General features: G+C 35.5%; 7 protein-coding genes and 1 non-coding gene across 8 annotated transcripts in view; 3 read left to right on the top strand and 5 right to left on the bottom strand.

The window, feature by feature from the left end:
- Positions 1-596: 596 nt before the first annotated feature.
- Positions 597-1,417, top strand: LOC144566443 (uncharacterized). The gene is made up of 2 exons (XM_078316462.1): positions 597-950; positions 1,038-1,417. Exons 1-2 carry the CDS (start codon positions 843-845, stop codon positions 1,347-1,349), a joined length of 420 nt encoding a protein of 139 aa, XP_078172588.1. The 5' UTR covers positions 597-842; the 3' UTR covers positions 1,350-1,417.
- A 3,462-nt stretch (positions 1,418-4,879) lies between these two features.
- Positions 4,880-6,842, bottom strand: LOC144564560 (uncharacterized). Its single transcript, XM_078314163.1, has 5 exons — positions 6,648-6,842; positions 6,297-6,523; positions 5,639-6,185; positions 5,346-5,566; positions 4,880-5,255 (listed from the first exon to the last, which is right to left on the bottom strand). The coding sequence occupies exons 1-5, from the start codon at positions 6,840-6,842 to the stop codon at positions 4,880-4,882; spliced, it is 1,566 nt and encodes a 521-aa protein (XP_078170289.1).
- A 12,882-nt stretch (positions 6,843-19,724) lies between these two features.
- LOC144553088 (phenylalanine--tRNA ligase alpha subunit, cytoplasmic-like) lies at positions 19,725-24,555 on the top strand. Its single transcript, XM_078301169.1, has 18 exons — positions 19,725-19,964; positions 20,448-20,570; positions 20,652-20,744; positions 20,845-20,901; positions 20,988-21,043; positions 21,147-21,239; positions 21,469-21,559; positions 21,926-21,963; positions 22,049-22,087; positions 22,436-22,512; positions 22,586-22,670; positions 22,757-22,856; positions 22,943-23,039; positions 23,143-23,214; positions 23,591-23,657; positions 23,745-23,870; positions 24,131-24,185; positions 24,301-24,555. The coding sequence occupies exons 1-18, from the start codon at positions 19,818-19,820 to the stop codon at positions 24,349-24,351; spliced, it is 1,467 nt and encodes a 488-aa protein (XP_078157295.1). The 5' UTR covers positions 19,725-19,817; the 3' UTR covers positions 24,352-24,555.
- A 778-nt stretch (positions 24,556-25,333) lies between these two features.
- TRNAR-UCU (transfer RNA arginine (anticodon UCU)) lies at positions 25,334-25,406 on the bottom strand. Its single transcript has one exon. It is a non-coding gene; the product is annotated as a tRNA-Arg (tRNA).
- Positions 25,407-26,559: 1,153 nt separating this feature from the next.
- On the bottom strand, positions 26,560-28,754 carry NFU2 (NIFU-like protein 2). The gene is made up of 4 exons (XM_078301179.1): positions 28,505-28,754; positions 28,299-28,413; positions 27,674-27,984; positions 26,560-27,121 (listed from the first exon to the last, which is right to left on the bottom strand). Exons 1-4 carry the CDS (start codon positions 28,592-28,594, stop codon positions 26,930-26,932), a joined length of 708 nt encoding a protein of 235 aa, XP_078157305.1. The 5' UTR covers positions 28,595-28,754; the 3' UTR covers positions 26,560-26,929.
- A 21,529-nt stretch (positions 28,755-50,283) lies between these two features.
- Positions 50,284-50,972, top strand: LOC144564570 (auxin-responsive protein IAA10-like). The gene is made up of 2 exons (XM_078314173.1): positions 50,284-50,324; positions 50,663-50,972. Exons 1-2 carry the CDS (start codon positions 50,284-50,286, stop codon positions 50,970-50,972), a joined length of 351 nt encoding a protein of 116 aa, XP_078170299.1.
- A 12,472-nt stretch (positions 50,973-63,444) lies between these two features.
- On the bottom strand, positions 63,445-67,285 carry MLO4 (Seven transmembrane MLO family protein). Its single transcript, XM_078314828.1, has 15 exons — positions 67,013-67,285; positions 66,867-66,924; positions 66,288-66,496; positions 66,066-66,182; positions 65,920-65,971; positions 65,739-65,830; positions 65,580-65,654; positions 65,394-65,479; positions 65,241-65,290; positions 65,112-65,152; positions 64,845-65,012; positions 64,689-64,724; positions 64,309-64,376; positions 64,127-64,187; positions 63,445-63,887 (listed from the first exon to the last, which is right to left on the bottom strand). The coding sequence occupies exons 1-15, from the start codon at positions 67,130-67,132 to the stop codon at positions 63,621-63,623; spliced, it is 1,500 nt and encodes a 499-aa protein (XP_078170954.1). The 5' UTR covers positions 67,133-67,285; the 3' UTR covers positions 63,445-63,620.
- A 2,820-nt stretch (positions 67,286-70,105) lies between these two features.
- LOC144553110 (transmembrane 9 superfamily member 1-like) overlaps positions 70,106-71,424 on the bottom strand; it is a 5,889-nt gene continuing 4,570 nt past the window's right edge. Inside the window, exons 11-12 of the mRNA XM_078301205.1 lie at positions 70,812-71,085; positions 70,106-70,585 (exon numbers count right to left, since the gene is read on the bottom strand). Coding sequence (XP_078157331.1) covers positions 70,518-70,585; positions 70,812-71,085 — 342 coding nt within the window. The 3' untranslated portion in view covers positions 70,106-70,517. The remainder of the gene's footprint in view (positions 70,586-70,811; positions 71,086-71,424) is intronic.

A 71,424-nucleotide genomic window follows, 5' to 3' on the forward strand; every position in this document is an offset into this window, starting at 1 on the left:
ACCAAGTCTGGTAAGGGCCGTACCAAGCCTGGTAAGGGCCGTACCAAGCCTGGTAAGGGTAGGCCATACCAAGTCTGGTAAGGGCCGTACCAAGCCTGGTAAGGGTCGTACCAGGGAGTCCAAAAACGCCGTTTCTTCGTGTATTTTGCTCCAATCCTGCAGAAAACAAACAAACTCTCAGCAGTACCAAATTCTAAGGATATATCAATGAAATGCACATGATTTTGACAATTTAGAACGTGAATTTGGTACGAAATCAAGTCAAATATAGGCTAAATATGCGAGGTATCAAAACTCAATTCGAGCAGATGACTCCAGATCTACATGTCGAGTGACGACCGTATGATTTTCGCGTCACAGTGTATGAAGAAGATGAAGAACCTTACTCTTTCCTCACAAAACTTCCTTCGATCTGCAGTCGCGAGCGAGAATACTGGTTTGCTCAGGTGCGACTAGTTTTTTTTTATTTTCTAGTTTACATTTCATAAACATATTGTAGTTTAAAATTGAAACTTAGACACATAAAATATTTGCAGGTGCCGCTTATCTACTACCAGGTTGTTGAGCATTATTACCCTGGACGGATAATGAGACAGTTTGGTATGGCCCAGTATTTTCCAGTCCCGGATCCTATCACAAAGGACGACTGGTATGATCTTCACCAACCGTTATGCACTACGGTCATGAAGGATTGGCGGACGGAGCACGCCTTGCATGTACAGCGACTGGAGGCTATGAGTCCGGATGACATGGTTCCTGATATGTACCAGATTTATGCTTTCGAGGAGTGGGACCAGCAGTATCGACAGTGGTACCAGGAAAATTGTGCATTCACAGTGTAGATGTTCGGTCTCATGTCAGAGATCAATAGGAAGCCGCTTCATGTACCACGCGACACGACTACCCCCCAGTACGGTTTCATCCCTAGCAGTGGTCCGGCTGCACAGATTGTAAGTTTTTTATATTTTCTACTATATTATTTCAATACAGGTATGGTAATCATCTTTTGAAATATTGATGAAATGGTTTATTCACAGGTACTCATGAACATCAAGGCAGTTCTGAAAGCTGCAAGATATGGGATCACAAGAGGCTGGAAGAAGGTGGGGAAGATGATGTTGTGCATATCTGCACCTCCGGTGGTCGTCGCGGGGTACAAGGACCAGCTAGACAAGATCCTGCGGCTAGCAGATCTTCCAAGATACGAGGATTTGGCAAATATGAATGATGAAGATTCTGCAGAGCAGATGAGCACACCAGAGCCGGATCTTTCAGAGATCTTGTCTGCACCGACGCCTGAGGCAGCATTTCAGAGTTTTGGAGATCGAGTGGTACGTGCATTTTTCTAATAACCTACTTATTGAGAAACCAAATTATTCATTTATTAACCATCTATTTTCAGGGAGATGAGCCCCGGTTCGAGCCATCACAGGATTTTGAGCCGACTCAGCCATCGCAGGATTTTGAGTTTGACGTGGGTTCGACATATGATACCATATACACTCAGGGTTACTCTTATCCTCAGTTTCACACACAGGATGATCCACCACCAGAGGACAGTGCAGTAGTGTACCAGACGGAGACAGCTTCATCCTTAGCAGAGACTGTTGTAGCTTCTATTTTCGGTCCTCCGTTAGTTCCTAGCTCACCTGAGGAGGTTTTGTTTGGACATATACCGGAGGAGACCCCAGCACAGCCATCGCGGCAGTATACGCCTGCTTTCAATTTCTTAGGTTCGGAGATTGAGGAGGTACCGGAGGAGTTGGGGCGCGGTAAGAGACATAAGATCAGGAAAGACCCGTACACACCATCGACCAAGTAGTTATTCGGACTGTTATGGCTGTTTGGACTTTTTGTGCTATTCGTACTGTTTGGACTGTTATTTAGTTATTATCTAGTTATCATGTTATGCTGACTGCTGTTTGGTTTATGCTTGCTACTATATTATCTAGTTATCATGTTATTCTGACTGTTATTTGGTTTATGCTTGCTACTATATTTCTTAGAATTCGAATAAAGAAAAAAACACAACTTCTACTACAATAAAAAAAACGGCATAGGTTCTACTACAATAAAAAAAACACACAAGTCTACAATAAAAATAACATATAAATTCCTGGCTAAAATCACCACCCCTATTGCGTATTTCCTCTCGCATCCCTTCTTCTTCTCGCATTCCTCTCGAGAGTTTCTGTACTGGTTCGGTGACCCTTTCGTCGTCCTTCCAATACATTCATCCACATTTGGATCCGGTTGTGTCGTCTCCTGTTAGTTTGTAATAATCTAGAAGTCAATAATACGATAATTTATCATAAAGCTTTGTTCATGAATTGGATGATTAATATCATTTTGTTGCCTTGAGTATTATTGAATTTATGGATCATTTCGAGTTCATGACTGAAATTGTGAAACTCCATAATATAGATGATATATACTCTTAATCTTAAAAGGTCACTAACCAAGGTAATTAGCAGGAACACTAATTACCGCTATAAGGTTAGTATGTGGATTAAAAGATGGTTAAGTTTTACAAACCATTTGACACGAGATGTCATTTTAATCACATAGATACATGTTCTAGGAACATGGTATTTGACAGACCCCGAATGAGACATTAAATAGAATTGTGTTCGTGTCATTAATGTTTCTCATTCAGTGTCACGTTCTAAAGTATGAGGTATTTATCGTTCCCACTAAGAAATATATATGTGTGAGTGTTATCTAACACTGTCCGTAAAAAGCAGTCATAACGGTAGCATTTCGATATATATAGCTTAGCTGAGGAAGTGATAGTCTGCCAAGAATACTACTTGTCCCTCGTATCTCTATACGAGTTATAGCATCACTGGGCCCATTGATAGAGTAAGATTATCAGCGCGCGGTATGATTACAAGAGTAATCATATTTGATAATATGCTCAAGATCAAGAAAAGATTCAGTTAGCAAGGATGACACACATCTACCTTGAAACTGATCTGATAGCTATGAGACAGAGGAACAGACACAAGTAAATTGTTTACTGGATCGTGATATTATACAGTACAGCATCATCTGTGTAATTGGATGGTCATGATGTGTTGCCAGACGCCACCCATGATTATAGAAGTTAAAACGGTTTTAACTCTATTTACCAACATAACACAGATCCTATTGGGTCACACCATATAGGAGTTAATCGGAGAATCTTATTTTGATTGATTATAAATTGGTTATGATCAATGATAAGATGGTTATAATTAATTATACGTGTTATAATTAAATTATAAATGTTATGTAAAAATAACAAGCAAAAACATTGGTTAATTTATAAACGTGTGTGACACGTTATATAAAAGTTGACCGGTTAATTTATAAATGTGCAGGACACATTGTATAAATTATCGAAACAACAACCGCAAGAAAAATATATATAATTATTCAGAATAATTATACGAATATTATTTGTGTTCGGGCCGAGGGCATTCGAGTCTTTTCAGATTCGACCTTATCCGCATGACACGTCATCGATCCCATCCAGATGACATGTCATCGATACCGAAACAAATAACCGAAAGAAAAATATATATATAATTGTTTAGAATAATTATACGAATATTATTTGTGTTCGGGCCGAGGGCATTCGGGTCTTTTCAGATTCGAGCTTATCCGCATGACACGTCATTGATCCTATCCAGATGACATGTCATCAATCCTATCCACAAGGGCAAAATGGTCATTTCACACCTATGCCACCTTGCATGTGTAGAAGCATGGAGAAGGATGTGGAAGGGTGTGGAAGGGGTATTTTGGTCATTTCACATATAAAAAGGATGAGGTGTCAATAGCATGTCTTGTAAATAGGCCGAACTTGGAGGGCATTTTGGTGTTTTGCAACCAACTCTAAACACTATAAATAGGGGTGGAGGGGTAGAGAGAGAAAGATATATTCACATATATACATATGCACATTCACATGTATCTTTTCGTGCAGAAACGAATCGGTATTTTCTCTCTTTCTCGGTTTCTCTCCCAAATAGTGTTTCGGTTGAGAAAAGAAAGTTATACGTAGTTGACGTATAATCTTGCGGGTTGTTGTGGAGAATATTTACGGGTTGATGAATAGTGTTTTACCGAATTTCGCGGTATGTCAGTTTTGCATATTGATGAAACTGAGCAACCGAAAATTCGTGTTTACGGGTTTTCGTCTTATTCCTGTGAATAGTGTTTTTGCATAATTCCGCGGTTTACGGTATTTCTGGCAGAAGAAATAAACCGCTCTCCGGTTAGTCCTGGTGGATAACCGATAGAGGTATCACACGTGTGATACTCCGAGTCGACTCCTTCCCTGGTGAGGCTCTACTCGCTCGGTCTGCATTCCAACTGTGATTTGGAAACAAGGTATAAATATGTTATATTAATCTATTTAATTTGTAAGTAGATTAAAGTTTTAGAAATCAATCATGGAGTAGATCTGTAAAAAGGATTAAAAGGGTCCTTGCAATGAAAGACTTCAGAAGGAACTCTGCTTTGGTCTTTCCGGCATATCCCTTTTAATTCACGGCTTGAGTTAGAAGTAAAAATTTTTGTTTTACGTTCTTTCCGCAGCTTAAGCCTAAAAGGGTTTTGGTTACCGCGAAACCCCAAAAGTGGTATCCGAAAACCCTACATCTCCTACCCAACTTTACCAACCGATGCTCTGGAACTAAGAGATCTCCTTCGTGCACCGGCCAATCACATTGATTGTCATACACATGGAATTCACCACTCCATGTGTCTATGAGTGTTTGAATATTGTAATAATAATTGACGAAGTCATTTGGATTCAAGTTCCTATAATGTTAACACATTAGTAAGTAGTACCGTCCCTAATATGAAGTTTCAAATTAAATAAAACATAATTTTACCTTAAACGACACACCGCCATCACATGAACACATGGTATTCCGCCCATCTGAGGCTTCTGGCACTGACATTCCACCTCATGATCGTTCTTCATAATTACCTTGTACCTGCAGTCGCTAGACGTGTGTACCCATCTGCCATTCTCCATGTCAAAATTAATCTTTTCGCCATGTGAGGTCACCATAAATTCATTATGGCCGAATGCAAGCGTTGACATTTTTTTAGTCTTCTCAATGTGCTTATCCAGCTTCTTATGCACGCGAGTGGAAAAAAGCTGACCCGCTGCTTGCAATTGCACAGCCGTCTCACTTCTTTGCTCAAACCAGCTGACACACTTGTAGAATGTCTCCTCAATGATTGCGGCAACTGGTAATCTATGAGAAAACAATAATAAAACAATAATTAAAATTACAACTAAGTGAAGAAAACAATAATAAAAAATAAGTGAATTACAAAATACAAACCCACGAGAAGTTTTGAAGACATGGTTGAGCGATTCGGAACCGTTGCTAGTCATTATTTCCCAACGAGATCCATCATCCATAGCTTGATACACCTTCCATGGCTTAGGCAGTTCTTCCTCGTCATTTTCATTATATTTGCCACATGTATCCAAATAAGCCAACCAAGCAGGATTTCGCCTCCCGATTGTATCAAGTCCTTCTTGCAATCTTCTTCTCTTCTTCTTTTTAACCATAACCTTGAAAAAAGTGGAAGCTACCTTATCCTTAGTGTGCTTTCCAAAATTCTCAAACACATGTTGAGAGCAGTAGCGGTGAGCACACTCTCCTTTCTCCTCACACCAACCCAAATCATCTTGAATAAACACTTTGTTTATGCCCTTGTGTCGGTCAGATACCACACACATGTATCTATTTCGCCCAATTACAAACTCCCGCACCCATTTCATGAACCATCCCCAATTCTCAAAATCCTCGTTCTCTACCAGTCCAAATGCTAACGGGATTAACTGATTCTCTGCATCATATCCGGTTACAATTAACAGCTTACCCTTGTATCTGCCAGACAAGAAACAAGCATCGATACTGATGACGGGTCTGAGGTGACCGACTGCGGCAATACATGGTCCCCATGCCCATGCTGCTCTCATGAAAAAACGATACCCTGGCTTAGTGGTTGGCTTTGAAACAATTTTATATTGGGTTCCCGGATTTGACCTTTTTATTGCCTCCAACAAAGGGACAATCAGCCCGTAAGACCCCTCCCAACTATCAAAGGCCCGAGCAATTGCTAACTCTCTACCACGCCATAATTTGTTATACTTTGGAACGATGCCCTCGTACCTTTCAACGCATAAGTCAGCGACTGCCCGGATAGAAATATCAGCATTTTTTTCCAATGACAATTTTATACAGTTGGCGACCATAGCGGACGTCAACTGTGCATGATCTAACCTGGATGCCGATGCGTGACATGTGTGCTTAGCCACATTCTTCGTGATGGCCCAAGTATTACCAAAGCCTGTAGCCCTCGCAACCAACGCCCACCTGCACCGGGCGCTAACACACTTGTACCTCAACCTGGTGGTATCGCTGTGTGTATTTTTAATCTCCCTATTTTGTTTGATGTGCCAGTGGTTAATTGTATCTTTCATCTTATCCTTGTTGTCATATGTCATCCCCTCAGACAATTCATGTCTTTCTCACTTTTATTGTACAAAAGAAACAACAAAAATTAAACAACATCAATTTAATAACAACATTTTAATAATTAAATTAAAATTAAATATAAATTAACAAACATACCTCACAAGTCGCAAAAAAAGAGCTATCGGCCTCTCCAAACCCTGATGTGTCATGAAATTGCTCAAACGGATGTCTTTCCCCACGATCCACTATAGGCCACTTCCGTCTACCAAGCACAGGAATACCAGTATCCTCAACACTGTGATCTGATACCCCACTGTCTCCATTATCATCCCAATTAGCCTCTGCCTCCATTTCTTCAGGATCATCGTCCGTATTGTCAGCATAATAAAGCCGTTCAGGGGGTTTCAGATCGCTCCCTCTCAGATTGGACTCGGCTAGAGGACGAGGATGGAATATGAGATCGATCCCTGTCAGATTGGACCCTACTAGGGCCCGCTACACATGGGGCCCGACTAGGACCTGCTACAGATGGGGGCCGGCTAGGACCCGTTACAGATTGCTCGAGCCCCAAACCCTGAGTCAACTGCAACAATTGCCTAGTATTCTGTCTGGAGTTATGTCTAGAGTTTTGTCTGGGGTTGGCTACAACATATAACTCCAGGAACTTGAAAGTCATATTCATTGTCATTTGGACATATAACTCTCAACTGCTATCGTCTTGTACCGGTAGCTGTTGGAACCAGGTTTGATTGCCTTGGCCAATATTGATTCTTGCGGTAATTATCAGTTCATAATTACGGTGGTCAATACCGAGTTGTTGGTACACTTCCCTATTTAAACCTCTAAAATCCAAACCAAACCGGATATTGAACATTTTCGGCACTTGGTGGCTATAATAAGCGCCATTTGGTCCTTGTAACACTTCACCATCAAAATAACAAGCAATTCCAATCATAATTGGTTGAAACCTAATAATAAAAAATAACTAAATTAAAAAAAACTACCAAAAATAAATTTTAAAAAAAAAGGGATGAAAAAGAAAAAAAACGTACCTATGCAGCACCTTCGGTGAAAATGAGGGTGTAGAATGCTCTGCGATCTATATCTATATAGGGAGAACGTGCCACGTGCGTAGATCAACAATGCGAACGGGTCTGTCCGCAGATCTGTTACGCGCACGGGTCATCCGTCCGCAGATCTGTTATGCGCACGGGTCGTCGGGAACGGGTCGTCAGGAACGGGTCATCGGGAACGGGTAAGTCCGCATATCCATTGCGCGAACGGGTAGCGACCCGTTCGCAGATCCAGTGTGCGAACGTGGCGGAATCTGAATTCGGAATTAACGGGTGGTATTGATTTAATTCTTATTTATTAGGGTGGTACATAAAAAAAAAACGGCCAGACTTGACAGCCAAGAAATTAAGAAATTGCATATTTGATTTATGAGTTCATCTCTATCTCTATTCTTATATTATGCACGTAGTTGTCCTGATCCGCCAACGATTGAGATTAAAAGATGAATTTTCGAATTAAATACCAACCATTCAATCACATAATCTGTCTTTTTTGATTAAATACATCTATTTTATATGTAGAAGTCTAAATTTAGTTAAAAATATACTCGCCACACAGACTGCTACATGTTTGTCACAATAAAATTGAATAAATCCCTAATGATATGTTTATTTATTTCTCTTTACAGCTCTCTATAATTCCTGCAATTAAATTATTTCCTTATTTCTCTCTTTCCTCCATTTCATTTCTCATCTTCCTCTATATTTTTTACAATGAAAATAGAAACAATCATATATTTTCATATTTTGTTTATGGCTGTTGTGTCTTTGTAAATAGATGAATAACATATTTTGTGCTGATGGAAACAATAATATATTTCCGATCTAGAGAGAAAATGAAGAATATCTAGATCTTTCGCGTAGAGAAATTTTCATTGTTAAAATAATTTCCATCAAGAATATATATGTAGAGAAAATCCTTAATTATTTGAATCATTTAATTATATCTTTTCCAATTTTATTTCTTTACACATCATTTCTCCTCTAAATCATTGAATATATATTTTATGTATCACACAATTAAACGTTTATTGACCTGTTTTTCAATTTTACATATTTCACCTCACTGTTTCATGCTATCTTGTAAAAGTACCTAATATTACTAAATTGCCCATGTGACCCCTTCGCTGTTTGCGTGTAGAGTCATATTTATTTTTCTTTATTGTAAATAAAAGCACACATCTCTTTAATGAATATTTTTATATAGTTTAATTCTTTTAATTGACATTTTCTTGTTAACGGAACTATATCAAAATTTTAACAATAATTATCACAATAATTATCACATATGCAGCTCAGAACCAAGGAAAATCATGACGCAATCTCCTTGTGTTTCTTCAAAAGTACGCAATCTAATCCTTCTATTTTTTGCTATTAGAAAATCTGAGAATAAAGAGGAAAACTCTGGTTGTCTTTGAGTGACTAATTATGAATAGTATAAATGTTACTTGCATGAATTTTTCATTGCATTTATTATGTTTTGTTTTCATGGGATTTATTTTTAAATCAAGAATTTGTTTCATGTTACATTTGATTTTTTTTAATGGTTAATCTGAAAAAACTTTCAAAAAATGTAAAATTTGGTCTCCAATTATATTCTAATATGGAGAACATGTTGAGTGTTTTAAATCGACTATTTGGACATTAAAAATTCAAAAATGACTTATAAGCATACGCACTCATATACTTATGTAAGTAGAGTAGCCAACTAATTAGTTTTCTAATTTTCAAAGTCCAAACGGTCGATCCAAACCGTTAGATGTGATATATATATTAAAATGTGTTTGGCAACAAAATTTTATATTTTTTATAATTTTTTACTATTTATTAAGTCAGTGTGAGGCTTGCTCCAAGATCGAATCTCTTCTTGCTAGGTGGTTGGATCTAAGCTTTAAACTTCACATCCATCTATCTAAGAGATGTGTTAGTTCGTTGTTTAGGTTCAAGGTGAATCAAGAGGTGCTTCCAAAAGAACGGCGGTTCCAAAAGATCTAAAAGGGAAATCGACTTCCCTCTAACAAGAGATTTGACAATCTCTTTAGGTATAAATTCTTATCTCCTCTTGTGTGAGAAATGAATTAATTTATTTGTTTTTATTTAGTGCACAATAGGTGCTTGATGAAACTATTAAGAAATAATCTTGTTTGCTATTGTCATATAAATAACGTTCTTTGTATATTGAGCCAAGTGGTGATAGGAAAAATTTTAAATTTTCACCACATAGGCATACACATGAAATCCCTTCAGAACCTTAATTGCAGCAATTCCTGCGTTTAACATAAAAAAAAAATTACAACAAGTCTTTTTTGGGTAAAAAAATATATATTAACTGAACCTGTGATGATATATTTGACATGATGTTGATATTTGCGAATTAATTGGAATCGGGGAAAGTCACCTGAAGTTTACCCCATCGCAAAATTAGTTTTTGAATTCTTATATGTATTGGAGTTATTGAATTTTGAATTTATTCCAATAAGAATAATACAAATTAATTGAGTATCAATACCATGTTCAAATTAGCAAAATAATAAAATAAAAAATAGGTTACATTTATATATAAAAAAAAATGTATGTCTTAGTTAAACAAGTTAATATCCACAAAAAAGTCTTCTTATATTTTATTTAATCTTATAATATGTCCCCGTTGCAACGCACGGGCACGATACTAGTATATAGATATACTTGATCTGCAAGTATTTTGTGAAACACAAGTTTGGGTCCTTCGAATGCCTTTCAGATGAATTGCATCGCTGGAATGCCTGGAAGCCGAGTACGTATCGTCTGAAGTAACTCGAACTCGAATTCTAAGTTGAGATTCAGATCAATTAGAAAGTAGAATGCACGAAGTTTCTTTAATATGCGTGCTAAAGCAGATCGGACGGTCCGGATCTAAACTCAAAATTTAAGTTATGTGACATGGATTTTGGGTAGCTCCCAACAAGTTTGACCTAGCGTTAAAATTTTCATTTTTGGTTGAATGTAGAACTTATAAAAAATATTATATTATCATTTCTGAATTCTAGCAAATATTCTTCGGAATTCAGACAAAACTGTAAATGAACATTCACCCCTAAACTTGTAGATAGAGAAAGGTTAAGTCCGTTTATTCACAAATGTAATTTCGGTATTAAAAAAAAACAGAGAGAGAGAGGAGATCCACTTACAATATTTTATAATAATTTATTTATACAATTTTTAAAGTCTAAAGTATTGATTCAAACTGTTCAATATGATATTTATATTTAAATGTATTTAGAGATCAAATTTTACATTATTATTATTTATGTTTTACAAAACTGTTGTTTTTCAATGATCCAAAATTATCTAAAAACAAAATCAAAAATACGTAAAATTTGACCTTCAAACATATATCAATATAATATTATATTGAACAATTTAAATTTTAAAAATCACAAAATTAAATTATTATAAGTTATAAATGTTATAAGTAATAGTTAAATTTGCATCACCCTCTTTTGGTGTTATAAATCAGGTCATGCCAAACACTGGTCTGCACCGCTGCAGTGAAGAATTTTTTTAAGGTTGTAAAAATATTTTTTTAAATTAGTTATTGTCGTCTAGCGTCAATTTATATTTGATCAAAGACTACATTATTACATGAATCTTGACAACTTTTGTGTCGAACTTGCATGAACTTTTGTGTCGAACTTGACAACTTTTCACCACGTACTTAAAAATGCAAATCAAAATTTTATTGTAGGATTCCAACTTACCGTAAAGGATCTCATTATCACTTCAAACTACATCAACGAATATCCATCCATTAAAATTTTGAAAATAATTATTAGATACCTTAATTTAGTTCAAATAGCTTTGAAGTTAGTATCATAGATCAATATACAAAATATCAGTGCATAAAATAATTACTCGATCTACCTCGTGTTTGGTTGAGGTTTTAATCATGAAAGAAGGGGTTTAAACTTCGGTTAGTTCGTCAAATGTAACTTAATTAGGCTGACTTAATCAGATGAAAGTTTTAAATTAGGCCTTCAAAAGATAACCTCTCAATACGGCTTAAAGTTTATTTCTCTATATACCGCGTTGTGTTTTTTTCTTAAATAATAGTTAAATAATAGTTATAGGTTAAGTCACTTAACTATTTAATACGTTATTTTAATTAACAAAAGATTTTCTTCATCCGTATTTCGAATCCATAACCTCTCACATAGAGACCGTGTGTCTTAGCCACTAGATCAAAAGCTAGTTTTCTATACTGCATTGTGTTATCAGTAAAAGAAAGTAATTTTTATTTTCTCTCTTCTTTGTGTTCTTTCTCATTTTTTCCTCAACGCGTGCGATCTATTGTCCATCTATTTGCACTCTCTCAAGTCGCCTCTATGTGATCTATTGTCCATCTATTTGCACTCTCTCAAGTCGCCTCTGCCTTTTACAGCGAAAAAGAGAAGAAAAAAGTATGACATCGCTCTTCTCCACTTCTCTTCCCCTCAAATTTAATATTGTGGAGCAGATAGAAAAATATCAGTCAAGTTTGGTCCCCCATCTCTACGGCGGACCCATATCGGTCCAGGATAGAACAACTGCCTGACCCTGAGTTTTGAAAATAAATTTTGATCCATGCCAAAAAGCATTTGCCTACCCATAGAAATTATATTGTCCATCCCTGTCTAGCCCAACTGAATTTTTCGCAACCCGCTCTGTTAAAGTTTTCACGGCCATTTTTATTAATATCCTTAAAAAAAACTTAATTTTAAAAATAACCCTACATTTATTTTTTTATTAAAAATGACCCAACCGCCAGGCTAGGGTATTAATGGTCGGGCGGGTACGGGTACCCCGGGTATACCCGGGACGGGTACGGGTACGGGTACGTCTCGGGTACGGGTAGGACGGGTACAAGGGTATTCGGGTAAGGGTATGGTCGGATATATTTTTGAAAAACCATACCCTACCCGTCCTATACCCGTACCCGTGTATCCTTGACGGGTAGGGCGGGTACGGGTACGGGTAGGCGGGTACGGGTATTTTTTTTTATTTTTGCTGTTTTTTTCTGGTTTTTTTGTTTTTTTTTTTGTTGGTTTTTTGTTGGTTTTTTTCTAGTTTTTTTCTGATTTTTTGGGGGGAAAAAATACAAATTTTGAATTTTGAAATGGCATGAACAGTGGTCGGGTATACGGGTACGGGTACTCGAGTAGTCGGGTACGGGTTTAGTCGGGTACGGGTATAGTCGGGTAGGGTATGGTCGGGTATTGATCAAAAAAACCGGGTCCGGTCCGGTTTTTGCCCTTACCCGCGTACCCGAGTACCCGACCCATACCCGGGCTCGGGCACGGGTACCCCGGGCGGCGGGCACGGGCGGGTAGGGTAGGGTATACCCGTTAAGGGTATTGTTAATACTCTACACCAGGCCCACGGGCGGCCCAAAACACAAGCGGACCGCACGTGGCTGGGGCGCCCCATGGTCTTTTTTTTTTTTAGAGATCTTAGTATTTTGATTTGAATAATTTTGTGAAAAAAAAAAGTTTTCTAATTTAGAGTGTATGTCAAAAAATAAAATATTTGATATATTTACGAAGTGATGTCGTAAATTTTTATAACTTTGATTTTTTTATTTTTATGTTTTTGGTGAACTTTGATTTTTTTTGTCAGTTGGATATCACAAGTCTAAATATAACACTAATAAGGACTTGTGCAAAAAATAGTGGTTGTACAGCCTTTTATGTGACCGAACCACTAAAATTAACGATAGTGCTTAAAATACTATCTAGTAATTGCAGAGATAATTAGAAAAATATTGGACAAATACATCATTTTTTAGGCAAATAAAACTAGAATAGTGAATTCAAAGTGAGTTGCATGCATATTAGATGAAATATGATATATGAAGCGATTACACTTCAAATATGAAATATGATATCACGGATCGTAAAATATTTTAAATAATAGTAATTGTTTTTGAATTATTTGAATCGTTTTATCTTTATAATACGCTAATTTTATATGTAGGATCAAGTTAGTGTTATAAGAGGATTATAGTTATATTTTTCGATCTTACATCATTGTAATAGATTTTGTAATTGCCGCACTTACGGAAATATTTTCATTGAAACTACTGAGAAACAAACTTATTAAGCTGAAATTCGTATTTCCTGCAGCATGTAGAGTAGCCATTACGGCGTTACGTAATTGAATAATTTAAAGACAGATTCTTGAGGCCTAACCCAATAGGCCAATAAAATAAAGAGGAGGGTTCAAATGCCTCCATTTTTTGTGCCTCTATTTTTTAAAACTTTAATAACTAAAAATTTAAAACTTAAAAGTCAAAATAAAACCGTTAAATGTGATCTATGTTATTTTCTCTATGTGCTCATAAAAAATTATCACATTTCAATTTTGTTTTAATGTGAATCAATAAGTTCAAAAATCAACGTCTAGAAATCATCCACATTAATGCATTTTTTACAAGCTCTTGATGACAATCAAAATAAAATTGAAATGTCATAATTTTTTACACGTGCATAAATAAAATGACGTAGATCATATCCAACGGTTTTATTTTGACTTTTAAGTTTTAAATTTTGAGTTATTAAAGTTTTTAAAAATAGAGGCATGGTGGAGGCACAAAAAATGGAGGCATTTGAACCCTCTCTAAAATAAAATTAAGGGGTCTAACTCTAATGGCAACATCCAGAGCACATTTAGATTCCTTGAATCAAATCTAAATATGCTCTTGTGCCGACCACGGCTGTGGTCTGATAATGTCAAAATTTTTATTTATATCATATTTTTTTTTAAAAGTACGTTTTCTGGAGAATTTCAAAAATATCTGGATTGCTAATTCAATTTGTGATTTTTTTTTTTGGGTCGCAGATTGAATTTGAGGTCTTCTAAAAACTCAAAAATGCATTGTAATATATTTGGGCAGGACCGCCAATTCAATCTGTGGCGGCCTTAGTAACTTTGGAATTCTCTAATTTCATAGGTGTTTTGGTTTTTTTTTGAAATAGTATTAATAAAAAATTTGGCTGATAATGCTCTTAAATCCAAATATGCTTTGGTCGTCTGATAATGTGCGGATCGCATATGCGTATACCTTGTTTGAAAATGTGCGGATGTAGATCTGGTATCGAATTTTACATTTTTTAGATTTCTTTTGCTATATTTTTAGTTTGAACGATTCGAAAACAGTGATTTTTTATTTATCTAAAAAAATAGTTAAACAATTGTAAAAAGACATAAAATTTAGTCTGCAACTCTTCAAGTATATTTTCAAATGAAGATCATGTTTAACGGTTCAAATTGACTCTTTATAACTTTGAAAATAGAGAAATAAATTCATAGTGCGAATCAATTCGTAATGTATATATTAGCATGAAAGCGTATCCTTTGAAGTACGGAATCACTCTGTGCAGTCCTAGCTGACTATCTGCGCGATATTTTTTATGGACGAGCGGTAGATGTAGAGGAGCACTTCAGCTTGGGTCCGATGGCCATTGGACCCAAAGTGGTTCCAATGGGTTCGCTCACCATCGGATATGTTTTAGGATTCGTGTGCACGAATTTTAAAGCATACGCAAAAGTGCGGGCGTGAATCCTAAAGCAGATCCGATGGTAAGCGAACCCATTGGAACCACTTTGGGTCCAATGACCATCGGACCCAAGCTGTTGTCATAGAGGAGGAGGTCTTTGAAATTCATATCAGAATAAATCGGACAGTTGGAATTCCTCATTTTACGCAGTAATATTCTTACTGAATCCGCGCTTTATTAGGTTTGAAATTACGTCTCTTAATTACACTATAATCCCGATCCTAACAGCTTGACAACTTGTAACAGTGTGTGTTGTCGACAGCAATAATAGTATCATAAAAGTATATATTCTCCATTGTTTTATTCTTACCCGGTATCATCAAATAGACACGGTATCCTTGTAATTCAATTTTTTTTTAAAATTAGCAACAACTACCTATTTCCTTGAAGAAACAAACACACAAAAATTACAATATTCTCAAGTTACATGTTCAGTTTACTCTTTTGAATATGAATTGAACAAGTGATATCGAATAGTGGTACCCTTTCACGTCAGTACCGAACAGTGGTACCAGTACCTAACATGCTAACAGAAGATAAGTAGTAAATTTATGGGAATCAAGGAAAATGAGTCTTGAGAATCAAATTAAAATCCCACAAATTAAAAACTAGGTAATATATTTATTTTGCTATAAAATCAGCAAACCCTAAATCTAAAAGGGAAGAAAAACAACAAAACTTACACGCAGGAAAAGATTTGTTGGATTATCTAGATTTTCTTCATGGCTTTGAATATCTTCCCTTGAGAATCAAGAGGAGAAAACTTGAACTAGGCACCTTCTTCACATCTTAACAAAATCAGCAAAATGAGCAAAATGGATCTCTATCTACTCCTTGTTACACCGAGAAGACAGTATTGCAATTGATTCCGACAATTTCTACTCACAAACGCGGAGATCTGGAAAGAGGGTGGCGAGATTCTTCTTGCTCTTCGTTGCTCTTGCGTTTGGGAGAAAGAAATAAATGAGGTTGGGAGAAAGAGACAGACGGTTGGGAGATATTTAATTGATATCGCTAACTCAGAAGGTTGAATTTCCGCTAACCCATTGTTTTTACGGAATAGCATAATAGAGTTGTTCTTGAGCTATTCTTATTTCCTATCTGTCATTTGGATGGCAGTGTTATGAGAATAGCTCCGCTATTATGAGAATAACTCTATTCTTAGAGCAACCAAACGCACCCATACGATAGCCTCACTCCACCGAACTTTTTTATTTTTCTGTTGAATTTTGCGGAAACTGAGTAAATGATGAATTGTAAAATATTATTACAAATCTGATTATTGATAAATACAGTAAAGGCTTTTATAGCCAACTATCCAAAGGTTCCCTATTCTAAGTCTAACGGTAGCCTGTACATTTCTAAAAAATGAAAAGAAAGAAAGAAATTGAGTTAATTTTTTTTCTAAAACAGTTGCTCTTTTTTTTTCTTTTCTAAAATTGCCTACGATGAGAAACCCCTTAACAGGTCTGTGGCGTATAATCCGATAATAATTATAATCTTCAACATTTTCTCAGCATTGCTTCCGATTAAGTTAATTTGAAATCAACTCCATTCTATTCTATTTTACCAAAATCAATTCAATTCCAACAGGTTTTGGCTGTGTTGTGTGTTCGGAACATATCCCTTATTAGAGACTTAAGAGTTCAATTAAATTTCAATTCAATAGAATTCAAAAGAAATGAATTATGATTGAACCTTGTTAATTGAAATCAAGATGGAGGAGAATTCATTTCTTTTTCAGTTATTAATTGAAAAATATATAACTATATATAATACAAGATAATTGATTTCATTTGAATAAAATAACGCCTGTGCACTTAAGTATACACTTGTATCCATTGCCATTCCAACGTCAAGTAATAGTTTAAATACGAGTTGGAGGCACTAAGTGTAAATGAAAGTCAATTGACTCTCATTTATTTTCAGAAATTTTGTATTTATTAATAAATTTTTATATAATTTAGTAGAAAATATTATGGAACTGTCAGATTGATCCCCATTCATAGTATAAAATTTTTATATGCTTGATCCTCATAGTTTGAAAGTCTAACTTCGCCTCTGTGCTTATCTGTTAAGAGTACTCAACTCCACATCTCAGAATATTATAAGAAACAATTATCCGCAAGTTTGCAATTATAAATACGTGTTTTATTCCAAACTTTAAACTTGCGTCTCAGAAAATATTCAAAGAACAACCTTCTTGCAATGTCTTTCCTTTGTAATAGTTCAACTATTGAAGAATACCTATTCTCTACCAGTTATTTTATTTGATGAGACACATAAATATCTTTATTCAGTCTTGTTACCGAATAATAAATGTAAATGCTCTAAAAAAAATTCAGAAAATACCATATTCTAATATATTACAGAAAATTAGGATAAGAAGAAGAGAAATGAGATTAATGTACTTTGTCTTCTTAATTAGAGAAAATCTCCAAATTTATTTATATGGCTAGAAACCATGTTAATTACAAACTCATTAACCTTATTAGGCAAAAATAAATATTTTTATCGAAGTGGGAGTAAAAGCCCACCGAGACACCGATATTATAGATACTATAGGGTCATCTTAAAAAAACATTAAATATAAATATCAGACATTTGGTATTTACTTTTATATTGATACAAACAACATTGACAATTTGACATGCGGGACACTTTTTTTTCCTTTTCCTTTTAAATAAATTATCAGATCTCAAGATGAAAGCTAATGATAAAACAAATGTAATATATTTGTATTCCCTGGATTAATTTTATGAGACCGCTTTTTATATTTGAGTAGTAGAGAGTAGAGATGATAGAGAGGCGAAAACTTTTCATACCAAGTTACCAACTGTAAAGCGAGAACGCACTGCCGCTAGCTAAAAAAAATGAATTGAATTGAAAAATAAAAAACAAGGACAAAAACTGATTTAAACCAAGTAGTAGTTTCATATCACTTTCTCATCTAAAAACTCTTACATAGTCACAAATGCTTTCGATTGTCTGTTATGTAAATATCACAACTCAAAATATATATCACCGAAATCAACTCACAATAGAGCTTCCAGTGAGCTTTTCAAAGAAGACGACTCAAGTAGTGATGAAACTCATGAATTGGAGACGGAGGAATGGAGGGAGTTAGCGGCAACGAAGAGGCCATCACGCGTGATGTTGACGAAGTATAAAAAACGCTTTAACAAGTCGAATCTTATTCGAAAGTAGAAATTTGCATTCATCTCACGGTAGTTTAGTTTCGCAAATCACATGACAGATTGTTAGATATATTGGATCGAAGTAGATGGAGAAATAAGTTTTTCTCCTCTGTAAATGTGCAGGTAGGAGAAATAAAGAAGAGTATTAAAATGGAGGGAGAAGAAAGAAAATGAGTATTAAATGCCACATCAAGCCAAATAAAGAGTAAAATGAGTCTTTTTTTTGTTCTTTTTTCAGTCTCATTCTATATTCCAGCTTTTCATTGGAATTGAGAAAAGAGAAAAAATGTTTCTATTCCGCTCCTTTATTCCAACTCACATTTTTTATATTTAGCAAGAACAGATCTTCAATTCCATTCGATTTCTTTATTCCAACACTGCCAAATAGACTTTAAGGCTTTGTTCGGCAGTAATCCCGAAAGTTATTGTTCACACGGGAAAAAAAAAAATTCACTCAGACTGAATTTTTTTTCCCACGTAAATAGTAAAATCCAATTCAAAATTTTTGATTCCTATATCCATTTCTATTCCCTACTGGATTGCCGAACAGATTCTAAAAGTATCAGTGAACAGTAAAAATCATTCAAAAATTTTGCAACCCATTCCTATTCCGCCGAAACAGAAAAAGTGTCGGTATCGGTGGAAATCAACGTTGACCTTTCCAAATCAACTCTCATCAAATCCGACCAGTTTTGACGGGAAATAAAGAGTGAGTCTATGGTACTATGCATATTACGATTTGGCACCGTGCTACAGCTCTATATTCAAGTTTTTAAATCCTAACAGTCGATCCGAACCGTTCATCTTGTTCTCCATATTAATATGTGTTTGGAGACCAAATTTTACATTTTTTGAAATTTTTTTACTATTTTTTTAAATTTATTGAAAATCACTGTTTTTGGATGGTCCAGAATTTTCAGATCAAGTGATTTTCTAAATATCTAAAAAAATAGTAAATTTAAAAAAAAAAATAGTAAATTTTTAAAAAAAAATGTAAAATTTGGTCTCTAAACACATATTAATATGGAGAACAAGATGAACGGTTCGGATCAACCGTTAGGATTTGAAAACTCGAATATAGAGCCGTAGCACGGTGCCAAATCGTAATATGCATAGTACCATAGACTCACTCGGAAATAAATATGCTGTGATTCTACAGGGATCGCAGGACCCTGTTATTTCATATCCATTCATTTATATGTTTAGAGATTCGTGCAGAAAAAATAAGTATTCTTGTGATTTGTGCAAAGGTTAGATTTGGAATGTCCTGCGATCTCTGCGATATCTTTAGAATCACAGCAGATTTATTTCCGTTTTGACGAGAATTCGTTGCGGGGGAATCTCTTCTGGAGGGGAAAGATTGATTCCGATCAGACCCTTCTTTCTGATCAGGGCTAATTATCCGCAAAGCCCTAGCCGACTCTCTTATCCCCTCAAATCCGCCGCGCGCTCTCCGACTTCCCTTTGGACCCGACCCGTTCCACCATGGCCGAAGAAGCCGTTCTAGGATTTCTACAAACTAAGGAGCAAATCTCGGACTCGCACGAGTTCGCCACCTCCATTGGCGTCGGTCACACCGAGCTCGAGAACGTCATCAAGAGCCTCAAGGGATTCGAAATTGTTGATGCACAGGTAAATTCAATTTAACTTTACTCAATTGAAACTCCGATTGTTGATTCCTTTTGACTTAATCATCATTGACTCTGTAGAACTTGGATCTAACTGTATCATTTCTTACCTGACCTGCATTGACAGGGCCGCAGGGGCCATAACTGTACCTGCCTGAACCTGGAATTGGTTACTGGAAATGTTTATATGTGTAATAATGCTCAAACTTTTGTATTATTTTATATTTTTAAAATATACATGTTTTTCTAACTTCTATAGAGTTTCATATCTGACCGTCTACCAACTCAATAGAGAATTAAGGTTATTCGTAAGTTACGGTGGACTTTAAAAGGAATGCAGGTATCCTTTCCACTTGACCGCATAACCTGATTCATAATTTTTTGACATTGACATCTCTAGTTTTTAGTGAGGGAAGGGTTTTTGAGTTGTCGAGAAACATAACTATAAGCTGCATTCTCATTTTTGGTGCTATATAATTGAGCCTAGGAAATTACACGTGAAAGCTGGGTACTTACTGAAGAAGGCAAAACTTACATGAAAAATGGATCTCCAGAGGCGCTATTCTTCGGAGCCATACCACCTGAGGGCATCTCCAGGAATAATCTAAAGGTGGTAATCGCTTGTTATTATTTCATAAAATTTTGTGAAAGCACAAAATTGCTGGCTGATTTCTTCTCTTTTTTAGTTTAGGAGAAATTGGGTTCTGAAGTTTTTGACATTGGGAGCAAGGCGGCTGCCAAAAATAAGTGGATTGCTTTTGAGAAGGATCTTGTCAAGAGAAAGGTAGAATCTTCTCCTCTCCCTCATAAAAATCAATTGGTCTTCCTTCGGCGTTCTACCCATCACGTATTCATCTATATATTTTATTTTTTTATTTGTTCAGGTTGAGAGTGTACAAGATGAGGTACAGAACCTGCTTGGGCGAATTAACACTGGAGAGGTACTTGCTGACTTGAGACATAATCTAATATTCTGTCATTGTTTGATAATGTAAGAGCTGTATGACAATTTTCACCATTATTATAGGTACCTGGGGATCAAGCTATTAATGATCTCAAGAGAAGAAAGCTCATTGTTAAACAGTAAGTTTATACCTGACCAAATTTGACATATTATTTTTGTTTTTTAAACAGAAGTAATATATCATTTTGTAATTTACATTTGTATTTTTTTTTTCTAACACAGAACTTGGAAAGGCTATTCACTAAAGAAAGGTCCTAAATACGTATCAAAGAGGAAAAAGGCTGCAACTGATTTGACGAGAGAACATATCGTGAGGTATTTTTGCAAGTTGGCATTATAAATTTGAAAAACTGTTGAAGGTGTACTTCTTTGCTTCATCGATGCACTAGATCTCAAGCTTTATCTTACAATGTTGTGTTACTGATAGTATGCTTTGCTACAAACTTATGGCTGTGTCATTCAAAAACATTTTGTATTATTTAATGAAAAAGTGTGCCCCTTGGTTTTTTAATGATTTCTTTAATAAATTTTATTCTCTTTGCAGTGGTGACTGGAAGAATCTAGAGTTCAAAGAGTATAACCTCAATGCTGAGGCACCACCAATTCAAGCCGGTTATATGCATTCTTTACTGGAGGTAGGGTTGGTCTCATCTCATCCATCTCTTGTTTTTGTTGCTTGGATCTTATTTCTGTCTTGCTGAGTACAAAGTTAACTTGAAAAAGAAAAGAGGAAGCCCTATAACAAGTTCCTCTAATTAAATGGAAATCATCTGTCCTACCAATCTCTCCTGTTTACTAATATTGGATGGCAAAAAGGTTACGCGTTCATTAATTGTTGATGGAATATAACAAGTTCTAGGATTTTTTTACTATGAACTTCTAAACAGCCCTTTCTTTTTCTGTTTTAGCCCATCAACTGTTCTGTGTGAATATACTCCATCTGTCATACAGAACCCTCGCTTAAATTCTTTTGACTGCTTCTACCTCTGAACTCATTTCAGGTCCGCGAGGAAATTCAGAATATCTTCTTGCAAATGGGGTAAGAAATGACCACTTCAATTATGGATTTTTATATGCTAAACTGGATTTTGTCTCAGAACTCTTCATCTATTTGAATGGTGCAGATTTGAGGAAATGCCGACAAATAACTTTGTTGAAAGCAGGTACTTAATTTATATAGATAGATGTTTTCTAGCTCTTCCTTAGCATGTGGTACTTTTGAATGATCTTCCTGATTTTACTGCTTTAAAGCTAATATTTAAATAACAGGAATGGATCAAGTATGACGCTCTAATAATGTTAATCAAATATGTTACCTTGTTGTTCATCAAATTTCATGTTTAATATTAAGGCTAAATTATTGAAGAATGTATTAACCAAATTCTTGAAGAGCTATTTGTTAATACATCAAATTTCATGTCAATATTTAGTTAATACATTGTTGAAGAGGTTTTGTATATCTAATCAAATAATGCTTATTTCTCATGACTGGTTATATCTGTTATTTGTAGCTTCTGGAATTTTGATGCGTTATTCCAACCGCAACAACACCCTGCCCGTGACTCGCATGACACCTTCTTCTTGGAGAGTATGAACTTTCATAAATATTTCAGCTTTGTGTATTATTCATACAAAACCTATAAAAAATGTTCTCGTGGCAGCTCCTGGAAGCACTAAAGATTTGCCTGAAGATTATCTCGCGAGAGTGAAGTTGGTGCATGAATCCGGCGGCTATGGATCCAAAGGGTTGAATGGTTTTCCCCCTTTTTGTTTTGTTTCTAACAGTGACATTTCTTTAAATATTTATCTCTGACTTGAACTTGGTTATTTAGGTATGGCTATGATTGGAAAAGAGAAGAAGCAGAGAAAAACCTCCTACGTACTCACACTACAGCTGTTTCTACAAGAATGCTGCACGCACTCGCTCAACAGGTATAGCACACTAACTTATAAATTATCTTGGGTTATTAGTCTTTTCAGTTTTTATTGTGATTCCTAACCAGATAGTATTTTGGCAGGATACCTTCACTCCCAAGAGGTACTATTCCATTGACCGTGTTTTCAGAAACGAGGCAGTGGATAGGACGCATCTTGCAGAGTTCCACCAAATAGAGGGTATTTCTTCGTACTATCTTGTTATTTGGTTATACAGCATTGTATGACAAAAAGCTAGACCGGAATATCTCCTGTAGTTGACTTGCTTAGTTTCCAATTTCAGGTCTAATTTGTGACCGTGGGTTGACTCTTGGTGATTTGATTGGGGTGTTGGAAGACTTCTTCTCAAGGCTTGGTATACCATATTTCTTATCTTATTATTTCCAACCTATATTTCTTATTCATGTGTGTCCATTGACTGTAACCTGCCTGATTTTACTGGTAAATATTGTAATACATCAGATGGTATATCAGCTCCGGTTGGGTTTCATTTCTAGCCTACCCCAACTTGTTTGGGACTAAAGGCTTGGTTGTTGTTGTATGAGATGCTTATCGTGCATATCTGATGCATATCCGAGTATGTTAGCCATATTTGGGCAGCATAGCTCTTAACATGTGCTCGGGATTAATAATATTTTTTCCTCTTGAAACATTGTAGATTTGTAGTGCAGTAATACTTCATCCATATCTTTATATATTTATTTAATTAACAAATCATCATCAATATTTAGGCATGTCGAAGCTGCGCTTCAAGCCTGCCTATAATCCATATACTGAACCTAGCATGGAAATATTCAGGTTCCAACTCTACTATATTGTTCTTGGGAAAGCTTGATATTTTTGTGCTGATTCTTTATTCTTAATTAATCTTTTATTTGTTTTTAGTTATCACGATGGACTCGAGAAGTGGGTAGAAATCGGAAATTCAGGCATGTTCAGACCTGAGATGCTTCTTCCCATGGGCCTTCCTGAAGATGTAAATGTTATTGCATGGGGTCTCTCTCTTGAAAGGTATTCTTCCAATTAACCCCATATCACGGGGTTGACTACCTAACCCTCATTTTTCTACTCTCTTTAGGGCTTGTAATGTTTTTAAGATTTGAATTTGTACATACAGTGGGATCATTGAACTTGTGATAGTGCACAGTAATAAATATATCATGGGCATTTTTTTGAGTGAATGTAATTTAAAAAGTAGGCTGCCTCATGGAAATGGTAGAAGCTTATTACTTTATATATTACTTGCTGAGATGGTTCTTCCTTTGATCCAGGCCTACAATGATTTTGTTTGGGATAAGTAATATCAGAGATCTCTTTGGGCCTAAGGTACACTTTTTTGTCACTCCTTTTGAGTAATTTAAGGGTATATCTTGGTTTGATTGCTCCTAGAGTTGTCTGGAAGAACAGAGATGATATTGAGCTAAATCAATGTATATTGCAGGTCGATTTCAACCTCATAAAGAACAATCCAATCTGTCGACTGGGTCTCTAAAGAATTACACCTGAGGTGCTTGCCTCTCTCGTCTTCCAATATTGGATCGGAACTTTTTTTTTTTTTAACTTTATTTTAGTTTTTTAACTTTATTTTAGTTTTTGGAGTGATTTCATGTTTTGAAGGTGCTAAATTTATTCGTTACCAGTTTTGGTTAGTTGAAGAAAATTTTATCAGAAGTGTTTCATATCAACATTGGCACTTCTATGTTGAAAACATCTAATTTTTATTGTAAGAAAAGATTATCTTGGTCAAGTCCTAATGCTCAAATTTGGATTGCAAGACAGTCGCGAGTGAATAATGCTGAAAGAAAGTTACAAACCTTTCCTGTCATAAAAATCTGCACATCCCTGGGAGCTCCTTAGAGTGTATATCTGGCAAGGAAAAGAGGATGATTTCTATAAAACCGGCAATCTATTATCTCGTGTATAATTCATTAAAATTATGTCTTTCGAATCCAATGCACCATGGTATAAAGTAAAAGGTACACAAATATGGCAATATTTCTGAATGAGTCTTAACACTAGTTTTACTTTTAAGAGTACGACATCAGTGTGGAAAACTTGGTAAAACGTAAAAGCAAGAATCTTACTTGTAGCATACCTTTGAGGTCAAGGTATCGGGCGGGCAATGATAATTTGTATCATACGAGGGTGAAGGAAATTAGTTGTCACAAGAGATCCAATTTAGGATCAAATATAAATTAGAATAATATTAAAAATTACGTTTTTATTTGATAAAAAAAATTACGGGTTACATCTATCATGGCGGAACCTGACCGATTTAGAATAATGTTTGTCTAGAGATGATTAAATGTCAGATAAGCATTCATCAATGCACAACCAGATATCACTTGGCAAATTGTATTGGCATTTGATCCGTATTTCCTTCTCTCCTGATTACATGCAGTTGTAGCCCCTGTACCCTTTATTGTTTTCACCTAAAAAAATTGCGTGCCACTTAAAAAGTTAAAAAATAACCACACGCCCGGTGGGACTCGAACCCACAATCGCCTGATTAGAAGTCAGACGCCTTATCCATTAGGCCACGGGCGCTTCTTGTCATATTTCTGTACTAATATATTAATACAAAAATATACAGTTTCTCAATATCTTGCCGGTTCGGATATATTATTGTTTGGATCCGGCCCGAATTGAAACGAAACGACAAACAAAGAAAGCATATAAGACGACGATCCACAGTTTCATACGGATCACACCGCCCAAATCGAGTTTTACAATCGGCGGTGTGCTCTGCATCTCGTCCCCAATCCCAGTGGAGAAGAAGAAAGAGACGCCAATGGAAGGGAAAAGGACGGAGAATAGACTAAATAGGAGGCATGGATCGACCGGATTCTTCGTGATGCTGGATTACCTCTTCCTGACGATATTCTTCATTTTTCTCTGTTATTTCCTTGTATTTCAGATCTGGCCTTCTGCAGTCTCCAGCATTGTTCCATTCGCCAGCCTTTAATTCCTCGCCAGATCTTTTTTTTTTTCTTAATGTGTAATGTGTATCAAGTATCAACATTGTCAAGTAAAATTACCAGCTTTCAAATTTTAGACAATTTATAATTTTTTGCCCGAATGTACTCGTTAGCAGAAATTTATCTGGTGATTTTCTTGCAATTTCGAATTTTTCATTTTGCTTTGTTCTGTCATTCTTGTTCTAAATTTTCGAATGCTCTGATTATGCGGTTGACAGTGTATATTAGAGAAAATGACCTTTTGTTCTTCGTATTCTTCTAAAGCTTGATTTAAACAATTGCCTCTGGTTCTTAATCATTGCCAGAGGTTCATTTCTTGTCTCAATGTAATTGTAATTGGTAATTGTGTTTCAAGTTCACGTCAAACAGAATCTAAGAGTGAACTTGAAAATGGACCAATGTTGCTCATTTGTACCTACGGGCTATTTCCTACAAAATATATTACTCGTTTGTGACTTCTGGTATTATCTGACGGATAGATTTTTTTTTTTTACAAAAAGAAAAAAAGAAAAGAAAAATACAAACATTCTGATTATAGAGCAAGGATTTGGTTGAAATCAAAACCTACTGTTACGGGTTACCAATACACTAATTTTGTGCACAGAGTTTCAAAGGAAAACATTTCATGTCCTTGAAATAAACCTTCAATGCAGTTAATTTAGTTTTCTTCAAAAGAAACAGTAACCCTTAAATAAGCTCACACATAACAAACACATTATCCCATCCCAAACAAAAACATTAAAAGAGTAAGTAAAAAAGCAGTTAATTATAATTTATACATTATTGCTTATCATCTTCTTTACGCATGCTAAATTTGCAAAAAAAAAAAGGAAGATAAAAAGGAGCTAAATATAGCATTGAACATTGTAAAACCTTATTTCTCACAAACAACTATTTCAGTGGTCCACAGCCTCGGCAAATTATCTCTAGAAATCATGAGCCAGAGACCTCATTACATCTTTGACACCAAAAGCATGACATATAATAATACATACATTTTTCTGCTTGACATAACAAATATTTTACTAGAGCAAAACAAAATTCATGTACTCCCATCAACTGCAAATCCTAGTTTTTGATGTTATGAACCTTTTAGGATAATAGCTGAACAGCAGCAATTGCAGGAATCTTTTCACGGAGCTTTTGAGTTAGTGCCACTCGCACTGTCATCACACTGGCAGCGGGTCCGGTAAGTCTAACCTTAACAATAGGCTCCTCTATTTGTACTAGTTCAAGATCACCACCACCAGTTCCAGTCAGGTAAGGCCTCATCTCATCAAGCACCTAGATTTAGGTTATAAAAAAGAAAAATTAATATACTCGCCAATTGTCTTCATTCATGGATTGGCAAAATCAGATTGAGTCCTCTAGTATAAGAACTTGTGTGGTGTGGTGCACAAAAGGTCACAAGTTATGGGGACAGAGGCCAGGGGCAAAGTCCCTTATCGCAGCTAAAATTATAAGCTCCCATACACTATTTCTCCCCCCCACCCCACCCCACCCCACACTGCCCGCTCCGCACGCAAATCCCATAGATTTTATGTATCTTTTTACATGATTTTGGAGCCAAACGAACCATCAATTATGCAAGCAAGAAAAATAAAGACAATTTCCACAGGTTAACCCATTTTAGCCTTGGTAAACAATCATATATAATTAATGCTCAGTCAAGTTTCAATTGCTCTTCAATTGTGCGCCAAATCACCCAGCTAAAACAAAAATTAAATTGTCCCATTAAATTCTTTTACTCCTTATGGGAATGGACTTCAAAACCTTACCAGAAAGCATTAACAATTTGAAACCAGGAAACATAACCTAACCAAAGTATTGACACACCTTTTCAATATTCTCAGCATTCAACTCCAAACCAGTTTCCTGATCTGAAACAGGTTCGACAGCTACAATCTCTGGAATTTTCTCCATCAGCCGCCGCTCGATGCCCATCTTCACTGTTGTGACTGAGCTTGGACACGACCCGCACGCCCCTTGTAATATCAACCGTACAATGTTGCCGTCTATTTCGTGCAATGCGACATTACCTCCATCAGCCATGAGGTAAGGTCGGACTTCGTCTAATACTGATTCAACATTCTCAGCTGTAAGAGGAAGTTCTACTACAGGATCCGGAGATGCAACTGCTTTTATTGCTGGAGAAAGATAAGACAAGGAGAATTAGATATAATCAGTGATTTTGATTTTAAAAACCTTGCAAAGTTTCAATGATCTTTCACTGATGCTTTATTGAAGCTGCATAACAGACTAGAGCTTGATTGGTGCTTAACAAAACTGAAATTTTCCTAATATGTGACACCGTAAATGCTGAAAGGGGAAAAGATAAAAAGGTCATGCACATATTCTTTCTCTACCAGATAAGAACTTAACCACATGCGTTCAAGCTTTTATAGCTCAGACAAATTGGTAATGGTAAACTAAACTAGTAACTAAAATAGGAAAATCTTACCTTGGCGCCTCTTGTATCTCAAAAGGGGACTAAAAACGGGACGAGATAGCCCCTTGGTCAAAGAAACCCTACAAGGAGAAGCTCCGATCCTTCTATTGCCTCTGAAGTTCGAAACCTGAAGTCAATAAAGCCAAGTGGATCCCATTAGGTCACACAATCAAGAAGACTCTAACAGAAACATGCGATGGGAAGGAAAGCGCAAAAACCTTCAGAGAGAATGAATAAGAGGAGGAAGAGGAAGGTTCTGGAGCGGCTGTGCGAGAGGGAAGAGAAGGATTCCACACCACTGTCTGCATCTCTCTTGCTCTTAGGTCGCAGTTCAAGCTTTAATCCTCGCAAATTCGACTTCTATTGTAAGTTTTGGCCTTCGTTTTCTTTTGTCGAGTGCTGCTCCTAGTTTTCTGGAAATTTCTTGGGTTTTTGGGAAATCAAAGACGCGAGTTTCCTTTTCCTTGACGCCTTTTGTTTTCTCCACCAGAAAAAGGGACACTTTGATTGTTTGGACCGGTCGAAACTCGATGAGTGGTCAAGTTTGAACCGTCACCCGTATCATTACCTCCGGTCCTGTCCGGTCGAATGTCTGACAACTGATATTAGTTTTTTAGCCAAAAGGTCCGTCGGCTGGCATGACAGAGAGACAGACTGATATTCTTCGTGCGCTCATCCCCTATGTCACTGGAATCAGAGCATCTACGTCCCTGAAACTATTAGAGTTTCTAATCTGACGTGGCAGTTTCTAATCCAGTTTCAGAAATGTGGGAGAGTTTCTTATTTAGAAACTATGCAGGAAAGTTTCTTATTAAGAAACTGTTTATAAACTCTATGTTGGCCAAATAATTGGCTCAAATTGTTTCTTTTTTTTAATTTGTTGCTAACGTGACTTAATAAAAACTCTAAAATAAGTTTCAGAGATGTGAGAGTTAGAAACTTTAAAGACCATAATTTCTAAAAAGTAGTTAACAGTTATTTAGAAATCATTTTGAGTTTTAGGGATGTAGATGCTCTCAGGGAGTGGTCCGATGGGCATAGGTCTAAATTAGGTCTGAAATCCAGTATAATCCGTTCGATTACATTCAGATTCGTGTGGAAAACTTCAAGACTTGTGCTGATAAAGTTTGCACTAATTGATAATGATCGGACAGCTTCGAAATAACATCGGACCGAATATAGGCTGATGTCCATGAATCGCCCCAGTACCTAACAACTTGTTTGGACTGGTCCGTATTCGCTGCCGGGATTGGAATGACAGAGCAATTCTTGACTGTTTGATTCCGATCGAACAAACAGCATGTAACGTGATTTTAAAAAAGGATATTTAGAACTTCGTGCACGATTTTTTAATGAGCGGTCCAGATCGCGTATTACAATCTTATGAAAGAACAACTATAGCAGTTGATATGTGAAATTTTGTTCAAACAGAAGGTAGAGACGGCAAAAATAGAGAACAAGTTTTTTTTATAAAGAAGTTAAATAATTAATTATAATTGTAATAATCTTCTGTACTTTTTTAATACTCGACCATTCAAATTATTTAAAAAAAAATTAATACCAACGAACAACGAGGATGAAAAATAAAATATGATAACCTCTCTTTTATTTTATTTCATTTCTTTTTATTCACTGTTCTTCATCTCATGCTAATCACATACAATAGTGATAAATGAATAGTTCGAGTTCCGTTTGGTGGGATTAAAAGTTCGTGATTCGATAATAATTTAAAAATGATTCGGTACTACAAAGAAGAAAAAAAAAACAAAAGAAAAAAAATCATTTTTTTTTTGTAAAAATAATTCACATTTTTTCGTGTTTAATTCGTGAATAAAACTTGTAATACATTTTTTTTTGCATTTTATTCGATGTTCGATTCAAAAACATAAAAAAAAAACAAATTATATACAAATTATGCTACTATTTATACAGCGACAGTAGCTAAACTAAAGTAGGCAGGCTATTTTCGGAAATTAAGATCAATAAAAACTAAGTTTATTTTAGCGTAAGTTAATTGGTGATTGGCATGACACATTTATTTATTATCTTAGGAGCTATGATTTATTTATTATCTTAGGTCTAGGTAGAGTACTAGATAAAAAAAAACAATTAACATAATAAGAAACAATAAAAACAGTAGTCTTACATAATAAAAAAATAACAAAATAAAATCTCATATTTAAAAACAACAAAGTTTTCCTTCAAGAATTAAATGATATTAATTTTTTAGGAGTAGATGCATGATTTATTATGGGTGATTTTAATATGATTAGAAGAAGGAATAAGAGAACTGGTTTAACGTTTAATCATGTCCTTAGTAATCGTTTTAATATGTTCATTAGAGATAATCAATTAAAGGAACTCTCTTTATCAGATAAGAAATTTACATGGCTAGGCTTTTAAATTCACATTCTCAAGCATTATTAGGTACAGTCTTTTGCTCTAATTCATGGAATGCTCATTTTAGTTTATCAAAACTTTTTTCATTATCTAGGGCATATGCAAATCATATTCCCATTATTTTAGATACTTAGGCAGTAATATTTCCCCCTTCCAAGATTATTAGGTTTGACAAGTCTTGGTTAGCATATAAATGATTTATGATTTAGTTGCTTCTTGTAACATCTGATTTGGGTTTAAGTTGGAAATTGAGAATTTAATTTTTAAGAAGAAAATTAAGAGGATGGAGCTCAAATGTAAGAGGGGAAAAGAAAAGAATGAAATCTGATTTGTTGAATAAAATAGGAACTTATGAACAACAATTAGATGATAATTGTTAATTAGATCATAACTTAGATGACTAGAGAATTTGTCAATCTGATTTGCATAAAATCAATTTAGAAGAGGAACAATATTGACAACAAAGATCTAGATTAAAGTGGTTACTTGAAGGGGACCTTAATACAAATTTTTTCCATGTAGTGGCTTTTGCTAGGAAAAAAAATACAATTAGTTGTTTAAAGGTTGATGGTACAATGTCATATGATCAATCAATTATATTGAGACATATTACTGATTATTATAAGAGTCTTATGGGATCTTCTGTTCCTAGATTGATGTCTTTACAATCTGATTTATGGCCAGATTCAAATAATTTAACAATGAATCAATGTTCTTTTTTAGAGGCCCCTTTTACCTTAGATGAAATCAAAAGAGTTGTATTTGCATGATCCATCTAAAACACCTGATTCAGATGTCATGTCTTTTCTTTTTTATCAAAATTTCTGGGACATCATAAAATTAGATTTACTTGGTTTATTTACAACTTTCTATAATCATGAGTTGGATGTAGCCAAATTTAATTTGGCTTCAATATGTTTAATTCCAAAGAAAGATGATACTATACCAATAAGGAATTTTAGACCAATTAGTTTAATTACTTGTAGTTGTAAAATTATTACAAAACTTCTTGCAGATAGGATAGCAAATGTCATGGATTCTATAATTGATTATTCATAAATACCATATATTAAAGGTAGATTTATTCTTAATAATGTTGTTTGTGCACATGAGGTATTGCATCGGGTTAAGATTAAGAAACATAAATGAGTCTTATTTAAGTTTGATTTTGAAAAGACTTTTGTTCATGTTAATTGAGATTTTCCTATAGAGGTTATACAATTAAGAGGCTTTGGTCCAAGATTTATTTCTTGGATTAGATTAACTTTAGAAGGTAGTAAAACTTGTCAATCTCAATGACACTTTAGGTCCATACTTTTCATGTAAAAGAGGGGTAAGACAATGTGATCCATTGCCACATTTTCTCTTCATTTTGGTGACTGATGTTTTGAATAAAATTCTACAAAGAGCACAATATGGGGGTTATATATAAGGTTTAGGAAATTTTTTAAATTTAGGTAAAGTGTTAAATTTACATTTTGTAGATGATATTTTACTATTTCTTAAAGTTGATAAAGATATTTTGAGTCATATTAAGTGGCTTCTTTTGGCATTTGAGAATGTTTCAGGTCTCAAAATTAATTATGGAAAAAAGGCCCACTAAATCTGAATGAATTAGAGTGTGTTGATTTAGCTTCTGTATTAGAATGTAAGGTAATTAATTTGCCACTTACTTATTTAGGTGGTCCCAATCAATAATAAGTCTCTTACAGATATTGTGTTATAACTCATAGTTTTAATTATTGTTAAATAAATATAATTATAAACAATGATTAATAATAATTTAAACAAAATTATTGATAATAAAATCAGAACTAATTAAAAATTTTAGTTAATTAAATAAGGAAATTAAAATTTAGTTAATTAAAGGAAATAAATTAAATTGTATAATATTGTTATTAAATCAAACTAAAACTTACGAAATTTATAAGATTGATTTCAACAAATCACAGGTTCATACTTAAAATACAATTTTATGATAAATGAGAAATTATGAAAATTCATTTTTTTTTTTGTTTTTGACCTTTTCTCTTCTATTCTCGTTTGGGTTGTGATTTGTATTATTTTATTCCTTCTGTCTAAGAAAACTATTGGCTTATGCAGTCATATCTCTTTATTTTATTCTAAAAGTTTAGTTTCTTCTCTAATGGACCTTACTTGCACAATCTCCTCTCTGTTCTTTCCTTTCTAGAGAAGAAAAAAAAATCACTCAAACGAATTTGAACGGGAAGTCCAAATTCGCATCTCTCTCTCTTTGCCCGTTCATGTCCGTCCTATCTCTTTCGTTTTTCTCCTTCTATTTTTCTTCCCCAATTATCCTCCTCCCCTTCTTTTCTTAAAAATCCCTTGCCTTCTCTTTCAATTTTTCTTTGCTTTTGGAGGAGTTTGAACTAAACTCAATTTTGGGTGTTACTTGATTTTCCTTCTTGCTTTCTTGTTGATTGAGCAACACGTGAGGAGCAAATGGCCATTGCGAGGACATGAAAGATGTGAGTTCAAGCGAGTCTTGAGGAAGGCGGTGGCTGCCAACAACCATGGTATGTGCACGACCTTAGATAGGTGATGCAGGTAAGATCAACTAATGTCGATCTGAGTTATCAATTTAGAGTAATTTGGATAGAAATAGAAGAAACGATAAAATAACCAATAGCGAAAAGCAAACATCAATTCGACTAGTTCATTACATCAAAGCATGAAAACTCTCCACAGAAGGTTTGGCCTTATAAAGGCGGTCAAAAATGTAAAAGAAAGTAAAGTGATTAAGTAAGCTAATCTCTACTTTTATTCACGAGATGACAACTTATCAAGATAGGCTGAGCTGGAATAACAACTTGGGCTAATGTGGCCCAACAGTGCTAACAACCTTCTGCTGCGAAAAGACGATTAGTTACGCCATCTTCTCCAGTGCTTCCTTCCTCCCTTATATCCATTACTCAACTTTGGGCCCGCATCGTCAGACTCAAACTCTATCTTTGCCTTATCCTTTTTCATCCTGCCCATAGGACCACTAACAACGACTCCTTCATTAATAGGATTTTGTCCGGGATGCTTGACTAGACTTCCTTTTCCTCTTTCTCCTTAAATTGAATCTACTGTTCTAACGGTTATCCCCAAATCAGACAATCGCTGTTGCAATATGGTCGACTCTTGTTGGTGCACCATTTAGAACGGTTTCAGGTAAATAAACAATCCTCCTTGTGTCTTCTATGTAATGCTTGAATGTTTATTTCATGGGCTGAGCCCTTCATACTTGCTTAATTTCACTCCCTTGTGATATTGATCATTTAATTGAGCTTTTCTTTGAACTTGCGACTGTTGCTCGAGCTGAGTCTTTCTTTGCTTCTATTGATCTCATGACCACGACTCTCTTGCGACATGACGTACTTATGGCAATGAGTCTTTGACACTCTGCTCCGCTAGTTTGCCCGATAAAGTGGCCGAGTTTACATCAAAAGTGTGAGCTCGTGTTATGGAAGGGTTAAACCAAGAGCATGCAAATGCACTTTTGAATTAAAACAGTTGGGGATGGTTAACTACTTATAACTAGCCGGTTTTGTACCAAGGATAAAGAATATATTGTCAAATAAAAATAATAATTGAATTTTACATGATATCAAGACATGAGGTCCATAACTTTCTAGCATAAGCTGGGGGGGGGGGGGGGGGCAAAAAGAAAAAATCACCACAAAATGAGGACATAATTTTGGCAAAAAAAAAATGAAATATTGATAAGTTCAAATGATTAGTTTTTACAAATATTAAATCATCTTTGAATGTGAAATTTGAGTAGTTGAATTGTGGGGTGAATTACAATTGATTAAGGAAGTCTAAATTATTATCCAAAAGGATTCACGAGGTTTTTAATAACGGTAAGATTATGTGAGTTTTTCGTATTTAGGAATTTAATTGGAACTTTGGTAAGTTTGGATACCAGCTCGATTCCTAGGTTTGGATTTTGCTTGAGGGCAAGCAAGGTTTAAGCTTGGGGGAATTTGATGAGCGTAAATTAGGTACACTTTTACCTAGGGTTTTGTATCAATAACTTGACCAATTTCCATGCATTTATTTTAGTTTAGTTTAATTTAGTTTAGAAATACATCAAGATTCAAGTTACTGCTAAAGTCTATTTAAATTACAGAAAATGGAGCAAAATATAGATCTTCTCGCAGCTTTCCGAAAAGTGGTAAAACACTGAATATGGAGCTACGGAGAAGGAGTTATGCCCATTTGAAGTTCAGTTCACAACCCAATCAGAGGCTCCGTGAGGGTGAAGGTGCGGGCTCCCCGGGCCGCACAGCTCATAGCGTAGAAAATCCAGCTTTCGATATCTTTTCGTATTTTGGCTATATCTTGGTCATACGAACTCCGTTTTAGGCAAATAATAGCTTGTTGGAAAGAGGACAACAAGATCTACAATTATAGGAAGGTTATAAATCAGACTTTGTAATGTCCAAGTCGCAGGAACCTTTTTAGAGAGCCATCAGCTGATATTTATTGCCATATCTCATGAGATCTAGATTGATTCACCTTCCATCATTGGTTGCTTCTTCCCTAAGTCACAAAATAGCTATAAATGAGGGGGAGGCAGCAGGAGGAGTCTCCCCTTTGGGAAAGCCATCTTACACCACCATTCTCTCCTTGGAAACCCTAATCACTTTCTCCATCCATCTCATCTCTCAAGTGAATCAAAGGTGCAAAAGATTGAAGAACTTGGCGGATCTCGAGGAGCTTGCAAGGAAGAACTGAGGCGTAACTTGGGAATTTGTGTACTCTATTTCTCTTGTTATTTACTTGTTTTTACTTGTATAAATTTCTTGTTTACTATCATGGATGTTATTGATTTTGCACCCATGAGAGGCTAATTTCCTCTCTAAGGGCTTAGGTTGTATCATGAACTTGTGTTAGTTTATTTTACTTGGATGTTCTCTTTATTATGATTGTTTTGGCTCGAAGTTTGGTTTTATTTTATATTTGTGAGTTATGCATGATTGTGTTTTTGATAACCTACCATTGCGGAGGTAGTGACAGTACCTATTATCTCTGTGGATTGTTAGATAAAACCCTTTCATTGTACACAAATCACCGTAGGGACAATAGGTTCGTCTTATAGAGACCCTACTAGAGTGCTCCAAACTCCTTCAATTGGAGTGTTGTATTAGGGTTGCAAATGCCGATAATCTTGCCACATAAAGACACTACAAGAGGGCTCCAAACACCTTCAATTGGCGTGTTGTATTAGGGTTGTAAATGCCCTATATCATGATATATAGAGACACTAATGGAGTGCTCCAAACACCTTCAATAGGGGCTTTATATTAGGGTTGTAAATGTCCTATTATCACGCTATATAGAGACACTACTAGAGTGCTCCAAACAACTTCAATTGTAGCGTTGTATTAGGGTTGTAAACGCCCTATTATCATGCCATATAGAGACACTACTAGAGTGCTCCAAGCACGTTCAATTGGAGGGTTGTATTAGGGTTGTAAATGTCCTATTATCACGCTATATAGAGACCCTACTAGAGTGCTCCAAACTCCTTCAATTGGAGTGTTGTATTAGGGTTGCAAATGCCGATAATCTTGCCACATAAAGACACTACAAGAGTGCTCCAAACAGCTTAAATTGGAATGTTGTATTAGGGTTGTAAAGGCCCAATTATCTTGCCATTTAAAGACACTATAAGAGTGCTTCAAACACCTTCAATTGGAGCATTGTATGAGGGTTGTAAATGTCCTGTTATCAAGATATATAGAGACACTTCTAGAGTGCTCCAAACACCTTCAATTGGAGCGTTCTATTAGGGTTGCAAATGTCCTATTATAACGCTATATTGAGACACTACTAGAGTGCTCCAAACACCTTTAATTGGAGCGTTGTATTAGGGTTGTAAATATCTTGTTATCATGCTATATAAAGACACTTCTAGAGTGCTCCAAAGACCTTCAATTGGAGCATTGTATTAGGGTTGTAAATGCCCTATTATCAAGCCATATAGAGACACTACTGGAATATTCCAAGCTCGTTCAATTGGAGCGTTGTATTAGGGTTGTAAATGTCCTATTATCACACTATATAGAAACACTACTAGAGTGCTCAAACCACCTTCAATTGAAGTGTTGTATTAGGGTTGTAAATGCCCTATTATCATGCCATATAAAGACACTACTAGAGTGCTCCAAGCACGTTCAATTGGAGGGTTGTATTAGCGTTGTACATGTCTTATTATCACGCTTTGTAGAGACACTACTAGAGTGCTCCAAACACCTTCAATTGGAGGGTTGTATTAGGGTTGTAAATGTCCTGTTAACACGCTATACAGAGACACTTCTAGAGTGCTCCAAACACCTTCAATTGGAGCGTTGTATTAGGGTCGTAAATGCCCTATTATCTTGCCATATAGAGAGACACTACAAGAGGGCTCCAAACACCTTCAATTGGAGTGTTGTATTTGGGTTGTAAATGCCCTATATCATGCCATATATAGACACTACTGGAGTGCTCCAAGTACGTTCAATTGGAGGGTTGTATTAGGGTTGTAAATGTCCTATTATCACGCTATATAGAGACCCTACTAGAGTGCTCCAAACTCCTTCAATTGGAGTGTTGTATTAGGGTTGCAAATGCCGATAATCTTGCCATATAAAGACACTACAAGAGGGCTCCAAACACCTTCAATTGGAGTGTTGTATTAGGGTTGTAAATGCCCAATTATCTTGCCATTTAGAGACACTATAGGAGTGCTACAAATCACTTCAATTGGAGCGTTGAATTAGGGTCGTAAATGCCCTATTATCTTGCCATATAAAGACGCATCTAGAGTGCTCCAAACACCTTCGATTGAATGTTCTATTAGGGTTGTAAATGTTCTATTATCATGCCATATAGAGACACTACTAGAGTGCTCCAAACACGTTCATTTGGAGGGTTGTATTAGGGTTGTAAATATCCTTTTATCACGCTATATAGAAACACTACAATAGCGCTCCAAACACCTTCAATTGGTGCATTGTATTACGGTCGTAAATGCCCTATTATCTTGCCATATAGAGACAGTACAAGAGGGCTCCAAACAACTTCCATTGGAGTGTTGTATTAGGGTTGTAAATGCCCTATTATCATGCCATATAGAGACACTACTGGAGTGCTCCAAGCACGTTCAATTGGAGGGTTGTATTAGTGCTATAAATGCCCTATTATCATGCCATACGGTGACACTACTAGAGTGCTCCAAGCACGTTCAACAGGAGGGTTGTATCAGGGTTGTAAATGTTCTATTATCACGCTATATAGAGACACTACTAGAGTGCTCCAAACACCTTCAATTGGAGTGTTGTATTAGGGTTGTCAATGCCCAGTTATCATGCCATATAGAGACACTACTGGAGTGCTACAAGCACGTCCAATTGGAGGGTTGTATTAGGGTTGTAAATGTCTTATTACCATGGTATATACAGATACTACAAGAGTGCTTCGAACACCTTCAATTGGAGCGCTGTATTAGGGTTGTAAATGTCCTGTTATCACCCTATATAGAGACACTACAAGAAGGCTCCAAACACCTTCAATTGGAGTGTTGTATTAGAGTTATAAATGCCCTATATTATGCCACATAGAGACACTAATGGAGTGCTTGAAACACCTTCAATTGGAGCGTTATATTTGGGTGGTAAATGTCCTATTATCACGCTATATAGAAACACAACTAGAGTGCTCAAAACACCTTCAATAGCAGTGTTGTATTAGGGTTGTAAATGCACTACTATCATGCCATATAAAGATACTATTAGAGTGCTCCAAGCACATTCAATTGGAGGATTGTATTAGGGTTGTACAAGTCACTATAGGAGTGCACCAAACACCTTCAATTGGAGCGCTGTATTAGGGTTCTAAATGTTCGGTTATCACGCTATATAGAGACACTTCTAGAGTGCTCCAAATACCTTCAATTGGAGCGCTGTAGTAGGGTCGTAAATGCCCTCTTATCTTGCCAGATAGAGACACACAAGAGGGCTCCAAACACCTTCAATTGGAGTGTTGTATTAGGCTTGTAAATGTCCTATTATCACAGTATATAGAAACACTACTAGAGTTTTCCAAACACCTTCAATTGGAGTGTTGTATTAGGGTGGTAACTGCTCTACTATCATGCCATATAATGACACTACTAGAGTGGTCCAAGCACCTTGAATTGGAGGGTTGTATTAGGGTTGTACATGTCTTATTATCACGCTATATAGAGACACTACTAGAGAGCTTTGAACACCTTCAATTGGAGCGTTCTATTAGGGTTGTAAATGTCCTATTATCACGCTATATAGAGACACTACTAGAGTGCTCCAAACACCTTCAATTGGAGGGTTCTATTAGGGTTGTAAATGTCCTGTTATCACGCTATATAGAGACACTTCTATAGTGCTCCAAAGACCTTCAATTGGAGCGCTGTATTAGGTTCGTAAATGCCCTATTATCTTGCCAGATAGAGACACTACAAGAGGGCTCCGAACACCTTCAATTGGAGGGTTGTATTAGGGTTGGACATGACTTATTATCACGCTATATAGAGATACTACTAGAGTGCTCCAAACACCTTCAATTGGAGCGTTATATTAGGGTTGTAAATGTCCAATTATCATGCCATATAGAGATACTACTGGAGTGCTCCAAGGACGTTCAATTGGAGGGTTGTATTAGGGTTGTAAATGTCTTATTATCATGCTATATAGAGATACTACCACAGTGCTCCAAACACCTTCAATTGAAGCGTTGTATTAGGGTCGTAAATGCCCTATTATCATGCCATATAGAGACACTTCTAGAGTGCTCCACACACCTTCAATTGGAGCGTTGTATTAGTGTTGTAAATGCCCTATTATCTGGCCATATAGAGACACTACAAGAGGGCTCCAAACACCTTCAGTTGGATTGTTGTATTAGGTTTGTAACTGTTCTGTTATCACGCTATAAAGAGACACTTCTAGATTGCTCCAAACACCTTCAATTGGAGCGTTGTATTAGGGTCGTAAAAGCCCTATTATCTAACCATATATAAACACTACAAGAGGGCTCCAAACACCTTCAATTGGAGTGTTGTATTTGAGTTGTAAATGCCCTATTATCACGCAATATAGAGACACTTCTAGATTGCTCCAAACACCTTCAATTGGAGCGTTGTATTAGGGTTTTAAATGTTCTATTATCACTCTATATAGAGACACTACTAGAGTGCTCCAAACACCTTCAATTGGAGCGCTGTATTAGGGTCGTGAATGCCTTTTTTCTTGCCAGATAGAGACACTACAAAAGGGCTCCAAACACCTTCAATTGGAGTGTTGTATTAGGCTTGTAAATGTCCTATTATCACGCAATATAGAGACACTTCTAGATTGCTCCAAACACCTTCAATTGTAGCGTTGTATTAGGGTTTTAAATGTTCTATTATCACTCTATATAGAGACACTACTAGTGTGCTCCAAACACCTTCAATTGGAGGGTTCTATTAGGGTTGCGAATATCCTGTTATCACGCTATATAGAGACACTTCTACAGTGCTCCAAACACCTTCAATTGGAGCGCTGTATTAGGGTCGTAAATGCCCGATTATCTTGCCAGATAGAGACACTACAAGAGGGCTCCAAACAACTTCAATTGGAGTGTTGTATTAGGCTTGTAAATGTCCTATTATCACGCAAATAATGACACTTCTAGATTCCTCCAAACACTTTCAATTGGAGCGTTGTATTAGGGTTTTAAATGCCCTATTATCACTCTATATAGAGACAATACTAGTGTACTCCAAATACCTTCAATTGGAGGGTTCTATTAGGGTTGTGAATGTCCTGTTATCACGCTATATAGAGACACTTCTACAGTGCTCCAAACACCATCAATTGGAGCGCTGTATTAGGGTCATAAATGCCCTATTATCTTGCCAGAGAGAGACACTACAAGAGTGCTCCAAACACCTTCAATTGGAGCGCTGTAGTAGGGTCGTAAATGCCCTATTATCTTGCCAGATAGAGACACTACAAGAGGGCTCCAAACACCTTCAATTGGAGTGTTGTATTAGGCTTGTAAATGTCCTAGTATCACGCAATATAGAGACACTTATAGATTGCTCCAAACACCTTCAATTGGAGCGTTGTATTAGGGTTTTGAATGTGCTATTATCACGCTATATAGAGACACTACTAGAGTGCTTCAAACACCATCAATTGGAGAATTCTATTTGGGTTGTTAATGTCCTGTTATCACGCTATATAGAGACAATTCTAGAGTGCTCCAAACACCTTCAATTGGGCGTTGTATTAGGGTCGTAAATGCCCTATTATCTTGCCAGATAGAGACACTACAAGAGGGCTCCAAACAACTTCAATTGGAGGGTTGTATTAGGCTTGTAAATGTCCTATTATCACGCAATATAGAGACACTTCTAGATTGCTCCAAACACCTTCAATTGGAGCGTTGTATTAGGGTTTTAAATGTTCTATTATCACTCTATATTGAGACACTACTAGTGTGCTCCAAACACCTTCAATTGGAGGGTTCTATTAGGGTTGTGAATGTCCTGTTATCACGCTATATAGAGACACTACTAGAGTGCTTCAAACACCATCAATTGGAGAATTCTATTTGGGTTGTTAATGTCCTGTTATCACGCTATATAGAGACACTTCTAGAGTGCTCCAAACACCTTCAATTGGAGCGTTGTATTAGGGTCGTAAATGCCCTATTATCTTGCCAGATAGAGACACTACAAAAGGGCTCGAAACAACTTCAATTGGAGTGTTGTATTAGGCTTGTAAATGTCCTATTATCACGCAATATAGAGACACTTCTAGAGTGCTCCAAACACCTTCAATTGGAGCGTTGTATTAGGGTCGTAAATGCCCTATTATCTTGCCAGATAGAGACACTACAAAAGGGCTCGAAACAACTTCAATTGGAGTGTTGTATTAGGCTTGTAAATGTCCTATTATCACGCAATATAGAGACACTTCTTGATTGCTCCAAACACCTTCAATTGGAGCGTTGTATTAGGGTTTTGAATGTTCTATTATCACTCTATATAGAGACACTACTATTGTGCTCCAAACAACTTCAATTGGAGCGTTGTATTAGGGTCGTAAATGTCTTATTATGACGCTATATAGAGACACTACTAGAGTGCTTCAAACACCGTCAATTGGAGAGTTCTATTAGGTTTGTTAATGTCCTGTTATCACGCTATATAGAGACACTTCTAGAGTGCTTCAAACACCTTCAATTGGAGCGTTGTATTAGGGTCGTAAATGCCCTATTATCTTGCCAGATAGAGACACTACTGGAGTGCTCCAAGCACGTTCAATTGGAGTGTTGTATTAGGCTTGTAAATGTCCTATTATCACGCAATATATTGACACTTCTAGATTGCTCCAAACACCTTCAATTGGAGCGTTGTATTAGGGTTTTAAATGTTCTATTATCATTCCATATAGAGACACTACTAGTGTGCTCCAAACACCTTCAATTGGAGGGTTCTATTAGGGTTGTGAATGTCCTGTTATCACGCTATATAGAGACACTTCTACAGTGCTCCAAACACCTTCAATTGGAGCGCTGTATTAGGGTCATAAATGCCCTATTATCTTGCCAGATAGAGACACTACAAGAGGGCTCCAAACAACATCAATTGGAGCGCTGTATTAGGGTCGTAAATGTCCTATTATCTTGCCAGATAGAGACACTACAAGAGGGCTCCAAACACCTTCAATTGGAGCGTTGTATTAGGCTTGTAAATGTCCTAGTATCACGCAATATAGAGACACTTCTAGATTGCTCCAAACACCTTCAATTGGAGCGTTGTATTAGGGTTTTGATTGTTCTATTATCACTCTATATAGAGACACTACTGGTGTGCACCAAACAACTTCAATTGGAGCGTTGTATTAGGGTCGTAAATGTCTTATTATCACGCTATATAGAGACACTACTAGAGTGCTTCAAACACCATCAATTGGAGAATTCTATTTGGGTTGTTAATGTCCTGTTATCACGCTATATAGAGACACTTCTAGAGTGCTCCAAACACCTTCAATTGGAGCGTTGTATTAGGGTCATAAATGCCCTTATTATCTTGCCAAATAGAGACACTACAAAAGGGCTCGAAACAACTTCAATTGGAGTGTTGTATTAGGCTTGTAAATGTCGTATTATCACGCAATATAGAGACACTTCTTGATTGTTCCAAACACCTTCAATTGGAGCGTTGTATTAGGGTTTTGAATGTTCTATTATCACTCTATATAGAGACACTACTATTGTGCTCCAAACAACTTCAATTGGAGCGTTGTATTAGGGTCGTAAATGTCTTATTATGAAGCTATATAGAGACACTACAAGAGTGCTTCAAACACCATCAATTGGAGAGTTCTATTGGGGTTGTTAATGTCATGTTATCACGCTATATAGAGACACTTCTAGAGTGCTTCAAACACCTTCAATTGGAGCGCTGTATTAGGGTTGTAAATGCCCTATTATCTTGCCCGATAGAGACACTACAAGAGGGCTCCAAACACCTTCAATTGGAGCGCTGTATTAGGGTGGTAAATGCCCTATTATCTTGCCAGATAGAGACAGTACAAGAGGGCTCCAAACACCTTCAATTGGAGCGCTGTATTAGGGTCGTAAATGCCCTATTATCTTGCCAGATAGAGACACTACAAGAGGGCTCCAAACAACTTCAATTGGAGTGTTGTATTAGGCTTGTAAATGTCCTATTATCACGCAATATAGAGACACTTCTAGATTGCTCCAAACACCTTCAATTGGAGCGTTGTATTAGGGTTTTAAATGTTCTATTATCACTCTATATAGAGACACTACTAGTGTGCTCCAAACACCTTCAATTGGAGGGTTTTATTAGGGTTGTGAATGTCCTGTTATCACGCTATGTAGGGACACTTCTACAGTGCTCCAAACACCTTCAATTGGAGCGCTGTATTTGGGTTGTAAATGCCCTATTATCTTGCCCGATAGAGACACTACAAGAGGGCTCCAAACACCTTCAATTGGAGCGCTGTATTAGGGTCGTAAATGCCCTATTATCTTGCCAGATAGAGACACTACAAGAGGGCTCCAAACACCTTCAATTGGAGAGTTGTATTAGGCTTGTAAATGTCCTAGTATCACGCAATATAGAGACACTTCTAGATTGCTCCAAACACCTTCAATTGGAGCGTTGTATTAGGGTTTTGATTGTTCTATTATCACTCTATATAGAGACACTACTGGTGTGCACCAAACAACTTCAATTGGAGCGTTGCATTAGGGTCGTAAATGTCTTATTATCACGCTATATAGAGACACTACTAGAGTGCTTCAAACACCATCAATTGGAGAATTCTATTTGGGTTGTTAATGTCCTGTTATCACGCTATATAGAGACACTTCTAGAGTGCTCCAAACACCTTCAATTGGAGCGTTGTATTAGGGTCATAAATGCCCTTATTATCTTGCCAAATAGAGACACTACAAAAGGGCTCGAAACAACTTCAATTGGAGTGTTGTATTAGGCTTGTAAATGTCGTATTATCACGCAATATAGAGACACTTCTTGATTGTTCCAAACACCTTCAATTGGAGCGTTGTATTAGGGTTTTGAATGTTCTATTATCACTCTATATAGAGACACTACTATTGTGCTCCAAACAACTTCAATTGGAGCGTTGTATTAGGGTCGTAAATGTCTTATTATGAAGCTATATAGAGACACTACAAGAGTGCTTCAAACACCATCAATTGGAGAGTTCTATTGGGGTTGTTAATGTCATGTTATCACGCTATATAGAGACACTTCTAGAGTGCTTCAAACACCTTCAATTGGAGCGCTGTATTAGGGTTGTAAATGCCCTATTATCTTGCCCGATAGAGACACTACAAGAGGGCTCCAAACACCTTCAATTGGAGCGCTGTATTAGGGTGGTAAATGCCCTATTATCTTGCCAGATAGAGACAGTACAAGAGGGCTCCAAACACCTTCAATTGGAGCGCTGTATTAGGGTCGTAAATGCCCTATTATCTTGCCAGATAGAGACACTACAAGAGGGCTCCAAACAACTTCAATTGGAGTGTTGTATTAGGCTTGTAAATGTCCTATTATCACGCAATATAGAGACACTTCTAGATTGCTCCAAACACCTTCAATTGGAGCGTTGTATTAGGGTTTTAAATGTTCTATTATCACTCTATATAGAGACACTACTAGTGTGCTCCAAACACCTTCAATTGGAGGGTTTTATTAGGGTTGTGAATGTCCTGTTATCACGCTATGTAGAGACACTTCTACAGTGCTCCAAACACCTTCAATTGGAGCGCTGTATTTGGGTTGTAAATGCCCTATTATCTTGCCCGATAGAGACACTACAAGAGGGCTCCAAACACCTTCAATTGGAGCGCTGTATTAGGGTCGTAAATGCCCTATTATCTTGCCAGATAGAGACACTACAAGAGGGCTCCAAACACCTTCAATTGGAGAGTTGTATTAGGCTTGTAAATGTCCTAGTATCACGCAATATAGAGACACTTCTAGATTGCTCCAAACACCTTCAATTGGAGCGTTGTATTAGGGTTTTGATTGTTCTATTATCACTCTATATAGAGACACTACTGGTGTGCACCAAACAACTTCAATTGGAGCGTTGCATTAGGGTCGTAAATGTCTTATTATCACGCTATATAGAGACACTACTAGAGTGCTTCAAACACCATCAATTGGAGAATTCTATTTGGGTTGTTAATGTCCTGTTATCACGCTATATAGAGACACTTCTAGAGTGCTCCAAACACCTTCAATTGGAGCGTTGTATTAGGGTCATAAATGCCCTTATTATCTTGCCAAATAGAGACACTACAAAAGGGCTCGAAACAACTTCAATTGGAGTGTTGTATTAGGCTTGTAAATGTCGTATTATCACGCAATATAGAGACACTTCTTGATTGTTCCAAACACCTTCAATTGGAGCGTTGTATTAGGGTTTTGAATGTTCTATTATCACTCTATATAGAGACACTACTATTGTGCTCCAAACAACTTCAATTGGAGCGTTGTATTAGGGTCGTAAATGTCTTATTATGAAGCTATATAGAGACACTACAAGAGTGCTTCAAACACCATCAATTGGAGAGTTCTATTGGGGTTGTTAATGTCCTGTTATCACGCTATATAGAGACACTTCTAGAGTGCTTCAAACACCTTCAATTGGAGCGCTGTATTAGGGTTGTAAATGCCCTATTATCTTGCCCGATAGAGACACTACAAGAGGGCTCCAAACACCTTCAATTGGAGCGCTGTATTAGGGTCGTAAATGCCCTATTATCTTGCCAGATAGAGACACTACAAGAGGGCTCCAAACACCTTCAATTGGAGTGTTGTATTTGAGTTGTAAATGCCCTATTATCACGCAATATAGAGACACTTCTTGATTGCTCCAAACACCTTCAATTGGAGCGTTGTATTAGGGTTTTGAATGTTCTATTATCACTCTATATAGAGACACTACTATTGTGCTCCAAACAACTTCAATTGGAGCGTTGTATTAGGGTCGTAAATGTCTTATTATGACGCTATATAGAGACACTACTAGAGTGCTTCAAACACCGTCAATTGGAGAGTTCTATTAGGTTTGTTAATGTCCTGTTATCACGCTATATAGAGACACTTCTAGAGTGCTTCAAACACCTTCAATTGGAGCGTTGTATTAGGGTCGTAAATGCCCTATTATCTTGCCAGATAGAGACACTACTGGAGTGCTCCAAGCACGTTCAATTGGAGTGTTGTATTAGGCTTGTAAATGTCCTATTATCACGCAATATATTGACACTTCTAGATTGCTCCAAACACCTTCAATTGGAGCGTTGTATTAGGGTTTTAAATGTTCTATTATCATTCTATATAGAGACACTACTAGTGTGCTCCAAACACCTTCAATTGGAGGGTTCTATTAGGGTTGTGAATGTCCTGTTATCACGCTATATAGAGACACTTCTACAGTGCTCCAAACACCTTCAATTGGAGCGCTGTATTAGGGTCATAAATGCCCTATTATCTTGCCAGATAGAGACACTACAAGAGGGCTCCAAACAACATCAATTGGAGCGCTGTATTAGGGTCGTAAATGTCCTATTATCTTGCCAGATAGAGACACTACAAGAGGGCTCCAAACACCTTCAATTGGAGCGTTGTATTAGGCTTGTAAATGTCCTAGTATCACGCAATATAGAGACACTTCTAGATTGCTCCAAACACCTTCAATTGGAGCGTTGTATTAGGGTTTTGATTGTTCTATTATCACTCTATATAGAGACACTACTGGTGTGCACCAAACAACTTCAATTGGAGCGTTGTATTAGGGTCGTAAATGTCTTATTATCACGCTATATAGAGACACTACTAGAGTGCTTCAAACACCATCAATTGGAGAATTCTATTTGGGTTGTTAATGTCCTGTTATCACGCTATATAGAGACACTTCTAGAGTGCTCCAAACACCTTCAATTGGAGCGTTGTATTAGGGTCATAAATGCCCTTATTATCTTGCCAAATAGAGACACTACAAAAGGGCTCGAAACAACTTCAATTGGAGTGTTGTATTAGGCTTGTAAATGTCGTATTATCACGCAATATAGAGACACTTCTTGATTGTTCCAAACACCTTCAATTGGAGCGTTGTATTAGGGTTTTGAATGTTCTATTATCACTCTATATAGAGACACTACTATTGTGCTCCAAACAACTTCAATTGGAGCGTTGTATTAGGGTCGTAAATGTCTTATTATGAAGCTATATAGAGACACTACAAGAGTGCTTCAAACACCATCAATTGGAGAGTTCTATTGGGGTTGTTAATGTCCTGTTATCACGCTATATAGAGACACTTCTAGAGTGCTTCAAACACCTTCAATTGGAGCGCTGTATTAGGGTTGTAAATGCCCTATTATCTTGCCCGATAGAGACACTACAAGAGGGCTCCAAACACCTTCAATTGGAGCGCTGTATTAGGGTGGTAAATGCCCTATTATCTTGCCAGATAGAGACAGTACAAGAGGGCTCCAAACACCTTCAATTGGAGCGCTGTATTAGGGTCGTAAATGCCCTATTATCTTGCCAGATAGAGACACTACAAGAGGGCTCCAAACAACTTCAATTGGAGTGTTGTATTAGGCTTGTAAATGTCCTATTATCACGCAATATAGAGACACTTCTAGATTGCTCCAAACACCTTCAATTGGAGCGTTGTATTAGGGTTTTAAATGTTCTATTATCACTCTATATAGAGACACTACTAGTGTGCTCCAAACACCTTCAATTGGAGGGTTCTATTAGGGTTGTGAATGTCCTGTTATCACGCTATGTAGAGACACTTCTACAGTGCTCCAAACACCTTCAATTGGAGCGCTGTATTTGGGTTGTAAATGCCCTATTATCTTGCCCGATAGAGACACTACAAGAGGGCTCCAAACACCTTCAATTGGAGCGCTGTATTAGGGTCGTAAATGCCCTATTATCTTGCCAGATAGAGACACTACAAGAGGGCTCCAAACACCTTCAATTGGAGAGTTGTATTAGGCTTGTAAATGTCCTAGTATCACGCAATATAGAGACACTTCTAGATTGCTCCAAACACCTTCAATTGGAGCGTTGTATTAGGGTTTTGAATGTTCTATTATCACTCTATATGGAGACACTACTGGTGTGCACCAAACAACTTCAATTGGAGCGTTGTATTAGGGTCGTAAATGTCTTATTATCACGCTATATAGAGACACTACTACAGTGCTTCAAACACCATCAATTGGAGAATTCTATTTGGGTTGTTAATGTCCTGTTATCACGGTATATAGAGACACTTCTAGAGTGCTCCAAACACCTTCAATTGGAGCGTTGTATTAGGGTCGTAAATGCCCTATTATCTTGCCACATAGAGACACTACAAAAGGGCTCCAAACAACTTCAATTGGAGTGTTGTATTAGGCTTGTAAATGTCCTATTATCACGCAATATAGAGACACTTCTTGATTGCTCCAGAACCTTCAATTGGAGCGTTGTATTTGGGTTTTAAATGTTCTATTATCACTCTATATAGAGACACTACTAGTGTGCTCCAAACAACTTCAATTGGAGTGTTGTATTAGGGTCGTTAATGTCTTATTATTACGCTATATAGAGACACTACTAGAGTGCTTCAAACACCATCAATTGGAGAGTTCTATTAGGGTTGTTAATGTCCTGTTATCACGTTATATAGAGACACTTCTAGAGTGCTTCAAACACCTTCAATTGGAGCGTTGTATTAGGGTCGTAAATGCCCTATTATCTTGCCAGATAGAGACACTACAAGAGGGCTCCAAACAACTTCAATTGGAGTGTTGTATTAGGCTTGTAAATGTCCTATTATCACGCAATATAGAGACACTTCTAGATTGCTCCAAACACCTTCAATTGGAGCGTTGTATTAGCGTTTTAAATGTTCTATTATCACTCTATATAGAGACACTACTAGTGTGCTCCAAACACCTTCAATTGGAGGGTTCTATTAGGGTTGTGAATGTCCTGTTATCACGCTATATAGAGACACTTCTACAGTGCTCCAAACACCTTCAATTGGAGCACTGTATTATGGTCGTAAATGCCCTATTATCTTGCCATATAGAGACCCTACAAGAGGGCTCCAAACAACTTCAATTGGAGTGTTGTGTTAGGGTTGTAAATGCCCTATTATCATGCCATATAGAGACACTACTGGAGTGCTCCAAGCACGTTCAATTGGAGGGTTGTAAATGTCTTATTATCACGCTATATAGAAACAGTAATAGAGTGCTCTAAACACCTTCAATTGGAGTGTTGTATTAGGGTTGTAAATGCCCTACTATCATGCCATATATAGACACTACTAGAGTGCTCCAAGCACGTTCAATTGGAGGGTTGTAAATGTCTTATTATCACGCTATATAGAGACACTATAGGAGTGCACGAAACACCTTCCATTGGTGGGTTGTATGGCTTGTAAATCTCCTGTTATCACGCTATATAGAGACACTTCTCGGGTGCTCCAAACACCTGCAATTGGTTCGTTGTATTAGGGTCGTAAAATCCCTATTATCTTGCCATATAGAAACACTACCTAATTGGGTTATTTAATAGGAAGCATCTACTACTACTACTTGGTATCGTATTTGGTTCTATGATTCCAGGAGTAGATTGGAGTCCACCTTATCTACTATCCTAAGATTATTTGTGTACAATGAAAGAGTTTCTTCTTTATCATACACCCTTAATGCTAAAGTACTGTCATTACCCTAATAATGTTCGATTACCAAAACACAAATCATGCATGACTCACAAATATATAAAATGAAACCAAACATCAAGCCAGTAATCATCGTAAAGAGAACATCCAAGTAAATAAACTAACACAAGTTCATGCTACAAAAGCCCTTAGAGAGGAAATTAGCCACTCATGGGTGCAATAACAATAACATCCATGATAGAAAACAAGAAATCCATACAAGTAAAATCAAGAAAATAACAGGAGAAATATAATACACTAATTCCCAAGTTATGCCTCAGTTCTTCTTTGCAAGCTCCTCGAGTTCTGCCAAGTTCTTCCATCCTTCGCACCTTTGATTCACTTGAGATATGAGATGGATGGAGATGGTGATTATGGTTTGAATGGAGAGAATTGTGGTATCCAAAGATAAGTCTCCAGATTGCCTACTGCCTTTTATAACAAAATTCGTGACTTGGGGAATAATCAGGTGCAAAATGGAACCAGTGTTGCAATTTTTTACATGCACACAAGTTAACAATTCGTTTGGTCAATTTTGCCATTTGAGTTTTAGATCTTTTATTATCGATTATTTTATTACTAATTTTTCTCTCATAAAGTCTGAGTTTACTGTATCATTCCTTTTTAAAATATATATTTTTTTAATTTTAGCAACCAGGCAGTGGTAGGATGGCCACCAAATAGAGCATTTTGGATGAATAGCCTCATCAATCTCTCTAAGGCGGAGCCCGACTATGACACACCTAGGAAGGCCAATCAGAAAGGCCGCAGCATTGGCTTCTCAAATGGCCATAGTCTTGCCAAGGGCCAGGAGAAGAGCCGCCTCAGTAGTGGTTGTCTTTTTGTCAAAGTCAATATGGATGTCGAGAGAAAATTTGACTTCAATTCCCACTGCTCTTATGAGAGCCTAGCAATTTCTCTTGAGCTCATTGTTTTGGGGAACAACCACCTCCTCTACTAGTAAGTTAATTTAACTCTTCTAATGTGATATGATATTACCTATTATAAATATGTAGTTTTGTCAATGCATTTGTACCACACTTGTACCAACCGGTTTGTCCTGAGTTACTAATGTCATCAGCTTGATTGATTTGGTCTGGTGCTGGTGTATTTTAATTTTAAGATGCCTACTGGTACGTTACTGAAATCCTTAATGCAATAAACTGTGTTCAATATTGGACATTTGCTCATTTTTTAATGAAGAAAATTTTAAAATTGATTTGTTGACCGTCCGATAAACCAAGGATAATGTTGAAATAAACTCGGTTACATTATTTTGATAATAAAACTTATGGTGGATGTATAATTACAATAATATCCTTGTCGCAGAACTTTTTTATCAAGTAACAACTTCTCATCAAATCAATAATAACCATCCATATTTGTTTAGTGTACTGGAGACTCACCCTAAATATTGTGCAAAACATGTACAAGTAGCAACAAAATATGAGACTACAATTGGAAATGAAGTTTAAGTTGTAGCTGAAATGAACATCCATTTTAATTGTTTGATGAAATTGACAAAACACCTAACAATGTAGGTTATATGAAGAGCTAATGGTTATATGATAGTTCTTCTGAGTTAGTACTAACATACAAGGATAAATATGGTGATTGGTTGCTTGTTTGAGATGTCCCCTGGAGGTAACTTCTTTTATTTTGAGTTCTCTCATTTTTATATTATTTTTTGGAAACTAGCTGCTTGGAGAGCAGTAGCCAGCAAATAAAGGTTCATTACTGAAAACCTAACTAATAAAAATTTATAGTATTTGTACAATAAAGGGAATTTTTATATCTGAAATTGCTGTTCTGGCATAATATGCCAGGTTAAATTACCATGAATCCTATGAACATATTTCAATAATCCTATGAGCATATTTCAATAACCACAATTATTTTGTTCAACATGAAAACTGTCTTCTGATTAACTAATTTGATGAGAAAAATCTATGTCGAATAATATATGATGCAATCAATGTTCTGGAGACTATTGGAATTATTGCACATGACAAGAAAGAGGTATGCTGAACCGGCTTCCCTCATACCAAATCTGAATATTTGTAGAGATTGCATGTTTTCTTTTCTCATATTTTTTTGTCTTTTATTTTCTTTCACCTTCAATCTATAATAGTACTGGATACGCACCGGTACAATACTAAGTCTGCCAACATTGCTTTGAATTTTTAGATTTGTCAAAATTTGTTCCACTCAAGTCTCTAATACATTGGTACAGTCATCCATGGTACATAATAATTTAGTTTGATTTGACAGGTTTTGCATGAGCTATATATGACAAGGAAGTAATAACTGAGAATGCTATTCTTGAACGGGAATCATAAAAGGTCGAGGCTGATGAGTCTGACAAGGTCTTCATCAAGCAGTCAGAAGCTTTTCTAAAGGTATTCTCTAACCTCAAGTTATGTTATTTTTGGGTCTCTTTGCAACATTTACCCGGTTTATTCCAAATTATAAATGACAACCATAGCAGGATTCTTTTAGATGTTTACATTGTTGCTAGGAAAAGGTACATTCGTGTATATTGTAACAATTTAACCCTGTATTTTACCTCTTCTTTCCTCATATCCAAATTTAACTATTATATTCAAAAGAACTGGGATGTGTGATGTAAAAGAAAAAAGAAAGGAAATAACTGTAGGAACATGACATAGAACTGTGTTGTGAATGACAGTCTTTAGTGGATTGTATTTAGGTTCAGTTGTTTCATTAGACAAGTTTGTCTTTGTACACTATTAGCGAAGCCTTTTGTATAGAGTATATTTGGGAGATAAAATAAAGTAAGAGTTGTGAATTGTAAGCAAAAGTATCCACTGCTATAGATCAAGTATATACTTACTCATTTGTTAATTATTTTGTTCAACTGTTTCATAGTTGTTAAGTCTACTTAAGTGGAGTTAACTTTTTATGTTTCTTTTTTTGTTTTATTTAATGTGTGCAGATTGTCAAGTGTTTAGTTATACTCTCATCAATACCTTCAAGGAATACTTTCAAGGGATCACCTTTACAATTTCTCTTTAAATGACAGCGCGTTTTTTTTTGTTATTATCGTTGTAAATTTGAATAATATATGTTAATGTATTATGAATTTTTTTTTTATCAATTATTGTCTTCTTTTTATATTATAGTTTATATTATAAATTTAAGAGTATTTATTCAAATGAGAATTAATAAAATGACTAATTACAACAAATATTAAAATTACGCATGCATACCAATACCAAAATTTGAAATTACGTCATTATAAAAATATTTATAGTTGCGTTAGGATTATTAAATTACGCCATTATAAAAATATATATGGTTGTATTAGAATTATTAATTGCAACCAAAATTTAGTTGCATTTAATTTACATGTTGCAACTATAGAGTTTTGTTGCGATACATTATAATATTGCTACTATTTTTTTGATTGCGATAAATGCGCAATAGCAACAATTTATTTGGTTGCAATAGTTTATTGCTACGAATTTAGTGCAACTAAAAGGTGGTTGCAAGAATTGCACGAGTTGCAACCAAGAATTTAGTTGCAATATATTATCTTATTGCTACCATATTTCGGTTGCGATAAATGCACAATAGCAACCATATATTTGGTTGCCATAGATTATTGCTATGTATTTCATGCAACTAAAATTTGGTTGCAATAACTGCACAAGTTGCAACCAAACATTTCGTTGTGATATACTATCTTATTACTACTATTTTTCGGTTGTGATAATGGTTGCAATAACTGCACAAGTTGCAACTATAGATTTCGTTGCGATATACTATCTTATTGCTACCATTTTTTGGTTGCGATAAATGCGCAATAGCAACCATTTATTTGGTTGCAATAAATTATTGCTACGCATTTTATGCAACTAAAATTTGGTTGCAACAATTGCACAAGTTGCAACCATGGATTTCGTTGCAATATAATTTTATTGCTACCATTGTTTGGTTGCGAATACTAGTTTATCGATACCATTTTTTGTTGCGATAAATACGCAATAACAACCGTTCATTTGGTTGCAAACTTTATTGCCACGTCAGTATAGCAACCAAATTATGGTTGCAATAAACAATTTTTTATTGCAACCAAAGAGTTGGTTGTAAATCTATTGCTACCAAAACTATTGCAACGACCCGCAACCAATTATTTTGGTTGCAAAATCAGTTTATTGCAACCAAATAATAGCTATTGCAACCAACTTTTTGGCTGCACAGGAGGCCACACCAATATGCTTGTGCTGTCTTCTGGCGCTTCTAAGAGGTGTGTGGGTCGGCCCGGCTGCACCTTATGCCACACCTCTCTGACTTGGATGTTTTTGTTCTTTTTCAATCGAGGCTTCTTCCAAAGTGGATACGGTCGTACCAAGTGCCTTAGAGACCGTTCCAAAGCTTGCAAATGCTCCAAAACTACAAATAAAATGAGCAAACGGCAGTAACTTGGTTCTTGATGTATTTCTAAACTAAATTACACTAAATTAACCTAAATCATAGGTAAAAATATACCTAATTTATTATCATCAACAACTAGCTGAACATGAAAGACAATGAGAAGAATATGAAAGAAAAATAGTAAACAACATGAAAAACAACCACAAGAATATGAAAAAAACATGTATAAGATGAAAGACAAACAAAAGAAGTTGAATGACAACTAGTACAATATGATAGACAACTAGAAAAAGATAAAATACAATCAAAAGAAGATGAAATCCAACCGGTACTAGATGAAAAACCATCAATATAATATGAAAGACAACTAGGAAAATATAAAAGATAAACCAATACATGATGAAATACAACTACAAGAAAATGAAAGATAATCAGTAGAATATGAAGGACAACCAGTAGAACATGAAAGACAACTAGAAGAAGATGGAAGACAACCAGTAAACGATAGAAGACAACCAGTAAAATATGAAAGACAACAAGTCAACAAGTACAAGATGAAATGCAACTAGAAGAAGATGAAAGACAATCAGTAGAACATGAAAGAAAATTAGTAAAAAATGAAAGACAACTAGATGAAGATTAAATATAACTAGTGTACATGAAATACAATAAGTAGAACATGAAAGACAACCAGTTGAGCAATAAAGATATCCAATAAAAAATATGAAAGACAACTACAAGAACATGAAAGATAACCAATAAAATATGAAAGACAATCATTACAAAATGAAAGACAACAAGAAGAACATGAAATACAACTAGTAGTAGATGAAAGACAACCAGTAGAACACTAAACACAACCAGTAAAGAACATGAAAAAGAAACAGAAAAATATGAAAGACAACCAGTACAAAAGGAAAGATAGCTGAAAGAACCTGAAATACAACCATTACAAAATGAAAGACAATTATAAGAAGATGAAATACAACTAGTAGTAGTATATGAAAGACAACCAATAGAATATGAATGATAACCAGTAGAATATGAAAGACAACTAGTACAAGATAAAAGACAACTAGAAGAAGGTGAAAGACAACATGTACAAGATGAAAGACAACTAGAAAAATATGAAAGACAACCAGAAAAAAATTAAATATAACATGTACAAGATGAAAGACAACAAGAAGAAAATGAATGACAACTAGTACAATATGAGAGATAACTAGAAGAAGATGAAATACAACCAAAAGACAACATGAGGTCATACGACGATGCTTGTTATGTGTCGACGATATGATTATCATAGGTGACGATGAAAGAGAGATTGCTTAACTAAATGAGAGATTCGGCAAAGAATTTGAGGTAAAAGATCTAGGCTTTCTTTGATACTTTCTTGGGAGAGGTAGCTCGTGGAGCAGAGCGAATGGTCCTGTCTCAAAGGAATTATGTACTAGATTTTCTTATAGAAACAGGCATGTTCAGATGCAAGCTTGTAGTTTCTCTAATTGATCAGAAGTTCAAGTTGAGTGCAGAGGTGGAAGAGCCAGTTGATCGTAAGAGGTACCAGAGATTGGTAGGTCGACTAATTTATATGAGTCACACTCAACTTGACATCTCATTTGCAGTGAGCGTGGCGAGCCGCTAGATGCATGACCCAAGGAAGGGCCACATGGACGCAGTGTATCAGATTCTGAGATACCTGAATAGTGCACCAGGAAAGGGATTGATCTTCAGAAAAAAAAAATGGTCATTTAAACATTGAAGGCTATTGTGATTCTGATTGGGCTAGTTGTGCCGATGATAGAAGGTCCACATCAGAATATGCATGTTCGTAGGGGGAAACTCGGTCTCTTAGAAGAGCAAGCAGCAGCCGGTAGTAGGGAGGTCGACAGCAGAGTCAGAGTACAGAGCCATGGCCTTAGGAGTTACCGAGATGTTGTGGCGGAGAGCTCTATTGGTAGAGCTAAAGATGGACCAAGGGACTCAAATGAAGCTATGATGTGATAACAAGTTAGCAATTAGCATTGCCAACAACCCGATAGAACATGACAGAACCAAACATATTGAGATTGATAGGTTCTTCATCAAGGAGAAAATTGAGTAGTGGACTACTGGAGGTAAGTCATGTTTCAACCGAAGAGCAAGTAGCTGACTGCCTCACCAAAAGACTTAGTTCATTAGATCTATCTAGAATGGGCTTAGTGGATATCTTTCGTCTATCTTGAGGGGGAGTGTTGAGATTTTTATTAATTGTAGGGACCTATTGGTAAATATGTATTAGAGAAAAGTTTTGGTTCTTATTAACAAGATTGTAAGACTCTATATAAACCCAATAGGTTATCCAATAAAGTTAGGCTTTTGGTCAATTACCTTGTACCCATTCTCATGAAAACTCATTGTTTGGTTGTACAGTATTTGCCAAATTCCATCATTTTGAATTGAAAATAGTTGAAACCAGGTTTGTGCTGAACCAATGGGCATCCTAATTTTGGTCTGAATATTAAGGTCATATTGACCCTGTCACACCCCGAGACAACCCGCCACGTATTAATACGTAAGGCGTGTGCACATCACATACATTATCAATAATAATATAAATAATGCCACATTTATTTCATAAGCAAAAGAGTTTTCACAAGCGATCATGGCGGACATGGCTAGTAACACAAACACTGTCATGCCGACTCAATGTATCAATTATTGAATCATGAAAACAAAACAAACAACATGTGGCACTTTATCAATTCTTATATCTCCCTGCTTAGTCTTACTCTTGTCCTTGCTCGAATTCTTCTTTTTCATTACCTGGAACCCACATAAAAGTGGAACGGGTGAGAGATCGAACCTTCTCTCAGTGCGGGATTCAGTTCCAGCACAGAGCTTATAAAATATTTACTTATATTCACAAACATGATAAGAAAAATAAAATGCACATGTTTATCATAATGCAATGCATATCATATCATTACTTACTACTTTTATTTACTTTAAGAAAAATCTGTTAATCTTGTTCCGTTTGCCTCACTAGACGGTGAATTCATATGCCGCTAGGTCTTGGTGTGATAGGACCGCTTCCGCCTACAATCACGTCCGTGAAAGGACCGCTTGCGCCTACGATCACGTCCGTGAAGACGAAATAACTAAAAATTAGGAATTGAAATAAATAATATTTTCAAATTGTCAGAACTTTTTCGATATTTCACTAAGCTGAAACTTCCTTCTTGCATAGGAGCCTATATCCAAGCAAATGAAGAACTTTTTCATAGATCTTAATTATTTAATATTTTAATGATATTAAAAGTTCTATTTATAAAATATTCTTCATTCATGTCGTACTCGAGCAAGACAAAGTCTCCCGTCCAGATAGGATGAGCACCTAAGTCCTCAGAGGAAAAAGTCTTCGGAAAGAATCAATCTTTCATTAAATATCAAAATCAAGACGATGTATTTGGGCCATACGCTCATTTACAGACTTATTGTGAAAATTGTGAGACATCCATTTACAAAAAATATGCGCAAAAAAACAAATATATTTGTCAACCGCATCAGCCCACAATCACATCCGTGACAGGACCGCTTTCGCCTACAGTCACGTTAACGAGGGGTCTAGTCGAAACTAGACCCAATGTATACATCCCAATATGCAAGCATATTGACCCCTGTTCAATTACCATATTTGTTTGTTTTCAAAACACATTTATTCAATCACACAGTTCATGCCATGCTCAACACATCCTATTCATGTAAGTCCATTGGTCAATATATGAATCCTATCATTTCATGCAATTTATTTATGTCTACTCAAGTCGAATGGTTCAAAAACAAAATGCATAAATCCAACTAATGCAATAAAAATAAATAGTTGAATAAACAATAGAAAAGTAAAATAGTTTTATAAAGTCTAGGAAACCCGCACCTATTGTCATAGTAAATTCTTGATCATTATCTACGTCTCTTTGTTCCTCAAAAGTTGAACCTAATAAATAAACATACCCCTTATTAACATTGTTTGATTTAACGTGTTCTCATTTGTGTTAAGGTTCATTAGTACCACTTATTATAGTTACATGTTAACTCCTATACGTTTAAATCAATTTACTAGTTTGGTATTGTAGACAAATAAATAAATAAAAGAAAGTACGAAGCATCAAGCAAATTCGAAGAATAAACAAATCAATCAGAGAAGAAAAGAAGAAAAATATATCCGAAACTTAATTTAGTTAATTTAATATGTGAAGGATCAAATTAAGTACAAATATATATTAAAGAGGTAAATTAGAAATTTTAATTTAGTTACATGTTACTATATTCCTAATTACTAACTTTAGTCAATTTAATCATTTAATATTTATAGAGAGTTTAATTCGGTTAAGACTAACCAGACAAACGAGAAGAAAATAAATCCGATATTTTCTTGAAAATTATATATATAATTCAAAACTTAGTTCTTAAATTATATGTTGGAAATGGTAGTCTAGAATAAAATAAGAGAGTACGAAATCAATGATAAAATCTTTTAGTTTACTTTTATTCTATTACAATAAATAACCAGGAAATTCTACACTTTATATTCTGATATTTAATTTTAATCTAGGAAGATAACAGTATACAAATAAGGAAATTGAATCTTTAATAAAATAATCCATAAACTTTATATATAGGTCATAATTCAAAAGCATAAACAAAATAAACGAAACGAAATTAAAAGAATAAGTAGAATTAATATAATAAAAATACTTCTCATTACCATTAGTTTAATTAGATCTAACAATTTAAACTACACTGCGTATAATTTATATTTATCATTCGAGTTAGGCTTAAATCACTACTCAAATTAACTAAAACGTTTGAATCCAATTAGCAGTCTTGATTTACCTAATGAGCTTGGAGAGAAGACAGTGGCCTTGGGTTGTGTATAATGGCGCAGCGATTGGTGGCAATGCATGGAGTGGAACGACGTACAGAACTGCGGTGGCTGCCGGGACATCAATGGTGCGCCTTAGATTGTACATGGAACGGCTGCTGCCTTGATTTGAAGTGGCTGCCGTAATTACCCCTTTTTTTGTGCTCTCTTCTTCTCTTATTTATTTTCATTGAGTTTTAGTTTTCCTCTCAACAGAGATAGCCTTTGCCCTTTTTAATGGACTTGATTAGGTCGGTTAGGGATTGTTTCCTTTTAATGAGATTTAAAAGTTATTTAATACATGAAATTGCTTATCAAAAAGTGCTATACGCTCAGATTCTGTATAAAACTTTTTAATGCAATTCCATAATTAAATAACACAAGAAAGGAAACCAAAAAACGCTCACTTAAATGAGCAATTAAATTTAATTTTCAAGAAAGTAAATGATAGATATAAATTTCACGGCCAATAGGGGTGGTTCAATACAATTAAATGAGCAACTTAATGACAACTTTATTTCCATATCTTTTTGTCTTTTAACTTAATCCTCCATATCTAAAAAAAAAACTTAAAAAGAATAAACATAAATTATGTCATAAAAGTTAAAAACTTATATTATGAAAACGTCTTGTAAATATAATTATAAAACCTGTAGGTCTCATAATTATTTTTCAAATAATTATTTATTTATTACTTTCAATATCATTTGTATCTTAGATTTTATATATAAAGTTTAAACATTATTCGCCAGTTTTTAGGTTTATTAATAAATAAATAAAAATTAACATGACATAATATTACATCATTCTCCTCTTAAAAAGAATTTTGTCCTCAAAATTCAAATATTAAATTGTAAATACTTTTACTAACTGTGACTAAATGCTACATAAAAGGAAATACTATTCAGTAAAAAGAAAAGAAAAGAAAAAAAAAAAAGAACGAGTAGGGAATGTAGGAACAAATAATAAAATTTAAGGAAAGATAATTTAAGAAAAGAATTTTGCATATTAGGCCTTAGAATAATGTAAAATCATATAAAATTTGTAGATCTTTATGTTAGCATTCTAATATTTTAGAATGTATTTATTGTGTTCTATATCATTTGTATCTTATGCTTGATTATATATGAAGTATGAATATTATTTGTTCCTAGATTTATATCGATAAAATAAAACGATATAAAATAATAATAATAATAATAATAATAATAATAATAATAATAATAATAATAATAATAATAATAATAATAATAATAACAATAATAACAACAACAACAACAACAACAACAACAACAATAATAATAACAACAATAATAACAATAATAAAATTAACGTGGCTAATTATTACATGTACCTAGTCGTGATGAAGTGTTATATATATAGATACTTATAATAGTCGTTACGTTCTCTCGAGATGATTTATGATAATGACTAAAAAAGTTGACGTGACAGAGCGTTACAGACCCTGATCCAATCCCAAAATATGACAAATAACAGTCTTTATTCTCAAATAATCAGTATCAGGCATTACCGGGATTATAGTAATAGGCCCGAGACTATAATAAACCTCATTAGAGCCTTGTAAAATCTCGCCACCAGTGTAAATAGATACCATAAAACTTGTTTTAAACCAATTACACACAAACATAAAATTAAAAATTAACTAAATTAATTATTAACCTACTAAAAATATAAATAAAATTGAAAAAAAAAACTTCCAGATCAGAAGAGAAGAGATAGTTGTTCAAGGAGCGAGAATGGATGAAGGTGAGAAATGAAGTTTTGCCTCTAGAAATGATTATATAGTAAAATAAGGGCCACAATGACAATTGGAAGCCTGAAGCCCTCATTAATGGGGCCGCAACAATAAATGACGGTCCCCAAGAATAGAGCCGTCAATTATCATTGCGGTCCGGATAATTTTTGAATTCTTTAGAAGAAAAAGAGTTTTTTGTTAATTTTATTTTTTGAAGAGCATTAATTAAAATTTCATAGAAGCATATGGTAGTGATTAAAAAAGAGGCTAAACTTTGAATGGTACAATCTAGAGATGAAAAGCCGTTTTTTTTTCTACCACCCTCAAAAATCAGAATTAAATGAATACCACCCGAATAATCAGATTTTAGATTCCGCCACGTTCACACCGTAGATCTGCGGACAAATCGCCAAACCGTTCGCGGAATGGATCTGCAGACTGACCTGCTCGCGTGACCCGTTCGCACCGTGGATCTGCGCACCGACCCGTGGATCTGCGCACTGACACGCTCGCTTTGATCCGCTTGCGCCATGACCCGTTCACACCGTGGATCTGTGCACCGACCCGTTTGCACCGTGGATCTGCGAACGGGTTGACGATCTGTTCGCAGATCCATGGTGCGAACGTGGCGGAATCTGAATTCTAATTTTCCGGATGGTATTCATTTAATTCTAATTTTTGAGGGTGGTAGGAAAAAAAAAACGGGATGAAAAGAAACCCCAACTATCAAGCTTTTAAATAGCAGCAATTTAGCACTGATCATATTTGGAAATTCGGTTGCTAAACCGATATTGCTGAATTTTTCATATCCATTGAATTGTTCAATAAATGTAGACTATAGAAAATACATGGCAAAAGAAAAAGAACAATATCGTTTATATAAAATCTCTTGTAACAATAGCTATCAAAATTAACCGATATTTTTATTAATATCTAACTTTATATATATTTATCCACTTCTATCCAAGTTTTTGAATTTTTTTTAAATACCCAAATCACTATATAATATAGCGGATCGGATTTGTATTCCAATCCGCTATATAATATAACTGATTGGGATTTTTTTTTTGCACTATAAAAACCCCATTTTTCTCTCTTCCCTCTCAAACTCACCTGAATTCAAAGAGAGGAAGAGGAAGAGAGAAAAAGAAGGTGATTTTAGAGGCGACTTCATAGGCGATTTTCGGGTAAATTTTTTTTGTTTTAATAATTTTTTATATTTTTTTTACTTTTTAATTGTTAGAAATTGTTAGGAAGTGTTACAAACTGCTCCGGACAAATTGTTATTAATTTGTATGAATTATTTAGAATTAATATCCAATGTCTAATCCATCACTATCATTTGAAACTCTAGTTTTAACCATGTCACGGGGAAAAAAAAGAAGAAGAAAAAGAAGAGATTATTAACAACTTTTGGATGAGTAAAGCCCAATCGAGGAGGCATTTGCAATGTTTAATTTCATCGGAAGATGCTGAAGAATTCATGAGCAGTGTTGATCCGTGTGATAGAGATATCCTTGACAAGGTTTTCACAGACATTGGGGACATTGCTGCATATGTCAGGTGAGGGGAGATATGGTGGATATTTTTTTTGTTTTAACTATGGCATTGTTGTTCACCCCAATTGCATTGACAAGGATGCAGATCCGGTGAATGACGCTCGTCTCACTAAGTGAGAGTGTCTTGCATGCATCACCATTAGCTAGTTTTTGGTGTCAATTTAGATCAGATAATTCATTTTTTTTTAATTAAGTCATGATCCCTTCTAATGTTAAGGATCTCCCAGGTCAAATTCAGGAAAAAGAGGCAAGAAGTCAAGATATGGCTTAAGTAGTGAACCTTCTACTATACATTGCCTAAGTGGACAGTTCAGAGGAAATGCTGGGTTCTGGAGTTGGCAACCCCTCATCTCCAATGTTTGGAGAATGAATGGATGAAGAAGATATAGTGAACTGGGAGAAAATTGCATAAAAATAGTGTTTTGTTAGTTTGATTAGTGTTTTTGCAGGGTCTTTTATGCATATTTCTTTCATAGACTTGTCTGAGAGTGTTATGTTATGTTTTTGTTGTAAGAACATATGTTAAACTTGGTGATTGATTTTGGTATCTATTTTAGGTACCAAGTCAGATATTGTTTGGATGTCAATACAAAATCGGTGGTATATATCACTTTGATTCAAAAAGAAAATCAACAAAGTTGGTCTGGATTCGTAAATTTCTATAAAAATAATAATAAAGCTTTCCAATTCTAGAGATGGGCAAAGCAATTTCCAGGGAGAAGCGAAGTGGTACCGGGTCCGTATTTTTCCACTTAATTTCAAAAATAATCCAAGGAGAGGTAGCTGCCCCCCGCAGGTGTTTGTGGGTCCACCCCTGTTTCCAGGAAGCTATAACAATATTTTAAAAGATCCAGTTACATTGCCATTAGAAGAAAGGTAATATACATTACTAAGTTTATAAGGTCATATCCAAAATAGAAGCACCTTCAAACTTTCAAAGTAGATCAATGTGTAGTTGTATGTCCAGATAAAAATTAAAAAAATGAAGGATAATTATGGGTTAGTTTTATCAGGTGGCAGCTCATCTGTGACCACAGCCTCTGTTTCATTTTCACCTAGGTCATCCAAAGAGTTTGTAGAAACAGTTCGCGACAAGGTACCGACTGTGAGTGTCTCTTCGAATTCATCCACAGTGAAATCCAAAGAACAAACTGACAGCGAGCGTGCATATTGCGTCTTTTGCCGTACTCTCTTGCACCATTTGTGTAGTGACTCCCTCACATTTTCTGACACCAAGGATTTCTTGAACTTCGACCCCATCTATGTAGCAAAAACAGACTTTATGGAATCAAAGAATCCTTTTCTATATATAATTTTTTTGTCATTTTAACTAATCAAGTGTCACTGTGCCAGTTGCAATGAATTTTGGAAATTTTACAGAAATTCAGGCTGGCAAACAATTTCAATAACTCCTGGAGCAAAATAATTAAAAGTGTCTTGTTTCCAAATTTAAAAGGAATATTTAACTGTGCTGGGTAGGGAACAAAATACAACTATACCTGAGTTATAATAACGTTGAGGGGTAGTGTGCTGTAGCTGCACCAAAATTGAACCAATATCCTGTAACAGTCTCAGAGTGTTATACTAACTTCCAAATTATTTTAGAAAATAATGATATGGTATAATTATCTCCTCGAAACAGACAAAACAAAAATGTAGAGGGAAAAAAGGAACCACTAACCCACAAATTATGCGAACAATAACCAAGAATTGATTCTTCATCAGACAAGAGTGTGCACCTAGCTGCCACTGCAAATGGCATTGAATCTGAGAAAACTAGGAACAGATATCTAAAGATTGATCTACAAATAATATTCTCAGACCAAAAGCTTCCCATTATTGAGATCTTTTGGTACCTATGTGTACCAGCACCTACATCTTATACTGAGTTCTATATCTGTCTGCTACTCAGTATATCTGACCAAGATAGCAAAACAATAAAACTAAAACTAGAATGAAAAGCTGGACTGGTGTTGTCTCTGTTTGGTATCACGCTTATGGCTCCTGACCAGGATGGTAACAACCAAAATCAATATATAGCATGATCAATCCACAGCTTACCATAGACCATATAAATGTTGCCATCTCAAATGCATTCTGTAAGAAACAAAGGAATTGCAGAAAACATATAAGATACAGGAAAGGAAAACGAAAACGACAACAAACAAATTTTATATGACTAAAAGTTCAACAACAAAGAAAGAATCTCAGAATCACCTGAAATGATATGAATTGTATAAGCCACAATAGTATTTCGGGTTTTTTAAACCAAAAAAGATCATCTCGTGGTTTCAAGTGGGTCCCAACAGGGCCGACCGCCTCAACAACTTCTAGGGCAAGTTGTGCGACTACATGTTGAAGCTCTGTTCCAACTAGCATGACCAGCTTTTCAAAGTTTTTGTGAGAAAAAAAGTAATAAATGTAACTAACCATGAAAATGTTAATTAATCAAAATTTCTCAACATTAATTCAGTATATGCTTACTATAACAGGGAGAAATGACAACCAAAAGTAGATATTAAGGCCTGTAAATAGATTAAAAGAAGGCATTTAGTAATCTATCTGTGAAAGAGTTGACGAAACAGAATTTGTTTTTGTGGTATGTAGTGCTACCATGAATGTTTACAAAGATGCATACAATGGCAAATGCCCACAGAGGCCAGCTGAAAATTATGAATTTTCATTGTTAGCAAAAACAAAAGAAAATTATGCAAAATAAAAACTTTTCAGTTAATTTAGGTCAAAATAAAGAGCTCTGGCTATTACCTTATGCCGATAGTTCCGCTGTAATCATCTTCCATGCTACGTACAATATATTTATGGAAGTCATATGTATGCGGCAACTTATGATTCTAGAAATCAAGGTAACAAAAAAAAAGTACCCTAGTAAGAACTACATCTTAGTAGAATAGATTATTAAATATTAATGAATGACAAAATATAAATGCGTACAGTAATGAAGCCTAGCCGCAAAGCCATGTAGTCTGACCTTGCAATCGAGCCCTTAAATTGACGTATGAAGCAGAGCTGCATCACATTATTTTAATTTTCAAAATATGGAAAAACTGTACACTGAAAATTTCTCTCAAGTATTTTTTTTAGTTTACATACCATCCAGATTAGAATTTTGTTTTTGCTCCAAGGATGAGAAGCATGGTGAAAAACAAAAGTTGATTGCCTTCTCATCATCCTGCTTCTCCTGGCTACAATTTAAAAAGGAAAACAGAAAATATAATATAAAATATTGTAACCTTACAGTTGCTTCTCCAAGTCTCCTATGATTTGAAAATACCTTGCAAATCTTGAGGGTGTGCCTGGTGCTCCCATTTCCTCCAACTATATATCTACGCATAGATAAAAAGTACAAACCAACTCAACAAACAAAAACAAATAAACAAAACAAAAACACAATGAAATATACAGTAATTAGTTAATTACCTTAATCATAGATAGAACAACTGTAACAAAGCTATATAGAACATGTGTTATTCCAAGAACAAATAGAAACCGGTGTAACTGCTCAAGACCCTCGAGAGAGACAAATGACTCATGACCCTATGAACAATACAAAATAATAAACAATTAAAGATAGCAGTACCAATGACTGTGGACTATACCGCATGTTTTAATACACTAGCTGGTAATGCAACTGTAACTGACCTCACTACAGGTATGTGTTGAACTTCCAAAGATGGATTTTGCAAGTTGGGTCTGATTTACAAGCACGTCACCTCCCCCGAGCTCATCAAAGTCATTCTCTGAACATATGTAGAACTGGCTTGTGAAGACAGATGATGGCACACATATTTCAGAGATCCATCTAGACGTCTGGCTCAGAATAAGGGATATCAACCCCAGTAGCATGAGTTCTGTTTTCACCTCATTGAGGTATTTCATCAAACGACTTGGAATCAGTTGTTGAAAACTTGAAATGATGTAGTGGTTCAAATTTGGACCAGTTTTAGAAATATCGACTGAGATCCTATGACTAAAACCAAATGACCAAATGTTTCTCAATAGTTTTGTCTTTTACAATACTGAACCTGTATATATCCATTTTTTTCTGTCTGGAGTTGGAGCAAGAAGGGATCCGGTACCAACTGACCAGTACATAATCATACCTGATCTAGAATTCTGGATGGAACATTATCCAGCCATATTATTCTTCTCGTTTAGTATTTAACAAAATCTCAATCTAGAAAGACAATAATGAGGAAAAAAAAAAGGAACAGCAATCACCTTCTCTAACTTTCTCCAAAGCAGCAAGCATTGCTTTCCTCTTAGTCTTCTTCAGCCACTGCAAATGCAAAACCAACACAACCTTTATTCTACAATACAATCCAAGCAATGAATTCAATAAACTAACCAACCGCCAAAACATATACTTTGCCAAACCGGTAGATCGAGCGCTCTACAATGAAGCAGACAGCGACCATTCCAGTCATGACAGTGGCCACCGACCAGGTCGGCGTCTCGGCCAGAGACCTTGGTTCCCCCTCCCCCATTTGTGCTCTCTTCTCTCCTAATTTGACTTGGTTACTATTTCATTGTCTATGTACGGAGGAGAGGGAAGAAGAACAGCACAAGGCATCTGGAGGCAAGATCGCAGCGGGATATACGAGCGAACAAGAGAGCTTTTTTTTTCTGATTTATTTTTCCCATGTTGTGATTTTTAAATACTTTCTATTGGTTTGGATCGAGCAATCGAGGCGGTACATTGCACAACAGTCAATAGTGTGGGACAGCGGGATTTAAATTTGTCTGAAGAAACGCAAGAATTACGGCGTGGATCGGACGTATCTACAAATCGGACGGTCAGAGATGTTTCAGTGAGTTGCGGCTTTGTATGTGATGAGGGCACGTGGTGCGCCTTTTTTCCTTTTCACGAGCGAAACTGTGGAGGTTTCAAATTTAAAATTCAGAGAAAATAAGATATGAGAAGGTTTTCAATTTCAAAGATTATTGGTTAGTGTTGATTTTTAATATATCATCTCCATCATATGCATATAAAAGTTTTTAAATTTTGAGTTCATTTCGATAACGATTAAATCGTCAAAATATAATTTATTTTTTAGCTTCTGATGCATCCGAAAGAAATGTAAAATTCTATATATTATTCAATCAACTTATTTTGTTATTTATATGTTAAAAAAAAAATTGACACGAAATTGTCGCCAAAACCATTAGAACATACATACTTATCAAAACTTTTGTTATTAAAAATTAATCTATCAAAACTTTATTATTAAATATATATTATACATTCAAAAATCTCTCACATTTCTGCATTATTTGAATTACCCAATTAATAGTTTTTAGAATATAGATATTTTATGATAGGATTATTTATGCCTTACATTATTAGAAATAGAAACTTTTAAAATTGTATCTTATTTATTTGAGAAAGTACCTAACTCGAATTGTATTGTAATTATTTAAAAGGAAAGTAAAAAAATTATAGTGCTACAAACCTACAAGACATAGTGCAAGAGTAATATTTTATCATTAGACGGTTTTAATTCGTTTAAAGAAAAGAAAAATTAATATAGTCAAAGCACATGGTAGTGTCGGGCAATCATGAGACAATTGAACGATGGATCAAGATATAGCGGGGTTGTAATTAAATACCCATGTTGATTTCTTACTATTTTAAAATAAGCCAGAAAATTAATAAGAAAAAGAAAGTTGTACAAGTACAATTATCGGAAGAAATCGATAGATCGAAGCCTCGGGTATCTAATTGGGCTCTATGACAAAATGGGGCATCGCATCCATTGTGAATTTGTGATGATTTATAAAGAAAACATTAATTATCGTGCAAACAAATTTATTGGAAATGTTTACGGTACCTCACAAGCGTTTGCTAATATTTTAAACTAATTCGTGCGTTCAATATTTATTATGCATGCAAAATATTGCAAAAGCTACCCTACAATTATTTTTTGTTTAAAATATGATTGATTGCTCTAATAATAATTTATGCAAGTTTTATATTTTATTTGAAACATATTGTTATAGTTTTGATGATTTGTGCAAAAGCTACGTACAGTTATTAGTGCATTTATTCACGCTAAATAAAAAAACATACAACAAATGTATGGATATTTAAAAAAAAAAAAAAAGTCATTTGCAGTGCATTTGTGTGTCTATTCATATTTTAATCAATAGGCCATATTTATGATCGTAAAATCATAAAAAAGTTACAGACGAACTCTTTTACTTTTTCTTTTTTTCTTTTTTCGATGCACATAGTTTTTCCGTGGAAAATCAAACAATTACAAAAAAGATCGTAACTTACTTTAATGCTTTAATCCATTTTAATCTAATTTAGGACTTGTGTCCAACCAAACAAATACAATATTTTTTTTTTGCATAAAATTCTACAAATTGCAGTCACAATGTGTTTGTGTTTACCTATTCATGTTTTTAATTTATTTAGACCTCATTTAGGATCCTAAAATGACTACAACTTACGCATCAATGCTAACTTATGTCTTTTGATGGAATTAAATCTGCTGTGATTCTTCAAGAATCACATGACGCTGCTATTCCAAATCACATGACCCGTGCACAGAAAATTACTGATTTTGAAATTTGTACATTTCATAAAGTAAAAGATTGAATTTGGAATAACAGGGTCCTGTGATTCCTGAAGAATCACAGCAGATTTATTTCCGTCTTTTGATACATGCATAGTTCTACTCATCCTAAATCAAACATATCCAATAAATATTTTGTATGTCTGTGGCTGTGCTAATTCAAAAAGGAAAACAAATCAACTTTTGCGCAAACAAATTTGCAGGACTATATTTAGAGCATGTTGCTTGCGTCAATTTATGTTTCAAATGATTTTGAGACCACATTTGTGATCACAAAATCATGATAATCGATACTTGAGATCATAAAATCATGAAAATCTTAGATGTTGCATAAACATATTAACTAGAATGCATTTACGATAGATTACGTGCATTTAATATTTAATCTTAGATATTTTTAATCGATATTTGAAATCTTAAAATCACAAAAACTGACAGATAATACGAAAATTATGTGTTAAACTAAAAAAATAGATCAATGTATTGCATAGATCTCCTGTGATGTATGAAAATATCAAATAACGTGCGTCTACTATATTCATATCATTACTTGTTATTGTCATTTTATACATATTAAGAGGCTGAAAAATGAACACACTAAAATTAATTCATTTAATTGAGAGTTCATCTTTAAACGAATTAAAAAAATTATAAAATCAAACACAACCCTCATGAAATAAAACGAAATAAACTATCCAAATCATATATTCTAAAATATAAATGCAAAATAAAAATTGTAATAATTAGTTATATCCAAAATTATAGCACTAAAGTCCCCATTTCAAACATTTTGTTCACAAGTTAAAACTCATTTCAAAGTCTCGACATGCTATTTATCTATGCTCTGGGTGAGTTCGTCTAAAATTTAAGTACAGAAAATTTGGAAAATTAGCAAGTTTAATATAAAATAGGCATACAAAAAATACACATCAACCAACAATTTATGTGCTACAAAACTGAGCATAGTATAAGTTCTAACTCAACCAACTATTAGTGCAGCTATAAACCTAGAGAAATTGTATTTAGAATTCAAAAAGAAAAATGATCAATCTCGAACTTGCAGGGCACCAAACCGTACTTACTAACTGTTTCCTAAACTAACATGATATTTACGCGCTGCGCCAGATAATGCGCCAAATCCTCTAAATTACCAAAAGTCCAGAAATAAAGAAACACAGAATTAAGTAAATTAGAAAACACAGACTGGCGTGTCATTTCCAGAACCTTATCAGAATATACTTCTCAGGCATCCAATCCTTGCATGTGGATTCTCTTCTGATATGGCATCAACTTAATCACACTTGATATTTCGGTAGATTCTTCGAACAAATAGAGCCGATCCTAGATAACCCACAGCACCTGATGTTTTGAACACGAGTAAAATTTCCATGAGAAAAAATGCACTGATTAGTGTCACTAGAAGCCGGGCATCTTGCCAATCTGACCTTGAAAAAAATGCACTGATTGAGTTTGAATATTATACTTTGATCTAAAACTACACAGAGCACTGCTTTGCATTCTATCTGTATGGCTTATTTTACAAACTAACATGATAGATAGGGAGGGGCAGGGGGAGAGCACTCACCACAGAGGATTCCCAGGCCCAGACAGAACATGAGAGTATACCCAAAGTAGAAACTGGTCTGGAAGAATCCAGACATTTTGGTCTTCACATGGTAGTAGTAGATGGAATAGATGTACACATAAAGTGCCGTTGAGGCAGCTGAGAAGAATGATGTCCACTGCCAGTGATAGTTCTCGGCATTCAGCAGAAAGTATGTCCCCACAATTGTCACACAAATCGTGACAATTAACAGGATTAGGAACACCAGCAGCATGAAGCCATACACATAGTACACCTGGGCATAAACATGAAAAGGTTAAGTTGTGAAATAAGATACATAAATTGCTTACGAATCTTCAATTTTTAACTTCTGATCTAGCAAGTTGCTAAACAAGAATATCTGTTTCAAAGACCCCATCAAAACTCATCATGCATGATGTCATACAGATTTATTGCTCTTTCTTTAAAAATTTACCTTTTAATTCTTTTTTGTTAGAGTAGGGTTAAAATGCCCCATTGATTTTGTGTCCCATCATGCCCCAACATCATTATCTCTATTTTCAAAATCTAAATAATCGATCCGAACCGTTCAACATGATCTTCATGCTAAAATGTGCTTGGATAACAAATTTTA

Source organism: Carex rostrata, chromosome 1 (genome assembly GCF_964058835.1).
Source record: "Carex rostrata chromosome 1, lpCarRost1.2, whole genome shotgun sequence".
In the NCBI taxonomy this organism is placed as follows: domain Eukaryota; kingdom Viridiplantae; phylum Streptophyta; class Magnoliopsida; order Poales; family Cyperaceae; genus Carex; species Carex rostrata.

Excerpts from the sequence above, each read along its gene's own strand:
- LOC144564560 (XM_078314163.1), bottom strand. The coding sequence starts at position 6,842 with ATGGAGGCAGAGGCTAATTGGGATGATAATGGAGACAGTGGGGTATCA. Across the intron at positions 6,524-6,647 it reads CTTTTTTTGCGACTTGTGAG|GGGATGACATATGACAACAA; the intron begins GTATGTTTGTTA and ends GAATTGTCTGAG. Across the intron at positions 6,186-6,296 it reads TGTCACGCATCGGCATCCAG|GTACGAGGGCATCGTTCCAA; the intron begins GTTAGATCATGC and ends ATGCGTTGAAAG.
- MLO4 (XM_078314828.1), bottom strand. The coding sequence starts at position 67,132 with ATGGGGGAGGGGGAACCAAGGTCTCTGGCCGAGACGCCGACCTGGTCG. Across the intron at positions 66,183-66,287 it reads CAACACATACCTGTAGTGAG|GGTCATGAGTCATTTGTCTC; the intron begins GTCAGTTACAGT and ends TATTGTTCATAG. Across the intron at positions 64,188-64,308 it reads ATTGTTCGCATAATTTGTGG|GATATTGGTTCAATTTTGGT; the intron begins GTTAGTGGTTCC and ends AGACTGTTACAG.
- LOC144566443 (XM_078316462.1), top strand. The coding sequence starts at position 843 with ATGTTCGGTCTCATGTCAGAGATCAATAGGAAGCCGCTTCATGTACCA. Across the intron at positions 951-1,037 it reads GTGGTCCGGCTGCACAGATT|GTACTCATGAACATCAAGGC; the intron begins GTAAGTTTTTTA and ends GTTTATTCACAG.
- NFU2 (XM_078301179.1), bottom strand. The coding sequence starts at position 28,594 with ATGCAGACAGTGGTGTGGAATCCTTCTCTTCCCTCTCGCACAGCCGCT. Across the intron at positions 28,414-28,504 it reads CTTATTCATTCTCTCTGAAG|GTTTCGAACTTCAGAGGCAA; the intron begins GTTTTTGCGCTT and ends TATTGACTTCAG. Across the intron at positions 27,122-27,673 it reads ATGCTGAGAATATTGAAAAG|GTGCTTGATGAGATGAGGCC; the intron begins GTGTGTCAATAC and ends ACCTAAATCTAG.
- LOC144564570 (XM_078314173.1), top strand. The coding sequence starts at position 50,284 with ATGCCTCAGTTCTTCTTTGCAAGCTCCTCGAGTTCTGCCAA. Across the intron at positions 50,325-50,662 it reads AGCTCCTCGAGTTCTGCCAA|CAACCAGGCAGTGGTAGGAT; the intron begins GTTCTTCCATCC and ends TTTTAATTTTAG.
- LOC144553088 (XM_078301169.1), top strand. The coding sequence starts at position 19,818 with ATGGCCGAAGAAGCCGTTCTAGGATTTCTACAAACTAAGGAGCAAATC. Across the intron at positions 21,240-21,468 it reads ACGAGAGAACATATCGTGAG|TGGTGACTGGAAGAATCTAG; the intron begins GTATTTTTGCAA and ends TTCTCTTTGCAG. Across the intron at positions 23,040-23,142 it reads AGAGTTCCACCAAATAGAGG|GTCTAATTTGTGACCGTGGG; the intron begins GTATTTCTTCGT and ends TTCCAATTTCAG.